A 72,089-nucleotide genomic window follows, 5' to 3' on the forward strand; every position below is an offset into this window, starting at 1 on the left:
TCTAGAATTAATTGACCTGGTTATGCTGGATATCAGCTTCTGGTCCATACCCTGACTGATGGCAAACACATTCTTGCTTGGAGTTTATCACAAAATAAAGGAGCCCACTCCTTTGCATGAAACGCAACCCCACACATGAAGGGTCTTCAGCATGCTTTACCGTTTGCATGGCACAGGACTCATGGTAGCGCTCGCCTTTTCTTCTCTGGGCAGTCTTTCTTGCAGTCCAATCTCTGTACTTCATTCAAACTGATATTCTGCAAGGAATTAATCTGAAGGGGCTTTATCAGAAAAAAATAACTTTATCCCAGTCTTCTGCAGTCTGTTTGGGACGCCTGGAAGAATGATGGTCCAGAGAGAAAAGAAGAGGGCTACCATAAGTCCTGTGTCATGCCAACAGTAAAGCATCCTGAGACCATTTATGTGTCATTTTGCTTTTCATCCAAGGGAGTGGGGTTCACTCACAATTTTGCCTAAGAACGCTGCCATAAATAAAGAATGGGATCTAAACATTTTCTAAGAGCAACTTCTCCCATCGACCCAGGAGCAATTTGGTGATAAACAATACTTTTTCCAGCATGATGGAGCACCATGTTACAAGGCAAAAGTGATAACCAAGTGGCTCAGTGAACAAAACAGACATTTTGGAAAGGAAACTCACCAGATATCAATTCAATCGAGAACCTATGGTAAACCCTCAAAAAATGGGTCAAACAGAAATTGTGATAAACTCCAAGCACTGATTAGACAAGAATGGGTTGTCATTAATCAGGGGTTGACCCAGTAGCGGATATCCAGCATGCCAGGGCAAACTGCAAAAGTCTTAAAAAAGAAGGGTCAAAACTGTATAGAGTATTGCATAAACTTGATATATTTGCCATTAAGAGTAAAAACATTTGGCCATGACTGTACATAGATAATACAGGCTCCACCATTCACCATTTCCAGTACTGCCAGCAAGAGCAGACGGCCATATGACATCAGGTATGTGATATGCATGCTTCTCACCACGTTCCAACTGGACGTCTATTCCAATGAGCACATCTAGTCGGAATGTGACAGAAGTATGGAATTCACATGCTTGTAGTCAAGTGACCACCAGCTCTTGCTAGCAATCCTTGTGAATCCTGACAGCAAGCGATGTACACTGTAAAGATTCAGAAGGCTGCAGTCCCATAAGAGTTACTGCAGACTTAACAGGAGACCGGATAGCCCCTTTAAGGCCAGTTGCAGACAAGCTTATTAGGAATGCATTCACAAATAACGGACGCAAGTCCCAGCCTGGCCGTGGGTCTAACCCAAAATGACAGTTCCATAGGGATCTGTGAAGTTGCCAGTTTGGGCCTCTAGAACAGGGTTCCCCAACTCCAATCCTCAAGGCCCACCAACAGGTCATGTTTTCAGGATTTCCTTAGTATTGCACAGGTGATGCAATTATCACCTGTGTAATACTAAGGAAATCCTGAAAACATGACCTGTTGGTGGGCCTTGAGGACTGGAGTTGGGGAACCCTGCTCTAGAACACTAGTGAGGGCATAAGGGTTGTCCATTGCTAATGAACCTTCACTATTGGAGTTTCAGGGTTGTTACTCTAGTGTATAAAGTAAGATACTTGTGAATCCACAGCGCTGCAGTGTGGACTGTCAGGACATTTTGATTTAATTTTTAACATTCTATACAAATCAGTAGTGTTTTTAATTTTGTAGAGTCCATATTGAAATTTTTGGAGCACTATTTAAAATAGATCTTTAGACAAAGTTAAAAAGAGGTACCACAAAGTCCTTCAAAGTGTTACCTTACCCAATGAAAGAAAATATTTTGTCATTTCTATTTAGTGATTCTTTCACATGCCCATTTCTTGGATAATAGGCGCTATTCTACATTCAGATACACGAGAACATATTTAAAATCACTCATAAAAAGCAAATATGTTTAATTACAATGCAAGTCCTAACCAAAAGTAAACGATTGGAGAGTATCTAAATAAGTTGCTAAGAAAATATGATTGTGCAGAATTATAAAAAGGTGTTAAAAGACACTTTATAAACTAAAACATTAACTATAAAGACAATATGAAGATCAAGTGCTTACCATATAAATAAAAAAAAAAACCACAAGATGTACAAGTGCGTAGCAAACAAACGTGAATGACAGCATTGTATGTGATGTTTCAGATGGAATAGAAAATTTCCTTTATTTCAAATGCCAATGGATGAGAAAATGGAATGTATGCATGATGTAAGAAAAAAAATGTCCATATGCATCGGAAAAAGATTTCAATATCTCAAACATGAAATTACAAGAGGCACTTCAAATACATTATCCTATGGGGAAAGGGGTCTTTTCTCTATATATGGAGGTTATCAGCAATAATATGGCATCAAATAGCTTTCACTTGCTGTATTGACTGTATGTCTATTAGCTACTAGTATTAATCAGAATATAAGGGGAAGCAACACAAATGGAAAGGACTCCGTACTAAATTCTAAATAGAGGTAAGAATAGAAACAACTATAGAGTTGAGAAAATGAATAGAATTTATGTGCCTCCACTAAACCAGTGGGCTCTAACCTTTGGTTATCTAGATGTTGAGGAGCTAAACCACTAGTATACCCTTACAGCCACAAGATTTGTTGTTTCCTCAACAGCCATAGACTTACACTTTTTAAAAAGTTAAAAAAAAATCCTTGCCAATGCCAGAGAACCCCATTATTTTTTAAAGCAAGAGAGCTATATGGGGAGTTTGATCATGAAACTGGAGCGTCCACAAAATAGTCCTAGCCATTAAGTGAACTGGTCACTAGCAGTGATTCGCGAACATGCTCGGATAAGGCGTTATCTGAGTACGCTCAGGTCCTAACAGAGTAGCTTCGGCGTGCTCGAATGCTATGTTTCCAGTCGCCGCAGATGCATATCTCACAGCTGTTAGTCGCAACACATGCAGGGAATGCCTGACTAATAGCCGTGAGATAGGCAGCCGCGGCGATTGGAACATAGCATTCGAGCACGCCGAAGCTACTCTGTTAGGACCTGAGTGTGCTCAGATAACGCCTTATCCGAGCATATATGCTATAAACTGTATCCACGACCACCTTTTAGTCATCATTAATAGTTATGTGGAGGAGCTGTGATATTTTGAAGAGGTTGCACGAGACCTAAGAAAATGAAGTTTAGAATTGTTCTTCTCCAGAGCCTAATTGGCACGGAGCGGTCCGATGGGCGTCTCTTCTGTCCCCTCAATCGCCAGCTCTCCTGCCTTGATTGATGTGGCTGAGGTCACCCAAATAGTCTGTTCAACTCTCATGCCTACACGGTAGGAAACGAGAGCTGTGGAGGCACAATGGGCTGTGGGGATGACATCTGCAATGTCAATCAAGGCTGGAGAGACTGCGAGGACAGAGGAGGCACCAAAGAAACCAAATCAGACCGCTCAGCGCCGAAGAGCTTATAGAAAGGAACCAATATAAAATGGAGTTCTCTTAGGTATGCTGTGGAGGATCGATGATCTTGTAAAAGGGGTTGTGGGACAGCACAAGGGTGGAGGATGCAGTTTATGTAAAAGAAACACCTGGAGACAGGTGACCTTTAAGGAACATGGTTAAAAATTATTCAGGAGCAGGAAGTGCTGTCATAGGGCCATACTGGAGTAGCACTTTTCACAAACGGTTTGGAGCCCCAATGTGATATGAGAATAAAACTGAAACGGCTTCTGGGAGCTTCCTTTTAAAATAGTCAAGACACTTATCAAGTATACTTCGCTACCATACAAGTTACATTTATCACTGACGTTCAAGACACATTGTGTGACAGTAAACTTCACTTTCCACTTGTGAAATTATACATTACTTACTACATATTTAGATTAGAATTTGCACTGCTGAAATGCTTACAATCTATTGCTACGGTCTAGTTTATAAAGTACCATCAGTAAGGAGAGAATAAACTATTAAAAAAAACAAGTTTTGTGGAAATACATGGGTTATAGTGATCAGATTTAGTACTAAAATTCACTTTCATAAGAGAACAGGTACACATTAGAAATAGCAAAAATCTGTGTAAATTTAGGATTCCAACACCAAGAAATGTCTGCCAAACTTGTTGGTGGACCACTTTAAAGCTGTAAAGACATTACAATAATAACACTGTAGCTTTTTCTATTGGAATAAGCTATGAATGGTCTAAGCAAAAAGTGCAGATTAAATTTAGAAAAGCCGCTATGAAGATGAAATGCATGTCACACTACACAATTGATAGAAAAGGGGATTATCCATAAATAGTCAATTTACTAGTATGTACTTGGTAAAGTTGCAAGTACCTTGTATTTACAACAAAAAGAAAATTAATAGGGTTTAATAAAATTGAATGCTACTTTGGCATAAAGAATGCCACTATTCTGAGACCAAAATAAGTACTGTAGATCCCCTGCTGCTTCAAAGGCTTAAAATAAACTTATCACAAAAAAAAGCACTGTAAAATCAAGATGATGTACTTAAAGGGTTACACTACTGAGTGATAAGAGTTCCCAGGAGCAGAATTTGTAAGAATGGAGAGAAGGTGGTAGAGTAGTCTACTGTGCATGGCATCCAGCTGGAGAGGACAGTGAAGAACACACAAGAAGGCCGATTGGCTGCTTTGCTGACCAACAAGGCTCTTAGTTCAATGTTCTTCCCAAAAGTCCTTTTCAGCTGGATGTGAAGAACAGTATACAACACTCAAATTTTGGTTTTGTAAACTGCATCTTGTGTAAAGTGTATACTTTACCAACAGAGGTCCTTTTATCTTGACCAACTGTGAGCATGGTGAACATTAGAATTTATAATACCAGAGGCCAATATACAGGCCGTTTCTCACAATTCAGACAATAGTTACACAACTTAAGTAAATGCCAACACATGGACACAGTAATCATGAAATCCTTGTTTTTTATGCTCTTCCGTGTTAATATAAAATGCAGCATGCAAGACTAAACAAAAAAAAAAAAAAAGTGAAGATATGGTATTTTCCCCCCCCCCCCATCTACTTTACAGCTACAATGTAGTAGCAAGAGGAAACACCAATGTACATGCAAACTAAGTGCTGTATTTTAGGAGACTTCCTGAAGGAAAATGAGGTCATTGTTGGCTGAAATGAGCAAAGATATGAGCTCTGTTCAGGTTTAACTTTATTCTATTCTATTTTCCATTAAAGCCTGGCAAAGTTTCTATAATATATATTTTTATAAGATGTTTATATATATATTTTATATACACATTTCTCAGCCAGGACTTATATATTTTTTTTTTTTATTAGTGGGTATATGTATCTGCTTAGTCCTATCTATAACTCTATTACTCTGTCTGCTAGCTTCAGAAATGTGAGAAGCAGAAAGAGGCACTTACTGGTTACACCAGTGAAAAGTGGAAAAGGCACAAAGCTTTTACCTAGCACGCCTAAACTTAAGCAGCAAATACAGACCATTGGGCATAAACAATTCAGTTGCAAATCCCTAAGCTCATGTCTGTTAGACATAGTGTATTCATTTCCATTATGTTGGGAATAAGACCGGGACATTTGTCAATCACGGTACACACAAGAGGACGGCTCACACTTTTTGGAGGACAATAAACTGAAACAAAAGTGCAATTGGATGTTAGCGATGATAGTTGCCAAAAACTAGAAGAAGAATTTTCTTAAATTGGTACACATCAATGCAAGAATGTACAATGTGGGACCCCCTAAAGACCAGTCCAAAACTGGGCAATCTATTTCAAAGCCAGTAAGCCAATTGGGATAAAGGGGAGGGGGGTTTACAGACAATATAATTAATCTGGAGTTTACTTTCAAGGATATGCTTATATAGTTAAGACAAAAGTGCATTTTCACTTGTTTTCCTAAAAAGTCTTATATTGAAATAATTTTAACAATTTGTTTGTTTTTTACATGAATGCAGAAGTTTATTTTTCTCTTGTTAATGCATTGAATGGGTCGCCTCGAACGGTCATGCCCAATGGTGCCATGCTGACGGCAATTATAAAGCTAGATGATAAACGGTCAGAAGAATTTCAAGTCCAGTTTGCATTGCTTGTGCTTGATGGCCTAAACTGTGGTTTTTGGCATAAACCTAACACGATGAATGTGGACCAGATAAGCAGCTCACATACACACTACATAGTAAACCATACAGAAACAATAAATGATCTTCATTCAATACCATGTAACATTTAAAGAACAAAAATGTGGCTAAAGACAATATAGGTTTCAGGGCTCCTTGGCACAGACAATTTGATTATTCCTTGTAGCACTTCATAATAGCAGTGTATAAAAAGTTCTCAAACTGTACAGTTAGTGATGAAAAAATGTAGAACTAAGGCGCTGCAAGAAAAAAAAAAAAAAAAGTACAGAAAAAAATGACTTAATTAGAATATATTTCGAGTGAGATTTATTGCTGTATGGAGAGGGATACCATCATTATCTAGGTTTTCTTGGTAGAGAAGGTTAATGAGCTGAACCTACAGCATGCCAAGCCGATAAAATCCACCGGAGATGGATTACATAAAAGCAGTAATCGATTACAGATCATGCGCAGTGAGCAAAGGAAGCCGCCAAAGGGATATCGGACGATTACCTTACAGGTTATCAAAGAACACTATTTTACCTTCAACATCTGGCATTAACAAGACATAGAAAAACATTGACTTGAGTGATCCATTTTTTTGAAAGCGGAGTTCCCGTGAATTAACTGGTGGAGTGCACTCTTAGTAAATTATATCCATGTAACTCCTTGCCCCAATGAAACAGGGAAAACATCTCTTAGAAGCTCTTACACAGTTTTATTTGCATCTTCATCTTGGAGCTGCAAAGAAAAAGAAAAATGGAAACCCTAGTTTTGTGTCCTGTGGATTCAGATGTGAGCCTTCCATATGGGCCTAGCCCTGAGCCGATATGCCACTCGTATCTTGGCCATTTTTCCATAGGACAAAACCAGATGTGCATCTGTGTTTGTTTGCAATTTCACAGTATGAACTTTCCCGGTACGTTGAGAAACCCAGCTGGCAGAGCTGAAGAGTTTATTTTTCTTCAATTAACAACTCGGTCCTTCCGTGGTGGTCTGTGACATGAGAAAGGATTGCACAACTTCTTCTGTGGATAAGGGGCTGGAGTTTACATCCTCCAGGGCATCAGTGACTGAAAATTGACGATCTCGCAATCGGTTCCAGTTTGCCAATATATTATGGTATTCAAACACTTTCTCGAAATTACCCACAGAATTATACAGTTTAATTAGGCCCCTGTAGTCATATTCCAGTCCACTGTAACCCTCGCCAAACAATTTCTTACCTAAAATAAAAACCATGAAAGACAGTCACAAATCAGAAAAGAATGTCCAAGTGGAACGATAGATGATCAGGTTAAAAATTGCCCATCAGTAGCAGATGGGTCAGTATACGGTCCAGATTTATGTTGTGGTTTCTGTATTAAAAAAAACAAAAAACACACAACGCACTGGAGGACACCCAATGACTACTCAGTTATAATGGGGTCTGTCTGGATCCCATCAGGAAAAAGGAGCAAAGTTGTGCTGATCAATAATGAAGATCCAGATCGTGAGATGACAGTCAACGTGTTTCAAAGTTATTCCAAACTTCTTCAGGACATAACCAGTATCTTCATTATTGATCAGAAGAGCGGAAAATCCACAACTTTGCTCCTTTTTATACATTACTGGTTGGAAGACCCATGGATCTGCAGCAGCTGAATGTCTATGCTTTTATACGGCTGTGTGCTCACAACCTCATCAGGTTAGCATCACCATAATTATTAATTTTACGCGGATAAGACCCTATTTTGCACTTTTTTTGCTCCTAGTTTCCTCAGTGGATCTCATTGGAACACCGATCATTTTGACTGAAAGAAACGCAATGCATATGGCACTATTCTTCCCATCAGTCACAACAGAATCTGTAATAGAGGATCCTGATTAAGTCTCCAGGATGGCAAAGTAGCCATGTACAGTTTTATGTAGACCATATCTTAAAAGCAACATAAGGCCTTAGTTGGACATGAGTGATTTTTCTCATGCTTAAAAACAGTGACTTTCAGCCAAGTTTTGGAGCAGATTTTCATCAGTATGCTAGTTTTACCAACTATTTTCTCGTATGCCCCCCCCCCCCCCAAAAAAAAAAAAAAAATACATAAAATTATAAAGCTTCCCCTACTTATTACAAATGTTAAGTCAAACAGCACATTGATTGCACACCGATGGCATCTGTGCACTGTCTGCAACTTTACACGAAAGCTTAGACTTGTATGGGCAATTGTGATCCACAACTCGGATCAAAAACGGACAAGTCTCCAAGATTTTTTGGAAGACACAGTCTAACAAACACACCCAGATGTCTGAACAACTTCATAGACTATAATGGTTATGTGTTATATCTGTGAAAATCACATGTCAGAACGAGGGCTAGACATTAGATACTCTACATACCAATAGCTATAGACCGAAGGTAGAGCTTCTCGGCATTTTCATACTGATTCATGTCATAATTATACAGAGAGGCCAAATGTCCTACTGACAGTGCTACTTCATAGTCTTCTTGGCCAAGTAGTTGCTCCTTAATTTGAATTGCCTTGATGTGCATCTCCTCAGCCTCCTAAGTGGTAAGTCACAAAGTGGACAATTATGTAAGTGATTAAAAGCATCATTTTAAATCATATTTAAAACCCATTTAACCAAAAACACATTGTTACAGAATGAGTAGTTACCATGCCTAAGTAAAAAGGGCTAAAAAGAAAAAAACTTTTGTATTATCTGCAATAGGAATCTGAAGACAGAAAATTAATGCATTTTCAGTCTTTGATGGGAAGCAATCAGAAAATAATCCATTGTTTAGATCACATTTTTGTGTTAAATATATTTTTACTAATTTTGGACTTTTTTTTTCATATCACAAGATTAAAAAAAAAAAAGCAATTTTCTCACTGGCCACTGTGACTCCTTTATTATTTACAGAAGACTTCACAGGCAGAATTACAAGAAGTAACACCTCTATATTATAGTTGATAACACAGGATCCACCAGAGTCAATAGATGTCATGTCATGTCACCTTTCACAATGAAAAGGCATGAGTCAGTCTATTGCTGTTAATGTATTTGTGGATTTCCAGAATAGTCACAGCGTGATGACTGCAAGGTTTCATCTTTTTTCCTTTTGTAAATACAGATCGTGATGTGAATATAAAAGAAATGCATTTAACATAACAAAAAAATGTAACTAGTTGGTCATTTACGGATGACATTTTCTTCTTAATAGGACATAACAGTTAGGCTGTGTTCACACGATGCGTATTTCATGCGTTTCCGCGGCGTTTTTGCAGTTGCGTAAACGCCGCGGAAACGCATGAAAAACGCATGGTAGAAGGGCAGCAATGTTCCCCAATGGAAATCCGCATGTGCTGTGCCCATGATGCGGATTTTTCCGCAGCGTTAACGCTGCGGTCAAAAATCCGCAGCATGTCAATTAATTTTGCGGAAACGCGGCGATTTCGCCGCCATTGACTTGCATTAGAACGCGCCAATTCCGCAAGACAGCATTTGTACTTGCGTAATTGGTGCGTTCTAATGTGCGGATGGTACCCGGGTGTGGAGGAGAGGAGAGTCTCATCCACACCCAGGTATCATTAAAAAAGCTGTAAAAAGAAGAATAAAATAAAAAATAAATGTATTCTTACCTTCTGTCTGCCCGCGCTCCGCTCCCGCTTGGTTCCCGGCACTTGCAGTGAGTTGTAGGACCTGCGGTGACGTCAGAGTCATGTGACGGGTCACGTGACGCTGACGTCGGCAGGTCTTTCAATTCAAAGTTGCCGGCAGCCGGGAGAACGGAGTGAGCAGGACAGCGCGGGCCATCGGAGGTAAGTATATACACTCTCTCGGTTCACACTGTATAAATCCATGCTGTTTGCATGGATTTATATAGTGTGACCTAGTTATCAAGCACTTTCCAGGTGATGCTAACATCGCCTGGAAAGCGCTTGTCAATCTGCATGCGGAAACGCATGTGAATCTGCATGTGGATCCGCATGTATTCTGCAGGAAAAACGCATGCACAATCTGCATGCGTTTTTTCTGCCAGGGAGATGCAGAAATGATGCAGAAATTTTCTGCTTCATTTCTGCATCGTGTGCACATACCCTAAGTCTTACATGGAATGCCCATGCATGGAGCGGGCACTGGAGTGGAGTCTAAAAAACAAGATGCCAAATTTACTACACAGCTGGCATCTGCCTGTAATAGCTGTGACCAGAGCTTGCGCAGATCGCTGCTGTTAAACTATTTAAATGCTGTCAATCACTGATAATGGCACTATTTCCAGGACCGTACCAGCTGCGTCTGGCCCCACATGACATGATTGTGGGGTGTCAATGATTGCCATGGCAGTTAGGGGCCTACAGAAGGCCATCAAGGCTATCAATTTAGTCCTATTGTGAATACCAAGCCTATGGCTGGGACTGCATACAAGAACGGAATTTTCTCTATCTACTACAATAGTCTATATACTGCAATACTAGTGTGAGTGATCAAACCTCTGCTAGTTGAAGTCCCTAGGAAGACTAAAAATGTTTTTCAAAACATAAGAAAAAGTACAAATTTGAATGATTCCCCCCACCTTCCCTCATGTAAGAAAAAAAAAAAAATTCTTTGGGCAACACTGCATCTGGAAAAGTCTGATAACATTAAGAAAAAAAAAAATGATGGACAATAATGTAAATCAAAAACACCAGAATCGTGGGTTCTTTTGGTTGCCACATCTCCCTAAATATTATATATATATATATATATATATATATATATATATATATATATATATATATATATATATATATATATATATATATATATATATATATATATATATATATATATATATATTCAGCTCGCCACAAAAGAAAAAGCAAAAAAAAGGTTATGACTTTTTGAATATGACAAATCAAATTTTAGTTATAGCAAAAAACACACTTTTCTACTACTCATTTTACTGTACAATAAACACTGATAACCAAACTAGAACGGAATTGTGTATTTTTTTATTGCATTTACAACTTTGTGTCTCTGATTTTCAGAACATTACATGGTGTCACTCAGACCTATAACTTGTCCCATACTTATAAGTCTATGTTGATGGAAAAATAAATTATAAGGTTAGGTGAAAACAAAAGCACAAAAGTTGGCCACACACAAACTGCCTTATAATTTTTTTTAAAGGGGAATTAGCAGAATGGACAATATAGAGAGTCTGAAAGCGTATTCTCACCTTAAACTTTCTCATGGACTGATACAGCCTGCCAAGATTTCCGTAGTGTTTTGCGGTCTGCACATTGAACTCACCAAAGGCCTTTTTAGCAAGTTGTAGTGAAGAAAGGTGAAGATCATGAGCTTCTTGAAGAAGTTTTTGCTCAGTCTCCTTGTTATGACAATCTATCGCTATCTCCTCTAAGATTAGTGCTATAGTGTGAAGAATAGGAGAGAACATTACACATTTTAAAAACAGCAATGTTAACATTGCCAAGTACAAAATAAACAAAAACAAATACCTAGAGTATGGTAGAGCAATTTCCAATAAAAGTTCTGATGTCTTTATATAGGTTGTACAGACATGTACAGTATATGTCCATTAATCACACTAAATATATGTTTGTGTGTTTAAAGGGAACCTTTCAGCTGATTGCTGCTGCCCGCGGTTTCTGCAGCATGAATCACAGCCCGGCTGAATGAGTGCAGCACAGGAATATTTTTAAAAATTGTTAAAAAGAACAGCCAGGGACCAAAGGGATATATGAGAGTAGTCCATTGGGGCTCCCAGATGCCTTTGCCCTGAACTGCCAAGGTGAATTGAGAGGTCTGTGTGTGTACATAGTAAGAGACCTGTCAATCATTTTGGGTCACGCTGGGAAAAGCCAGGCCGGCTCTTCAAACTATATACACTGCTCAAAAAAATAAAGGGAACACTCAAATAACACATCCTAGATCTGAATGAATGAAATATTCTCATTGAATACTTTGTTCTGTACAAAGTTGAATGTGCTGACAACAAAATCACACAAAAATCATCAATGGAAATCAAATTTATTAACCAATGGAGGCCTGGATTTGGAGTCACCCCCAAAATTAAAGTGGAAAAACACACTACAGGCTGATCCAACTTTGATGTAATGTCCTTAAAACAAGTCAAAATGAGGCTCAGTATTGTGTGTGGCCTCCACGTGCCTGTATGACCTCCCTACAATGCCTGGGCATGCTCCTGATGAGGTTGCGGATGGTCTCCTGTGGGATCTCCTCCCAGACCTGGACTAAAGCATCCGCCAACTCCTGGACAGTCTGTGGTGCAACGTGACATTGGTGGATGGAGCAAGACATGATGTCCCAGACGTGCTCAATCGGATTCAGGTCTGGGGGACGGGCGGGCCAGTCCATAGCTTCAATGCCTTCATCTTGCAGGAACTGCTGACACACTCCAGCCACACGAGGTCTGGCATTGTCCTGCATTAGGAGGAACCCAGGGCCAACGGCACAAGCATATGGTTCTCACAAGGGGTCTGAGGATCTCATCTCGGTACTTAATGGCAATCAGGCTACCTCTGGCGAGCACATGGAGGGCTGTGTGGCCCTCCAAAGAAATGCCACCCACACCATTACTGACCCACTGCCAAACCGGTCATGCTGAAGGATGTTGCAGGCAGATCAATCTCCACAGCGTCTCCAGACTCTGTCACGTCTGTCACATGTGCTCAGTGTGAACCTGCTTTCATCTGTGAAGAGCACAGGGCGCCAGTGGCGACTTTGCCAATCCTGGTGTTCTGTGGCAAATGCCAAGCATCCTGCATGGTGTCGGGCTGTGAGCATAACCCCCATCTGTGGACGTCAGGGCCCTCACACCACCCTCATGGGAGTCGGTTTCTAACAGTTTGTGCAGACACATGCACATTTGTGGCCTGCTGGAGGTCATTTTGCAGGGCTCTGGCAGTGCTCCTCCTGTTCCTCCTTGCACAATGGCAGAGGTAGCGGTCCTGCTGCTGGGTTGTTGCCCTCCTATGGCCCCCTCCACGTCTCCTGGTGTACTGGCCTGTCCCCTTGAAGCGCCTCCAGCCTTTGGACACTACGCGGACAGACACCGCAAACTTTCTTGCCACAGCTCGCATTGATGTGCCATCCTGGATAAGCTGCACTACCTGAGCAACTCTGTGGGTTGTAGAGTCCGTCTCATGATACCATGAATGTGAAAGCACAAGCAACATTCAAAAGTGACCAAAACATCAGCCAGAAAGCATTGGTACTGAGATGTGGTCTGTGGTCCCCACCTGCAGAACCACTCCTTTATTGAGGGTGTCTTGATAATTGCCAATAATTTCCATCTATTGTCTATTCCATTTGCACAACAGCATGTGAAATTGATTGTCAATCAGTGTTGCTTCCTAAGTGGACAGTTTGATTTCACAGAAGTGTGATTTACTTGGAGTTATATTCTGTCTAAGTGTTCCCTTTATTTTTTTGAGCAGTGTATAATGTATAGGTGTATAACATATATACATACACATAATGTGCAGTATTTTAAAAAGTACAAAGCCTATGCAGCGGGCATGGTGAAGCCACCGGTGACCTGCCTGTTCAACTAGTGGTTTCAGTCCCTTTTAAAGTAGCTTTTTCTCTGAAATGCTGTAGCATTTCAGAGTCAAATACACCTGGCTGAGATCATGCAGTCAGTATAATGCAGCTCACAGATTCAGCAGCATGAATCAGGTTCTCTCGAAGAAAGAGTGCTGCAATTTATTTCACCTCTGTTTTATATAAACGTTCCACAACAATATAGAGCTGCCCCTAAAATAGCTGTGAAAAAGTGCGATTAGGGAAATTTAAAGGTTTCCTTATGCAACCTTGTAAAAAATTTTCAAGGAAACACTGAAGCCACTCTGAAATCTATAGGAATGCCACAGAATAGCATGGACTCCATGTAACTCTGTGGAGCCCTAGCTTTACACACAGCCTTATTTTTGCTACATATTCTGCAGAAGTATGGCAAAAAAGTGAGTTTGTTTTTTTACTGTATCAAGAGACACGAAATGTTATTACAGCTACTAATATATCTTTCCAGCAACTAGAGTAAGCAAAGAGAACCAAGTTACAAATATGGACATTATGCATACCTTTAACTCTTTTCGAAGAAGCTAATAAAAGATGGTCTTCTGGGAGTATATGAGTGATGATATCTATGGCACGTTCAGCATGAAATCTTTAAGAAAATTAAAGTTGTCTCAGCGTAACACATACATTAATAAGAAAATGAGTAATGAAACCCATATTACATGGTCTTGCATCAGCACTAAGCACTACTTAAAGGGGTTGTCCAACCCAACATAACTTATTATGACATTAAAACACAAAACAATATAAAGAGATATAGCACAAAAAGGTAGGGTGGGTAGGGGCGGAAAACCGGGTAACACAGTGTTCCTGGTTCTCCGACCCTCCCCACTCTACCTTTTTGTGCTATATCTCTTTTTATCGTTTCGTGTTTTAATGTCACAATAAAAGTCATGTTTTAATCATGCCCATCTACATGCTGTGGATGCTGGATTTTTTTTTCGCTCTCTTTGCTGCTGCTGCCCAGAAGCTGGTTCCATGCACCGAACCTACGTGGGGGTATTTTTCTACATTTGGTGAGCAGATATTTTTCCTTTTTCCCTACATATATATATATTTTTACAGAGATGCCAGCGCTGATTGGAAGCAGGGCTCACTTGACATAACCTCAAATCAGCCCTAGAAACGCGAGTGCCGACACCGCTGAAATGGCGCTGGCGTGGGATGTGAGTTTAGGTGTTTTTATTTTAATAGGGGCAAACATTTATATTAAAAAGGGGATGTGCTAGTAGTGGACAACCTGTATAAAGAGTAACTGCACTTACAGGTGACTTTTCGGAATAAGCTCTACTGTATGTACATGAGGTATAATATGGTTTCAGGCCATTATATGACTTTTATACTTTTCCCTTCTGCAGGTTCTCTTTAATAATTTGCAACTGACTGAGCTGGTAGGAGAGGACTAGCTGCTGTGATGTAGCAGTATTGAGGCAATTTATATAGCAGTACTGAGCAGTGTGGATGTGAATCCAGCTGTAGCATTGAAGTAATTATACAGTAGGTTCACTCTGAATCTCACTCTGCCCCTCACTCCTCCAAAGACCATAAAAGAAGGTGTAACCTTACACCTCACTGATGCAGTCCATCTAGTCTTGAGCTGGATGGAGTTAAGCTGTTTTTTCCCCCCCAGAGTGGATAGTAAGTTTGAGAGGCAAGGGAAAAAGTGGCTCAGAATTAAGTTTGTAATAATTTCCTCCACTATTGAGTTATTAAAAGTTTATTAAAAGCCGTGTTCCCATTTAAAGATGTATTTTAAATATAAGAAGTGATTGCTAAAATAATCCATTGCTGAAATAGTATTCAAGTGTACCCGCCCCAAGGCCCTTCTCTTCCCCCTATTAAAAAAAAAAAAAAAAAAAAGGGGGTCTCAGGTGAAATACTAACTAGCATTGCAGCTCGATCATCTGAAGTGCATCAACCTACATAACATTAGTCAAAGTTATGTTCCCCTTTAAGTAAACGTTTCGCTCATGACTAGTACTCTATTAAAACACGATTACATAAAGGAATCTTTACTAATGACTACTATGAAGAATGAAACAAATGATGGAAAATACTCACAATGCATTATCAAATTTCCCTGAACTGTACTGATGAACATAAGAGGAGTAGGCCAAGTCTTCATGAGCTGTTGCCACATGGATATTTTTTCCTCCAAATACTGACTGTCTGATGTCAAGAGCAGTCTAAAATCATTCAGAGAAAATATTATTTTAGTTAGAATCAAAAAGGTAACATTTTATTCACAGTATTCCTTATAAAAAGTGTGAAAAATGTATTACTCAAAAGCACAATAACATGCTACATTGATGTTTTACATATAATGTATAATTCGCAAACAAAGCATTTTTTTTTAGATGCTTGGACTATAGCATGAGTGTGGCATATACAATTTGTAACGTCCTGACTCTCTAATTGTCAGCAGCAAGTGGGAAAATTATTACCATGTACCTGATATATTGCAACCGACTGGCAAATGTTGTCAACATTGAGAAGGTAAAATCCATAATCTAGTAAAGTATCAGAATATTTAGGATGCTTGGGCCCAAAATTTTCCCTGAACAAACAGAAAAAAACAAAAATCAATGGTCTTAAAAATATGAAAAAAAAACTTCATAAGCAGTAAAAGCTTCAGAACACAAGTCCAATCTCACCTGGCAAGGTACACTGCATGCTTTATTAACTGTTCGGCTTTCTTGAATTCTCGCTTCACTACACAAGCCTAAATTGAGCATTAAGATACATTAAATAAATACAAATAATGAAACAAATAAATTACTGGTATTATTCAAACATCAAAAAAGCGTTCATGTCATTTTACAAAAGCTTTAAAAAAAATTAAATACATTTCAGACTCCAAGCCCTCTTTTTTCCAGCAGACAACTCCTGCTGGCAATCATGCGGCTTCCACTGACGTCAAGTGGCAGAGCAGTGGCTTTTTCTGCTCTGCTGACGGGGCGGCCGATGTCATGCTGATTGACAGCCGGCTCCCCGCTGCCTAACTATGGGAAGATGGCTGTCAATTAGCATGATGGCGGAAGTCATTCCCTGTGAACAGAGCAGCCAGAAGAGGAAGAGCAGCTTTGTTGATGTTTAGCAGCAAAATCTGCCAGCAGAAGCGGTCCATGACCGTTCTAAACCGGCACCAGGTAGAACAGGAAAATAGTTCCCAAGCTTCCCTGTGTATTTGTGTTTTTGGTTTTAACTTCTTCTCGTTTTTTCTTTATGATCCCTCTTTGTTAATTCACGTGAATATGTAATGACTTAAATGTTTCCTCCATCTAACACATCTTCCCCACCGGATCTATCACAATAAATGACATCACGCTTTCTTTTGTGCCGGAAATCCGCTTCCTCGGAGTAACCCTTGACTCTGCCCTGTCCTTCTCACTACCTCCTGTCGCCTCCAGCTCAAAAATAATTTAGAATCCGTCCCTTTTTCAACCCTTACTCTACTAAACTGCTTGTCCATGTCCTCATCATCTCCCGCCTCATCTACTGCAACATCCTCCTCTATGGACTACCTGCTAACACTCTTGCACCTCTCCAGTCCGTCCTCAACTCTGCTACCCGACTAGTTCATCTCTCTCCTCGCTACCCCTTTTAACAAATCCCCTCACTGACTCCCAATTCCCCAGCGTATCCAGTTCAAACTACTAACATTGACCTTCAAAGCCATCCATAACCTTTCTCCTCCGTACATCTCTGAACTAATCTCCTGATACCTTCCCCTCAAGTAACCTCCAGTCCTCCCAAGACCTCCTTCTCTCCTCCACACTTATTCTTTCCTCACCCAATCGCCTACAAGACTTCTCCCAAATATCCGCCATTCTCTGGAATTCTGTGCCCTAACACGTTCGATTAGCCACCACGTTTGGATCCTGAAAACCCATCTCTTCAAAAAATTTTACAATCCGCAATGACCACGCTGCCACCTCAACACCACCGGAGCTACTGCAACCCCCCACCTACTGTCTCCTTCCCCATCATCCTGTAGAATGTAAGCCCGCAAGGGCAGAGTCCTCTTCCCTCCGTACCAGTCTACTATTGTTAGTCTGTTTACTGTAAGTGATATCTGTATTTGGTATGAAACCCTTTTCTTATGTACAGCACCATGGAATCAATGGCGCTATATAAATAAATTAATAAATAAATAGTTAGCAACTACCTGCCTGTTCGTTCTTAGGGCCCATAGTAAAAAAATAAAATTAAATAGTCCTGGAAAACCCTTTACTAAATAATTACTGCACTTACTGGTTTCTAAGTAAGACCGGAATATGCTTGGTCTGTATACAGATTTCTATGCTCATGGGGAGCAGATCTACACACATCACCCGCATTCAAACACTACACACTTCTATATTCTGCAGACAATCGAAAGGCTTTGGGCTTTTGTTTGTTTGTTTCCCTTCTCCCAGAATTGCTTTTATGGAAAAGGCAAGCTGTTTAGGAGACATGATATACCAGGTCATGCATAACAGTTCTCAGACATGCTTTAGAATATTGCAGGCGCCTGTTACATTTCCATTGTAGAACCTAAAACTTACACGTACCTTAGATGCTTGCCGCAAAACGTCTACTATCACCTTTACAGGAAGTCCACTGGTAATTTCTTTCATGGCTTCTATACACCATTTATAAGCCTAGTAAATAATACAAACCGTGAATGTCACATTTATGCCATTGTAAAAAGAAGATCAAATCCCTATATACGCAGTTTCAGTTAGAAATAAAGATTTCTAGGACCAACCAGGTCATTAATATCACAAGAGTGGGTGTCAAATTTCTGGCACCAACACGAATAAGGTGATTAAGCCTATGTTCCAGGTTTTGGATGCAGCCAGATCAGAGGAGGGCAATCACATGGCCACCGATTGCCTGCAGCAGCCACTGATCAGCTGCAACCTTCAAATGGTGTCCAAACCGGAAGAGATTTTATTCTTCTGGCTCGGACAGAATGTGACAGCTGCAGCTGATCTGTATCAGCCATGTGAGCTCCTTCGCTGGAAAAGGAAGACAGATGATCAATGTAAAACAGGCATCTGAAAGGGAAGTATATGATAGGCAGTGAGCTGCAATGCTATGCACAGCCAGTACAAATTGTACAAAGCTGTATCTGATAAACAGTGAAAGTGATTGAGCGACCCCCAAGAAGGGGGTCTGGGACCTCAAGAACCAGGCTCTGCAGCAATGACCAGAATGGAGCAGAGGTGCGCAAGCTCGGCCTCCGCTCCATTCATAGGCAATGTGACTGCGGAGTACAAATAGCTCCAGAGCCCCGATCTAGAGGTTGGTGGGGGTCCCAGCTGCTGGACTACCATTGAGCAGCAAGTTATCCTCTATTCTATTTGTAAAGAGAACATTTTAAAGCAGTTAATCACCAAGTCATTTATTTTCAGTTTCGCATTCAAAAAGAGCCATAATGCTGTGGACTGATGTATCAAAAGGGGTTAAACATCTGAAATATGAGGTAATTTCAATCAGTTGTCATGGGGGGGGGGGGTCTAGTTGAGTATTACGGATGAGCTCCAATTGCCATGTGGAAGATACATGACCAGCTCATTACAACAGATCTATCAATCATAGTGAAGAAACGAGCATCAGTTCATGAAGAAACAGATATAGGATGCTTGGATACTAAGGTGTCAATACTCATGAAAGGGAAACAACTCAGTCTGCGGAGCATCTTTTTTTTCCTGCAATAAGCATGTTAAATGGACTAATGAGCAGGTAGCAGCTTTACTGAGGGACGAGCACTCTACATTTTAACACTTCCATAGAGATACGGATTAGAGATATCACGGAGCAGTTTTGATCTATATAATTTTGGGGCAGATGCTGCATATATCATGTCTTGTCGTTGGCGCAATACATTTTCACTTCCCAGAGGTTTCCTGCTGGACTAACACAATGCAAAAAATCCATAGCCTCTACCACATATTGTACTACACGCTGCTATATCAATCTCTGAATGCAGCCTAGAGTACCATGCATTATATCATCACAACAGATTAGACCTTCAAGTAAACTGTTAAAGGGGTTGTCCAGTACTTTATATGGATAGCCTATACTTAGGAAAAGTCATCAATACAACATTGGTGGAGGTGCAACACCCGGCAGCCCACTAATTAGCTGTTCCCAATGCCGGCTGCATGTGATCAGTTGTAGAGCTGCACAGCTCCGTCAATGAATAGTGGCCATGGACAGGTACTGCACATCGCTCTTATTCAAATAAATAGGGGTGGATCTGCAGTACTCTGCTGCAGCCATTATGCAGTAGTTGGACAACTAAGCATAACTGACCGCCACAAGAAGCACCTGATCGGCTAGGGTGCTGGGTGCCGCACACCCACTGATCTGGTATCCTATCCTAAGGATAGTCCATCAATATTAAAGTACCAACTACCCCTTAACTTGATAATTAAGCTATACAACTAACAAACGCATTACACCGAGTTATTGTAGATTGCTTTCAAGATGAAACCTCTACCTCGTCATAATGGCTCTTAGCAAAGAGCAGAGCACAGAGCTCTCCATACAAAGCAGCTTTGTTTGCATGTTGCCCATGCTTGGCTAGCTTCTCCATGTAACTCTGAGCAAGTTTGAAGGTTTCTTCTCCCAGGTGGTATTTGCAGTTTCCATTTCTAACATGCAACAACCTAGCAAAAAAATAAAAAGACAATATACTATATCTGCAAGCAACGGCAGTATCAGAAAATGTCATAAATGCCCTATACAAGAGTTTATGTACCCACATCTACTGCATATTACATCCACTCACATCTACTACATCTATACATACACTAACTGTAGGGCTAATAAAGGTCTTATCAGAGAGGCTGTAGTGTGAAGAGGAGCTGGTGAAGCATGCCTGTTACCTGGTAAGCTGAGCGAGACGCTGCCTAGCGAGCACTGCTTGTAGGAATTATTCATTAAGGAGGCTACTGAACGATTACAACTGGAAGCTCAGTTTACGGTTTTCTTTCACAGGACTTTTCATACTCTAAATTAGTAAATTTGGTCACTGTAGATGAATAGAAAATATACCTGACACAGCACTCCACCGCCCGAAACCAATGGAGCATTTCATTATGAAGGGTACAGAGCTGTAGGCAGGACAGAAACACCTTCTCAGCATCACTATACCAACCGGCGTCTGAAAGAAAACCTCCTGCAAAGGGAAAAAAAACCCAAAACATTAGCATTTAAAGTTTTGGTCAAGAAATTAAAATTTATTTTTTTTTTAAAAGTGAAAAATAAGAATAACCTTCGGAAAGTGGGCGACTATAAAATGGACATTATACAATGTATCAAACAAGTCATATCATGAAACATTAACATTTTGCATTGTAAAATCTGTGACCCCTGCAAAACAGAATGACAAAAAAAACCTTAGAAATATTGTATTGGAGTATCATATTTATTAACATTTATCTAACTAGAAAACATTAGTCTTTAAGATGCAACTCATTTTGGTTTGTAATACAATAATTATATATATATATATCTATATCTATATATCTATCTAGCAGCCTGCCACTATAGGCTAGAACAGGAATACTGTACAAGGATAGTCCAAGACTTTAGTTAATGGAAGATTCTAGCCATCCTCATCATCGAGATTGCAGTACTGTTTCCGTTCTGAATTTCCCAATCTGAAGTATGCCATATGTGCAAACTCCATAAATAAATCCTTCCAAGCAATGTCCCACTTTATAGCATCATTATTAAAGGGGTTCTCTCATCTTCTTAAATGGGTAAAATATTTGTAAAAGCAAGTTATTTTGCAATCTACTGGTTATTAAATCTTTTATTTTATTCTTTACAGCTTGGTTGCCTAGGTTATTGGTCACCCTTGCAGTATCAGCAGCGGCTGATTTCCAAGGAAAAAAGCACAGATATATACAGCTTGTAAATACGGTTCTGAAGCTGGCAGGATTGCTGGATCTGGCTAGCTTCAGTGCATCCAAGATGTTCAGAAGCTGCCACAGCTTGCAGCCTCGTAGAGTGCACAGTTTGGGCCAGCGGCTAAGTCACACGGCTAGTCCAAACTATCAGACCATCAGGAGCGCACCGCCCTCCTGCAAGCCTGGAGATGGGGGAAGACTGTGCTCCTGAAGAAAAGTTAAGACAAACCCTTTACTATGTGTTAAAGTAGAAAAGAACGCAAGACAGCTTACCAAGAACAAAGCCAATCTGGATTGCCTTTTCTTTTACATGAGCATCAGACTCTGCTATATATGAGCACCGTCTGCTAAAAGAATATGCCAACACAGAGGCTACCTTAACTCCATGGTCCATTAACGCCTGAAAGCAGTGATGAAGTAAATGTCTGGAGAGAACAAACAATGGAATAAGGACTTTGAAAAAAAAAAAATTATTTTTGATAAAACATACACAGAACTGTAAAACTGATTAGATTTTCAAACACTAAAAAGGTACAAATTTGAATAGTTTATATTTACAGGGGGTGTCTCATAAGTGACCATCCTTTTCATAATCCAGGTTATTGCTGCAGGTGTCACTGCCAGGAGCAGACAGTTTTGTCTGGGCAAGCTCTAGCAGGCCAGGCATTTTCCCTGCAGTTACAATGGGGGAAAATAAGTATTTGATCCCTTGCTGTTTTCATAAGTTTTCCCACTGACAAAGACATGAACAGTCTATAATTTTAAGGGTAAGCAATTGTAACATTGAGAGATAGAATATCCAAAAAAAAAATAAAAAAATATCAAGAAAATCACATTGTATAAATTAGGTGATTTTTTTTGCATTTTTCAGTGAGAAATAAGTATTTGATTCCTCTGGCAAACAACACTTAATACTTGGTGGCAAAACCCTTGTTGGCAAGCACAGCAGTCCGATGTTTTTTGTAGTTGATGAGGGTTGTGCACATGTCAGGAGGAATTCTGGTCCACTCCTCTTTGCAGATCATCTCTAAATCATTCAGATTTTGAGGCTGTCGCTTGACAACTCGGAGCTTCAACTCCCCCCATACGTTTTCTATGGGATTAAGGTCTGGAGACTGGCTAGGCCACTCAATGACCTTACTGTGCTTCTTTTTGAGCCACTCCTTTGTTGCCTTGGCTGTATGTTTTGGGTCACTGTCTTGCTGGAAGACCCAGCCACAACCCATCTTCAATGCTCTTACTGAGTGAAGGAGGTTGTTGGCCAAAATTTCACGATACATGACCCCATCCATCATCCCTTCAGTATGGTGAAGTCGTCATGTCCCCTTTGCAGAAAAGCACCACCAAAGTATAACTTTTCCCCCACCCTGCTTTACGGTTGGGACGATGTTCCTAGGGTTGTACTTATCCTTCTACTTCCTGAAAACACGGCGAGTTGAGTTAATGCCAAAGAGCTCAATTTTTTACTCATCTGACCACATCACCTTCTCCCAAAAACTGAAAGAATCATCCAGGTGTTCATTGACAAACTTCAGAAGGGCCTGCACATGTGCCTTCTTGAGCAGGGGGACCTTGCGGGCACTGCAGGATTTTAAACCTTTAAAAGGCGTAATGTGTTACCAATGGTTTTCTTGGAGACTGTGGTCCCAGCTGCCTGGAAATCATTAGCAAGTTCTCCCCCCCCCCCTGTGTAGTTTTAGGCTGATCTCCCAGCTTCCTCATGATCAAGGATACCCCACGAGGTGAGATTTTGCATGGTGCCCCAGATCGATGTCAATTGACAGTCACTTTGTATTTCTTCCATTTTCTTACTTACTTGCACCAACAGTTGTCTCCTTCTCACCCAGCATCTTACTTATGGTTTTGTAGCCCATTCCAGCTTTGTGCAGGTCTATGATCTTACCCTTGACATCCTTAGAAATCTCTTTGGTCTTGCCCATGTTGTAGAGGTTAGAGTCTGACTGATTAATTGAGTCTGTGGACAGGAGTCTTTTATACAGGTGACTATGTAAGACAGTTGTCTTTAATGCAGGTAACGAGTTGATTAAGAGCGGCTAAGTGGTCTGTATGAGCCAGAACTCAATGGTTTGTAGGGGATGAAATACATTTATTTTCATTTTGCAGTGAGAAATAAGTATCTAATTTATACAACGGGATTTTCTTGATTTTTTTGGGGATATTCTATCTCTCAATGTTAAAATTAACCTACCCTTAAAATTATAGACTGTTCATGTCTTTGTCAGTGGGCAAACTTACAAAAACAGAAAGGGATCAAATAATTTCCCCACTGTATATTGTCAGCCATTCACACGAACTAGAACTTTCAAGTAGCCACAATGAGCAGGTTGGAAGATTGCTTCATAACCATTGGTGCAGTAATATATGTATAGTCCTCATTATGGACAAGGAGGCGGCGCATATAGAATTGCAGAACAACGCGATTCCCCACTAAAGGCCAACTTACCTTTTATCTAATGCACGTAATACTTTTGCAAAAACTTCCAATTCACAGAACTCACTTCCAAGCTGGCAAAGCCTTCCTTGCTGATATAACTAAAATAAAACAAAAATGGCAGCTTTAGCAAGAATTATATTTAAGAAGCACAGAGTATTTCTGTATAGTATACCGCACTGATGTTTCATTAAACATATGGTACAAAAATTGGAAGCTCATTTAGCCAAGTGCATGTTCAGACAATTATATAGCAAATCAATGATATTGAATAGAGCTGTTCAAGGGAGATTTAAAAAAATCTATCTAATATATATATAATAGTCTTAGTCCGTCAGTCCGCGAGGCGCTCATCTCCCGGCCGGTACCAGCAGAAGGACCCCGACCTCCGGACCCATATGCGGGACAGAGATGCAGCTGGGAGAAATGGCCACGAAATAATCGGCTCCAGCAGCGACATTTACTGTGCAGCCACAATGATATTGTACATAAAGGCTGAACTCAGCTGGCAGGGAAACCAAGAGAAGCCATTTCTATGTATGATCTGGAAAAAAGACAGAGACAACATGTTTTTTAGTCCGCCTTGTCCAACACAAGAGATTTTTCTGAATTAGCCAAAAGTACTTTTTTTTTTATTATTATTATTTCTTTTTCACCCCTACTGACATTTATCTATGCAGTTTCTTGACTTCTACTGGTAGCCAGGTGTAAAGGGTCTTCCAAAACATCTAAATGAATGGCCTATCCTCAGCTGATTCAGGGGGCCCGGTATTCTTCCTGAACGGCACTGAGCAGCAACTGGAAAATGTAGAGTTCAATGTGAATTTGTTGGGCCAAACAAACGTTCCCAGAGCCATAACTTTATTTTTCGGTCAGTATGGCCATGTGAGGGCTTATTTTTTGCGGGACAAGTTGTACTTTTGAAAGACATCACTGGTTTTAACATATTGTGTACTGTAAAATGGAAAAAGAATTCCAAGTGCGGTGAAATTGCAAAAAAGTGCAATTCCACAGTTTATTTTTTTTTTTTTAATCACGTTCACTGGATGCTAAAACTTACCTGCCATTATGATTCTCTAGGTCATTACGAGTTCATAGATACCAAACATGTATAGTTGTTTTTTATTTAAGTGGTGGAAAAAGAAATCCAAAGTTAGCTAAAAAAAAAAATAAAAAAAAAATCCATTTTCCAAGTCATGTAGCGTCTCCATTTTTCGGGATCTGGGGCCGGGTAAGGGCTTATTTTTTACACGCCGAGCTGAAGTTTTTATTGATACAATTTTGGAGTAGATACGATGTTTTGATCGCCCATTACTGCATTTTATTGCAATGTTGCGGGGACCAAAAAAACTTAATTCTGGCGTTTAGAATTTTTTTCTCGTTACGCCGTTTACAGATCGGATTAATTCTTTTTTTTATATTGATAGATCGGGCGATTCTGAACGCGATGATACCAAATATGTGTTTTGTTTTTTACTATTTTATTTTGAATGGGGGGCGAAAAGGGTGATAAGAAACATTTTTTAAAACATTTGCTCATAGCAATCTAGCAGTGACAACCACAGGGGTCTCCTGCAGACCCCGGGTTGTCATGCCGACCCGTGATCATGTGACGGGGGTGGCAGGTGGACGGGGTCTATGACGTGCTTCCCGGGAGCGCAATTTAAATGCGGCTGTCAGATTGACAGCGGAATTTAACTAGTTAACAGCTGTGGGTGGATCGCGATTCCACTGGCGGCTGTTGCAGGCACATGTAAGCTGTATAGATCAGCTGACATGTGCCTGGAGAGGTGCGGGCTCAGCGCTGGAGCCTGCACCAAACAGGTGGTTATGACGTGTGGTGTACTATTACGCCCCACGTCAGAAAGGGGTTATAAGCATCAACTGTTATTTCCCATGTCAGTGATGGGAAAATCAGTGTTCACTGTATACAGATTTTAGCCCTGAATAGAGAATGAAAGGAGTACAGCAGGAGAAAGAAGCAGATTTCTCTGATCAGATATATTACAAAGCAGCTTATTTTCACGTATACTATCAATGAAATCATAATTAAAAACTACAGTTACGTTTTAGGCAAATCTGTATATTTCTTTGCTGCTGTCCGCTAGCTCCAAGTTACAGCCCAGAATTTAATGAACCAGTTTACCAACATTAACAATTTATGATCTGATGTTACTTGAAATTCGCGACTAGTCTCTTCAATACCATGCTCCCATGTAGTGCAAATTAGGTTTTTTTATATAGAAAATCTGCTGTGCTTAAACAGTTCAAGCAAAGTGGATGTGATTTCATGAAAATTCATCTCAATTGTGAGTTTTAAGATGTTGTCAGGCCACATTCACACATTCAGTATTTTACATCAGTATTTGTAAGCCTAAACCAGGAGTGGGCACAAAATGCAGAAGTGGTGCTGTGTTTCTATTAGGCTACGTTCCCCTGATTGGTGTTTGTTCAGGCTTTCACGCAGCTGAATTTCCGCATGAATCCCGCACCTCAGCTAGTCCGTGAGACATACAATTAGTGTTTTGAGTGCCTAGTTTAATGTACTTGTATTAACCTAATAAATAAATAACAACGTGGGGTCCCCCTATTTTTGATAACCAGCAAAAGTAAAGCAGACAGCTGTGGCCTTATATTATCAGGCTGGGAAGGTCCTTGGTTATTGGGCCTGTCCCAGCCTAAATATACAAGCCCTCAGCTACCCCAGAATTAGGGCATCACATGAGATGCGCCAATTCTGGTGCTTTCAGGTTGCCCTGGTGCGGTGGCAATTGGGTAAATAATTTTTGGGGTTGGTGTCAGCAGGCATGTACCCATAAAAGTTAGTATTGGAGGGGCGTCTATCAAACACCCCCATTACTAACCCAGTAAGTTCTAAAAAAAAACCACACCTTTATTTTAATAAAGACTCAGCATACTATCCCTTGTTCTCCAATTTCTTAAAAAAAAGTTCCCACGAAGCTCCTGCGACGTAATCCACGATCCTCGTGGTATTCACAGGTGCTCCCAACTCTCAGCACAGCCGCTGGCTCTCGCTCAGAGAAGCAATGAACCAGGGGCTATTATGAGAGTTGTTCAAACTACCCGGAGCCTGTGAATAGCAGTCTTTATTAAAATAAAGTTTTTTTTCTGTGTGTGTGTTTTTATTTTTAAATTACTGGGTTAGTAATAGGGGTGTTTGATAGACACTCCTCCATCCCTAATCCCAGAGGTTGATGGCAGATATGATTTTTAAAAAAAAAAATCACAGTTGTTATCAACCAAAATTATTACCCCGATTGCACCCACACCAGGGCAAAGTGCCAAAATTGGCAAGTCTAAAGTGATGCACCAATTCTGGGGTGGCTGCAGGCTTGTGTTTTTGGGCTGGGAAGGGAAAATATCCATGTACCTTCAAACCCGTGTTATGTTTTCTATAATTATTTATGTTTAGATACTTTTTTGGGTGCATTTACGCTGCATAAAAACACTTTAAAAAAAAAAAGCACGTGTGTTGTAATCTGCAGATTTACCACATCTAATGCAGGTCTATGTGGAAAATGCAACATTCCCGCAAGAGAAATTGACAGAGTGCAAAAGCTATTCCTGATCACGGGCGCGTAGCTTTTCACATTTGCTCAGATTGTTCCACTCCAGGTTTTGGCTTACAAATACTACAATACAGGCCAATAAGAAATGTTATTTTATATCTTAAAAGTGGAGGAAAAAAAAAAAAAAAAAAAAAATCAATATTCTCTGATAAAACTATTCCTCCCCTCCCTTTTAAATTATCCACTCTGAAAAAAACAACACACAGCTCAATCTCATCTTGCACAAGATGCAACAAACTTGTCAGCTCACTCTTTACCAGGTTATACAGCCTATCATACTCTGTAGAGAGAAGAGAGGGAGGCGCTGCATGAGAAAACCATCAGGGGCAGACACAAAGATTGTGCTGAGTTTTCTAACAAGTCTTTTTCCTCACCCCAGACCTGGATTCACATCTATACAGCCCAGTACTTCTGTATAATAACCTCCGCATTGCTGCACCTTCTGTTTACGAAAAAAGGAATGAGGAGCAGGTACTGTCTCCCTGTGAACTGTGAGGTGTATAGGAAAGAAGGAATAACAGTCTAAAGCTCTGTGTATATTGTGTCTGATACTTACAGTAACATACATTGGCTTAAGATTCACCAAAACACCCAAAATAATATACTTACCTCTCCATGACCCTCCCCTTGCCTGTTCCACTGCCATAGCTGCCCACCTGATTGTTGGCTCACTCCTCTTTGATCTGAAATGTTCTGGCTCAGACTAGGCAATATGTGGTCACGTGGGGTATCAATAATATTAAGGATAGTCATACCTCACCCTTCTACTGTCTCTGCCCCCAACCCAGAAGGGGGGGGGGACATCCAGGCTGCTTTTATAAAGCTATGAATCTCAAAGTCATCAATATGCAAAATATGAGCAGATAAAGTAACAGCAAAATTGAGAGCTCACGAGTACAAGTGTATTCGGTCTCCATCCACCCAGCTGGACTGAAAACTGCTTATACTGAACTGTATGAAATTTCCATGGCAGGGAGGAGAGTCACAGAGGAGCTTGTCAATAGAGCTAGCTGAAATTCAGCTGCACCAGTGGTGGAGGGACACTGAGGAGTAACAGTGTTAACACGATAGCCTCTGCTAGAAACCCATGTGTATTAACACAAATTTTACACCGATATTTGTCATTATTGCCTCATGTAAAAGGGGAGGCGATTGAGTTCTTTGTGACATCAAAACACCAAAAGTGGCAGTCTACGTAACCATGTATAGTCTATGTAACATGAATCATTCCAGTGAAGTATGGACACCTCTGAACAGTCCTAGAAACAACATTTCTTCTGAAACTCGACCAGCATCTTCATTCTCAAGCTACATTCAATGTTTCTATTATCAAAAAAGTGTCCAATACAATTAAGTTAATGGCACTTCAAATAATACATAAAGCACATATTCCAGTAGAGAATTATTATTCGATGTAAAAGAAGAGAACCATCAGTTAAAAATCAATAGATCTTTATAGGAAAATTGTTAAAGTTATAATTAAAAAATACACAGAATGCCCAGCTTGGGGGGACTTCACCAAATCCAGATAGGTAAATAGTCAGCTATTGTGCAAATTGATCTAGAGCTTAGAACAAAAGGATACTTACTGGGACCTGCTCCCTATGTAACAGGAAGAAGCAAGAGGTGAAACGCGCGTCAAGGTGGGTGGGTGTGTGTGTGTGTGTGTGTGTGTGTGTGTGTGTGTGTGTGTGTGTGTGTGTGTGTGTGTGTGTGTGTGTGTGTGTGTGTGTGTGTGTGGTGGGACTTTCCTCCATCCAGCCATCTACTTTTTCAGGTACTATACTAACTTTTGCACTTTGCATGAGTGCATATGCCTGCGTATTTGTGATACGGCTGTACCTTACACTTATCAGCAGGTGCATACTATCATTTTTGTCAATATGGGTAAATAGGTTTATGGTGAATGTCTTTATGGCCATAATTAGTTTCTCTGGAGCCTGTGTATGCATATTATGTGGGCATTAAAGCCATTCTGACTATACCAGTTCCACTCAGACATTTTTCCTGTTATATAGAGAAGGTCCCACTAAGTCAGTTTACACTCTCATTGGTGTTTTATTCATCTTTTCACCTTTGATACAGACTGTTTCTAGTCATATCCTTTGTAATTGTATTATTTAGCATTGGCAAGTTAGTGGGTACAGAAAGTATTCAGACCCCTTCAAATTTTTCACTCTTTGTTTCATTGCAGCAATTTGGTAAATACTAAAAATTTCATTTTTTTCCTGATTAAAGTACACTCTGCACCCCATCTTGACAGAAAAAAAAACAAATGTAGAAATTTTTGCAAATTAAAAAAGAAAAACTGAAATATCACAAGTATTCAGACCCTTTGCTCAGACACTCATATTTAAGTCACATGCTGTCCATTTCCTTGTGATCCTCCTTGAGATGGTTCTACTCCTTCATTGGAGTCCAGCTGTGTTTAATTAAACTAATAAGACTTGATTTGGAAAGGCACACACCTGTCTATACAAGACCTCACAGCTCACAGTGCATGTCAAACCAAATGAGAATCATGAGCTCAAAGGAACTGCCCAAGGAGCTCAGAGACAGAATTGTGGCAAGGCACAGATCTGGCCAAGGTTACAAAAGAATTTCTGCATTACTCAAGGTTCCTGAGAGCACAGTGGCCTCCATAATCCTTAAATGGAAGACGTTTGGGACCACAAGAAGTCTTCCTAGACCTGGCCGTCCAGCCAAACTGAGCAATCGTGGGAGAAAAGCCTTGGTGAGAGAGGTAAAGAAGAACCCCAAGATCACTGTGGCTGAGCTCCAGAGATGCAGTAGTGAGATGGGAAAAAGTTCCACAAAGTCAACTTTCACTTTAGCCCTCCACCAGTTGGGCCTTTATGGCAGAGTGGCCCGATGGAAGCCTCTCCTCAGTGCAAGACATATGAAAGCCCACAGAGTTTGTTCAAAAACACATGAAGGTCTCCCAGACTATGAGAAATAAGATTCTCTGGTCTGATGACACGAAGATAGAACTTTTTGGTGATAATTCTAAGTGGTATGTGTGGAGAAAACCAGGCACTGCTTGCTCACACCTGCCCAATACAATCCCAACAGTGAAACATAATGGTGGCAGCATCATGCTATGGGGGTGTTTTTCAGCTGCAGGGACAGAACGACTGGTTTCAATTGAAGGAAACATGAATGCAGCAAAGTACAGAGATATCCTGGATGAAAACCCTCTTCCAGAGTGTTCTGGACCTCAGACTTGGCCGAAGGATCACCTTCGAACAAGACAATGACCCTAAGCACACAGCTAAAATAACAAAAGGAGTGAGTTCAGAACAAATACGTGACCATTCTTGACTGGCCCAGCCAGAGCCCTGACCTAAACCCAATTAAGCATCTCCGGAGAGACCTGAAAATGGCTGTCCACCAATGTTCACCATCCAACCTGACGGAACTGGAGAGGATCTGTCAGGAAGAATGGCAGAGGATCCCCAAATCCAGGTGTGAAAAACTCGTTGCATCACTCCCAAGAAGACTCATGGCTGTACTAGCTCAAAAGGGTGCTTCTACTCAATAATGAGCAAAGAGTCTGAATACTTATGGCCATGTGATATTTCAGTTATTTTTTTTAATAAATCTGCAAAAACTTCTACATTTCTGTTTTTTTTTCAGTCAAGATGGGGTGCAGAGTGTACTTTAATGAGAAAAAAAAATGAACTTTTTAGAATTTACCAAATGGCTGCAATGAAACAAAGTGAAAAATTTAAAGGGGTCTGAATACTTTCCGTGTCCACTGTATATACAGTCCTGCTTATTGTTATTGGCACCCATGAAGTTTAGGTACATAATGTGGAATATCTCCTGAAAACCAAGAATCAAGTGATCCTCATTCTACTCTAGCCCCTCTATAGAGTATAATGAGCTGTGTAAAATGACACCAGCTGATGTTGGCAATCTGTCTTGCAAGATGGATTTGAGCTGAATTTTTTTTTATCCCCCAAGAGTGAATGGCGAGTTGAAGGAGGCAAGCGAATATCTTTCATAAGATAAATTACAAACGTTTCTTATAGTATCCTGTAAAATTGATTTATGCAAAGCTTGTTGAAAGTGTCTATTTCAGCTTTATTACTATAGAAATTAAACAACTTTCTGAAATTCTTTTAGACTATGTGCCCACGATGCAGAAATGCTCAGGATTTTTTCCTGAGCATTTCTGCTTCTCCCTGGCAGAAAAAAACGCATGTGGATTTTACATGCGTTTTTTTCTGCCAGGGACAAGCGGATGTCCCGTGTTTTTCACATGCGGGTTGTCAAGCGCTTTTCCAAGCGATTTTAGCATCACTTGGAAAAGTGCTTGACAACTTGGTCACACTATATAAATCCATTCAACCAGCATGCATTTATATAGTGTAACCAAGTTAATAATTAAAAAGAACGGTAAAAAATAAACATTATACTCCCCTTCTGGTGGCCCCCGGTCTCCTTATCCGGTGAATCAGGTGTGTTGGGCGGCTCGCGGTGGTCTAAAAAGGCCTTCCATGACGTCATTTAGTATTATTATTATTATTTTTTTTACAGGTACTATGGTACCCGGGTCTGGAGGAGAGTAGCCTCTTCTCCAGACCCGGGTACCATCCGTACATTGAATCGCTTAATATCCGCATGTGCACATGTAGTGATGCGGATATTAAGCGATTCAATGCAAGTCAATGGCGATGAAAACCTCGCAATTACGTAAAATTAATGGGAGTGCTGTGGATTTTTCCGCAATGATAATCCACAGCGGAAATTTCCGCAGCATGTGCACAGCATATGCGGATTATCATTGGGGAACATGGCAGGCCTTCTGACAAGCGATTTTTTAAGAGTTTCTGAAGCGGAATTGACGCTGCAGAAACGCTTAAAAAACGCATCGTGGGCACACAGCCTCAGTGTTTCTATTTCTTAAAATTGTCAAGATCACGCTAGCTGAGTTATTGAGAATACTCAAGTTTACATACAAAGGTTGACAAAATAATCCTGCTCTCAACTGAGTAGATACAATTGTTTCTAGTCAGCACAATATTCTTATCTGTAGATTGAGACATTTTACCACACTAGCAGATATTTATGCAGTTACAGATATATTTAGATAAGAAAAAACTGAATAGAACTATAGAAATGTATCCCCTTGTCTGCTAAGATGTGGACAAGCCATTTAAACAACCATGTCCACATTAACTGGCAGCAAACAGAGTGGAACGGTCAGTGTCATCTTGGACTGTAAAGTAAAGACATGACAATAATGGCAGCTTAAATTGATACCTTAGAGACTAGACCAAAATCAATCAATATCAGAGGGTTCAGCCGACATATCTAATGTGTATGGGGGCCCTTAGTCATCTTCAGCGCACATCTGTGCACTCCATTAATTTACAATATTTGTGGTTTCATTTAGGACTGAAACATAAACTTGACTCTGCTACATCTAAGCACTCAGATTTTACCATCTATTTTTATGTAGAGTTGAGTTTGTGCTTCAGTCCTATGTAAAACCAGACAATGCTGTAAAGTAAGAGTACATAGATGGAGCAGAGCTGAGCGTGTGCTGCAGTCTTAAGGCAAAACCAGAAATTCTGTAAGATCAATGTGCTCAGATGTAGCTGGACTGAAACACTAACTCACAGGTGCTTCTCACAAAATTAGATAATCAAAAAGTTAATTTATTTCAGTTCTTCAATACAAAAAGTGAAACTCCTATATTATATAGAGTCATTACAAACAGAGTGATCTATTTCAAGTGCTTATTTCTGTTAATGTTGATGATTATGGCTTACAGCCAGTAAAAACACAAAAGTCATTATCTCAGTAAATTAGAATACTTTATAACACCAGCTTGAAAAAGGTTTTTAAAATCCGAAATGTTGGGCTACTGAAATGTATGTTCAGTAAATGCACTCAATACTTGGTCAGGGCTCCTTTTGCATCAATTACTGCATCAATGCGGCGTGGCATGGAGGCGATCAGCCTGTGGCACTGCTGAGGTGTTATGGAAGCCCAGGTTGCTTTGATAGCAGCCTTCAGCTCGTCTGCATTGTTGGGTCTGGTGTCTCCTCTTCCTCTTGACAATATCCCATAGATTCTCTATGGGGTTAAGGTCAGGCGAGTTTGCTGGCCAATCAAGCACAGTGATACTGTTGTTTTTAAACCAGGTATTGGTGCTTTTGGCAGTGTGGACAGGTGCCAAGTCCTGCTGGAGAATGAAATTTCCATCTCCAAAAAGCTTGTCGGCAGAGGGAAGCATGAAGCGCTCTAAAATTTCCTGGTAGACGGCTGCGCTGACTTTGGTCTTGATAAAACACAGTGGACCTACACCAGCAGATGACATGGCTCCCCAAACCATCACTGATTGTGGAAACTTCACACTAGACCTCAAGCAGCTTGAATTGTGGCCTCTCCACTCTTCCTCCAGACTCTGGGACCTTGATTTCCAAATGAGAATTGGATCTCTGGGACCTTGTGGAGTGTCAATGACTGCCTTCTGGACATCTGTCAAGTCAGCAGTCTTCCCCATAATTGTGGAGCCTACTGAAACAGACTAGGGGACCTTTTAAACGCTTAGGAAGCCTTTGCAGGTATTTTTTGTTAATTAGTTTAATTTACGGAGATAATGACTTTTGTGTTTTCATTGGCTGTGAGCCATAATCATCAACATTAACAGAAATAAGCACTTGAAATAGATCACTCTGTTTGTAATGACTGTCGAATATAGGAGTTTCACTTTTAGTATTGAAGAACTGAAATAAATTAACTTTTTGATGATATTCTAATTTAGTGAAAAGCACCTGTAGCTCTGCTACATCTGTGTACACTATGATTCTACCTCATTTCTGGTTCCACATACAGTTCTCAGAATAGCAGAGCTCAGTTTGTCAGATGTATTTTACCTGCAGTCCATGACATCACAATACATTATCTATGGCTTTGCATAGGACTACAGGAACACCTGCTCCATTTCTATGCACAGAATAAAGTGCAGACCAGCCTGCTTATTGGCTCTGTTGTCCTACAAACACAAATTGTGTTTTTCTTCTTTTTATCTTATCTCATGCCATGGAGCAGAGGGAGGCAAGGGTTAGTGAAGCACTGTGATCCACAAAAAAAACTTTACTCTGCTGGCCAGAGTTTTTACTGGGCATCAGCCATCAGATTTCAATACCAGCCTGCGCCTGAGTACAGGAGAAGTCACATGCGTAGTAATAAGTATGAGACTTTTTTTTTAAAAAGTGTAAAACAGCCTGCGAGGGAGTCTGACTCTTGTACAAGCATTATTGCTAACTTTGGTGGGGACACTAGGACATTCATGCTACCTTTGGTAGGGACACTAGGACGTCCATGCTACCTTTGGTAGGGACACTAGGACATCCATGCTACCTTTGGTAGGGACACTAGGACGTCCATGCTACCTTTGGTGGGGACACTAGGACATTCATGCTACCTTTGGTAGGGACACTAGGACGTCCATGCTACCTTTGGTGGGGACACTAGGACATCCATGCTACCTTTGGTGGGGACACTAGGACATTCATGCTACCTTTGGTAGGGACACTAGGACGTCCATGCTACCTTTGGTGGGGACACTAGGACATTCATGCTACCTTTGGTGGGGACACTAGGACGTCCATGCTACCTTTGGTGGGGACACTAGGACAACCATGCTACCTTTGGTGGGGACACTAGGACATCAACTTCTAGCATGGTCAGCAGGATTGTTCCAGGATAACCGTTTCCCTCCCAAGAGCAAGTTTTGCAGTCCAGTGGATGCATGGAGAAAGTGAAGGTAAATTCTCCCTGCTCGCTTCCAATCATCAGGGCGTAGATCAGTCAGCACTTCCAGTGCGCACGCTGTAATCGCTTCCCCCGCATCCTGACTGACAGCCTGCTCTGTAGTGTGTTTGTGTAGAGCAGGCTGTCAGTGAGGAGGAGGATGGAGGGGGGATGGGGCGGGGTGATTACAGTGTGCTCACTCCCAAAAGGCTAGAAGGGAGAATAAGGCTATGTGCCCACGATGCAGAAATGAAGCAGAAATTTTCTGCAGCATTTCTGCATCTCCCTGGCAGAAAAAACGCATGCAGATTGTGCATGCGTTTTTCCTGCAGAATACATGCGGATCCATATGCGTTTCCGCATGCAGATTGACAAGCACTTTCCAGGCGATAGCATCACTTGGAAAGTGCTTGACAACTAGGTCACACTGTATAAATCCATGCAAACAGCATGGATTTATATAGTGTGAACCGTAAAAATTAAAACAAATAAAGCTATACTAACCCCCGAGGCCCCGGCGTGGCTGCAGCGCTGCTTCCTGGCTGGTTCCCGGCTGCCGGCATATCGCGAGACAGAGCGGTGAAGGGCCTGCGGTCACATGACTGACGTCACCGAAGGTCCTTCAGCGCTGCTGGCATTCAGAGAGAAGACGCCGGACAGGTGAGTATAAACTTTATTTGTTATTTTATTCTTTTTTTACAGGTACAATGGTACCCAGGTCTGGAAGAGAGTCTCCTCTCCTCCAGAACTGGGTACCATCCGCACATAGAGACGCATAGAAGCCGCTTGTAAAAATGTACAGTCGCGGTTTCTGTGCGTCTCAATGCAAGTCAATGGCGGCCATTCCGCTGCACTTCCGCAAAATTAATGAACATGCTGCAGATTTTTGTACGCAGCATAAATGCTGCGGAAAAATCCACAGCATGTGTATAGAACATGCGGAATCCCCTTGGGGACCATGGGGTGCGGATTACCTAGCGTTTTACAAGCGTTTCCGCTGCGGAAATTCCGCAGCATAAACGCTTGAAAAACGCTACGTGGGCACTCAGCCTAAAACTTATCCCTGCAGGTACATTAGCATTTTCTTTTTGCTGAAATCTCATTATACCCATTGAATAATATATTGGAGGATTTAGGAGGGCCTTGAGTTCTCAAACAGTGTTCCCTTCATTCTGGGCAGGGCTGTGTGCCCAGTAAACAGATAAATACCCCCAATTGAGTTCTAAACACAGAAATGGCAAAATAAAACAATGGGTGCATTTTACTAAATTTCATTTTGCTTTATCCAAGCAAATGTCATAAAAGTGACATGTGAAAAAAAAGCAAATTTAAATTCCTTTACATCAAAATGGTGGGGTGACAGTCAAAATAATCACTAAATCCCTAGATAAATACCTCAATGAGTGTAGTTTTCAAGTTGGGGATCCTTTTGTTTTTTTTTTTTTTTTTTTTAAAGCCTATAAAAACTTGGCAGAGAGCATAGTAAATGAAAAATCTTTGTTACATTTAGAAGAGTTGACATATGCTCAAAAATGTACATTACCAGATTGGCATCGTGTGTCCACAAATATTTTAAAGGGTATTTCACCCATACAAGCTACATTTCAGCTCTTTTTATGAAGCCTCTCTCAAAGTTTTTTTTTTATATCTATCACACACACACTATATAATATATCTATACATCATACAAACATGTGACCTAATTGCCACCACGTGTCTACATGATCTGACAGTTAGAAGCCATGATGAAAGTGCATGTCATGGTACAGGATCTCACACCAGACCATGATGTTCATTTTTTGTCATCGGTCGTTAAGGAGCTAACCAGTTTTTTTTTTTGTTGTTTTTTTTAAAGGTTGTTGTGGTCCATCCTGTAGACTGCAGCCCAACTGTGGTCATAAACCCTTTAAATAGGCACATAGAGTTTCCTCAAATCTAGAATAAGGACCAGTAGAGGCACCATATTTTCCCCCAAAGGTATAAAAAGTGTGACAAGGGATGTAGCTACTTTGCAGATTGATTTCCGCTCTGACCTCTTTTGCCTAACGCCACAGCATTGAGAAGTCTGTCCCTGTGTGCCCTCGTCATCACCTACATGTGACACTGACTGGCACATTGTACGACTGCACTTTGTTTCTGCTTTCTAGCACCTACTATTAGAGCATGACGGGACGGACAACTGTGTGGAAACATCTCTAAAAAGGAATAGTTTTATGTCATACATGCTGACGCCAAAGATGTTGTAATCTGGGTCATGCAAAACATTCACACATTACTGGTTGTTGGAGCATTGGAAGTTCTAGACAAGGTTATATCATGGATTAGTCACAGGTTGTAGCAGGTAGCACCCATGACATCTAGAGGACAAAATACAATGTACAAAAAAACAGCATACTGAGCATCCAGACAGCTCTAATGTGTTACTATGGTTTAATTTTTTAATAGTGTCTTTAAAATTACAGCCAAAAAACCCCACACGTTGCACATAGAATTTTATGTATTATTTCTGTAGTTTTTTACCACTCTTGGGCTTCAATCATCAGGTAGTCTTCACCAGACAAATGTGACTTGGCATTTTTTATATCAGTCCTGACCAGCTCCATGGTGGAGGTGGGGCAAAAGAGAACGTGGCAAAGTCATCTGAAAAATTCATTATAACTTATGCCACAAGTTATGGAAGAAAAGTACATCAGCTCCTGTTTGGAGTAATATTTCTGGCGAAGGTGCATGGCAGTTGTATGATGCACCATTAAGAGGCATACGTCTCTCACCCCCTGCTCACCATGTGTCGTTATATGCAGGATTAACTCTGTAATGCTTCTACCTATCACAGTGTTTCGGAGAATGCTTGTTTTCCCCGGCACACTGAACTGTAAGTTCATGGTAATCTTAGGTCGTAATGTTTGGCACTTATGAATTTAGAATAATCTACTGTTTTCAAACTCTGAATTTGTATGCCTTTATAATAGATAAACACAGAATAGTTAGTTACAATTCCCATATGTCAACTTTCCATCAGCATCATTTTTGGTAGCATGTTAGAAGGGTTCAAAGCTTAGTTTTTCATTTTTTCAACAAAACATTTTTAGGAACAACTTCACTTTTGAAGTGACTTTGAGGGGCCTATAAGACAAAAATCCCCCAAACAAAACCCCATTTTAAAAGTTGCACCCCTTTAACCCCTTCACGATCTTGCGATTTTTCTTTTTTTTTTGCTCCCCTTCTTCCCAGAGTTATAACTTTTTATTTTTTAATCAATATGGCCGTGCGAGGGCTTGTTTTTTTAACAAAACGAGTTGTACTTTTGAACACCACAATTAATTATACCGTACAGTGTACTGGAAATCAAATTCCAAGTACAGTAAAAGCCAAAACTGACCTGCCATTATGATTCTCCAGGTCAGTACAAGTATGCAGATACCAAACATGTATAGGTTCATTTTTATTTAGTGGTGAAAAAAATCCAAAGTTTGTATATAATAAAAAAAAAAAAAAAAAAAAAAACACAGCGATTGACAGCGGCTTTTAAAGATGGTAGCAGCCATGGGTGGATCGCGATTGCAGCTGTCATTGCTGCTGTTAGAGGCACATGACGGCTGATCAGATCAGCCGTCATGAAAAAAAAAAAAGAAAACAGACAGTATTCAAACCAATGGGGCGGTGCAGATGAGCAATTTTGTTTTAACTGACATAATCAGTGTGTAATAATAATATATATTAGGATAAGCCATACAGAGCCACACTTTACGCATCCGATTTTTATAGATACATTTAAAGTCTGTAACTGGAAACTGTAAAGGCCCTGTAAATGATAAATAGCTGCTGAGTAAAAAAACTGATTGCATACGGACTATAGACACACGGATGACAAGTGCAGGTAGGTGATAAAGGGTTTCTGGTGAAAACAAGTTGCCATAATTCAAGCTTGGAGAATCGTTATAAAATAAAGTTAGTTTCCCTGAATAAATAGTGAGATCTCAGAATTACGCAAATCTGTGCTCTATAAATTTAAGTTACTGCAAATGAAGTACTACCCCTTAACCACAAATACACCTCAAAATTACTAAGAGGAGTATTTTTACCCCTTTGTAAAAAGTGTAGTGTGACCTCTGCTCCTGCTGGTAACACTACTTTTAGGCTGCGTGCCCACGATGCATTTTTTAAGCATTTCCGCAGCGGCAAAAACGCTGCAGAAACGCTTAAAAGCATGGTAGAAAGCCTGCCATGTCCCCCAATGATAATCCGCATGTGCTGTGCACATGCTGTGGAAATTTCCGCTGCGGATTATCATTGCGGGGAAAAAAAGCAGCACTACCAATTATTTTGCAGAAGTGCAGCGTTTTCACCGCCATTGACTTGCATGGATTCCGCATCACTGTATATGTAGATGCGGAATCCACGCGTTTCAATGTGCGGATGGTACCCGGGTGTGGAGGACAGGAGACTCTCCTCCGGACCCGGGTACCATAGAAACTGTGAAAAAAAGAATAAAATAAAAAAGAAATATTATACTTACCTTCTGATGGCCCCCGATGCGCTCCTCCTCCCTTGCCGGCAGATCGCGATGGACTTGAGGACCTGCGCTGACATCATAGTCATGTGACGGGTCACGCGATACTGACGTCGTCAAGTCCTTCAGTGTACCGCGATCTGCCGGCAGCCGGGACCGAGCGAAGCAAGACTCCGCGGGCCATCAGAAGGCAAGTATAGATTTATTTTTAACCATTCTTTTACGGTCACACCATTTAAAACCATGCCGGTTGCATGGATTTATATAGTGTGACCAAGTTGACAAGCACTTTCCAAGTGATGCTAAAATCGCTTGGAAAGCGCTTGACAACCCGCATGTGGAAATGCATGTGAAGAACGCTTCACATCCGCGTGTCCCTGGCAGGAAAACGCATGTACAATCCGCATGTACAATCCGCATACGTTTTTTCTGCCAGGGAGAAGCGGAAACGCTCAAGAAAAATCCGGAGCATTTCTGCATCGTGGGCACATAGCCTTATTTAAACAACAAACACAGCCTACTAAGTAACAAATCGCTGGAATCAGTCTTTCTGCCCAGACATCATATTACTCAGAAAAAAAATGTGTTAACAGATTCCCCTTTAGAAACCAAACTAGCCTCATGCTATGATTAAAGATCTGGAAAACTCAGTTACTCATATTTGACTAGCTTAGAAATGTATGATCCAGTATGTACTAATCGGGATGATTAAAGCTAATCTGGTAACAAGCAATATTTCCACCATTACCATTCCTACAAGAGTGGTCACCCAGCATCACAGCCCTCCGAACATCAAGAACTGCCTGTTATACCACAGTATGACCGTGAGAAAAGTATCACAATCCTAAAACTGAGGAGCAATCCTAGACTGTTTTTTTTTTTTTTCACAACTTGGCAGAAGAGAACTACTCCTATATTCACATTTTTATTGAGATTGTGCAGATATTGGTGTGGATATTCACCTGCCGATTACAAATGCTGAAATATTCTGCCCTGTGTGGACAACATTTGTTAATCCATAAGGCTGGGACTGCATTCTGTAGAGTGTTTCTCTACAGCAAATGCAAAACCCACAATATATGCTTCCCGAAATCCTGCAGGCCCAAGATGTTAACAGCGGCGTCTTCTTGGCATCTGCCAGGCAGTTAAATGCTTCCATCAACTTTCTTCTAATGTACAGGAAAGCATTATATACAATGGACCAGCACAGGAAAGGAGAAAAAAAAAAAGAGAAGAGGTATACGTATATCAATGACTACAATGGTGCCCAAAAATCCATACTAACAATAGGCTACAGTGGCATATAGAAGTTTGGGCACCCCTGGTCAAAATTACTGTTATTGTGAACAGTTAAGCAAGTTGAAGATGAAATGATCTCTAAAGGGTCCAACGTTAAATATGACATTCCTTTGTATTTTAGGCAAAAATAAAATTTTAATCTTTTAAATTTTCAAAATTACAAAAAGGAAAAATGGGCCGATGCAAAAATTTGGGCATCCTTAAGAAATTTGTGTGCTCAGATAACTTTGACCAAGGTTTCAGACCTTAATTAGCCTGTTAGGGCTATAGATTATTCACCATCATCGTTAGGTGATGGAAATTTCCCAGCTTTATAAAAACTCAGCCTCCTCTAACCTTGTGCCAAAACACAGCAGCCATGGGTTCTTCTAAGCAGCTGCCTAGCACTCTGAAAATGAAAATGGTGGAGGCCTACAAAGCAGGAGAAGGCTATAAAAAGGTAGCAAAGCATTTTCAAGTTGCCCTTTCCTCAGTTCAAAATGTCGTTAAGAAATGGCAGTTAACAGGAACAGTGGAAGTCAAAATAAAGTCTGGAAGACCAAGCAAAATTTCAGTGAGAGCTGCTTGTAGGATTGCTAGAGAGGCAAATCAGAACCCCCGATTGACTACAAAAGACCTTCAGAAAGATTTAGCAGACTCTGGAGTTGTGGGACATTGTTCTACTGTTCAGAGACACCTGCACAAATATGGCTTTAATGTTAGAGTGATCAGAAGAAAACCTCTCCTGCATCCTCACCATAAAATTCAACATCAGAAGTATGCAAAAGAACATCCAAACAAGCCTGATGTGTTTTGGAAACAAGTCCTGTGGACCAATGAGGTTAAAATAGAATTATTTGGCCACAAAGATCAAATGTATGTGTAGAGAAAAAAAAAAGGGGATAGAATTTCAGGAAAAGAACATCTGGCCAACCATTAAGCATGGAGGTGGATCAATCATGCTTTTGGGGTTGAATTGCAGCCAATGACACGGGGAACATTTCACGGGTAGAGGGAAGAATGGATTCAATGAAATTTAAACAAATTCTTGATGCAAACATAACACCATCTGTAAAAAGCTGAAGTTGAAAAGAGGATGGCTTCTACAAATGGATAAGGATTAGTGTTGAGCGAGTATGCTCGGGCCGAGCTCCGAGTATTTACAGCTGCTCGGTGATATGGTTGAATCACTCCTGTGTGCATGATTTGCGACTGTTTGACAGTTTTAATACATGTGAGGAATGTGTAAGAAATAGACAATCCTCACGTGTAATAAAACTGTCAAACAGTTGCAAATCATGCACACGGGAGCGATTTAACCTCATCACCGAGCAGCTGTAACTACTCGGAGCTCGGCCCGAGCATACTCGGAACAGAACATACTCGCTCAACACTAATAATGATCCTAAACACATGTCAAAATTCACAATAGACTACCTCAAAAGGTGCAAGCTGAAGGTTTTACAATGGCCCTCAGTCTCCCCTGATCTGAACATTATTGAAAATCTGTGGCCTCAAAATAGCAGTGCATGCAAGACGACACAGGAATCTCACAGAACTGGAAGTATTTTCAAAGGAAGAATGGATGGAAATCCCTCAAACAAGAACTGAAAGATTGTCTGGCTACAAAAAGCATTTACAAGCTGTGATACTAGGCCCATTTTCCTTTTTGTCATTTTTAAAATCTAGAAGATGAAAATATAATATATAGCCTTTATTTTATTTTGCCTAAAATACAAAGCAAATGAGCCATCTTCAACATTAGGCCTTTTAGAGATCATTTCATCTTGGTTAACTATTCACAATAACAGGTCACTTTGACCAGGGGTGCCCAAACTTTTACATGCCACTGTATGTTAATGTCTGCGTGATGATGGCCCTCTTATTGGTTATCAATCACAAAGAAAAGAGATTACTTGACAATGACATTAGCAATGTTCTGCCAGGACTGACAGGTGACCAGTCTGTGACCCACATAGACGTTTACAGGCTGGATGATACCACATCAGTCTACAGAAGAGAAAAATCCAGCATAAATCACAAGCACAGGACAGTCTGCACATTAATGGCGTGCTACCTATGCAGCCGTTATCAGACTACACCTCCTAATTTGTTAATAATCATTACTAGGTATTTTGGGAGTTGTAGTCTTAGTGCAACTGGAGAGCACGGATCATTTCTTGTATGCAAAATACCCACAACCTAATGGCATTAGGTTGTCAAGACGCTGAGACCATGAAAAATTAGTATTGTGAAAAATATGTTAAGTCCCTGACAGCTCACTGGTTGTATTTATCCACAGCCGAGATGGCAACACAACATAGCCCAACTGTTCTAGACAAAGGATAGTCAAGCAGAACATGGTATTTGTGAAACTGGCAAGCTTAGAGCACACAAGGACATAGTGAAGACACTGCACTACATACACACCCATCGATCACACATACTGCATAATATACACATACCAAAAACAGGTGTAGAACACACACAGTAAACCCGTAGATCATACACACAGTAAATCCGTAGATCACACACACCCGTAGATCAAACTTGCATCCAGGGCTGTGGACTCTGTAAGACAAACCACTGACTGACTCCTCAATTTCCCTGACTCCACAGCACTGGTCACTACTGAGCATGTACATGAAGAGTAGCACAGATTCATCTCAACTAGAAGCGGACATCCTTAGATCAGGAATAGAAAAGGCATTTATAGGACATTTCATAACTTTCCCAAATTCTAATGAAAACATTTACAGCACATACTGCATTGTACTACTGTACCCAATTTATTATATATGTTAGGAGTCGGTCCATTTTATACCAACTCCACCATAATGGACACCAACTCCGACTACACAGCCCTTCTTGCATCATACACACACACTGTGCACATCAGTAGATCATACGTGCATCATATTTCTTTTTAGAGCACCATTGGTTTCATGGTGGTGTACATGAGAGAGAGAGCTACAAACAAAACAAATATAAATTACAGAGAACAAACTAACAATGACAGACTAATACAGAGGGGAGAGGGCCCTGCCCTTGCGGGCTTACATTCAATAGGATAATGGGGAAGGAGACAATAGATTAAGGGGGTTGCGGTGGTGAGGGTCATTGCAGGCTGTAAGCTTTCCTGAAGAGATGAGTTTTCAAGTTCTGTCTGAAAGTTCCGAAACTGGCGGATAATCGGATGTGTTGGGGGAACAGAATTCCAGAGTAAGGGGGACGCTCGGGACAAATCTTGGAGGCAATTGGGTGAGGAACGTATAAGTGTGGAGGAGAGAGGAAGGTCTTGAGACGACCGGAGATTACATGTTGCGAGATTAGTTCGGAGAAATATGGATGGCTTTGTAGGTCAATGTTAATAGTTTTAACTGGATACGTTGGGGGACTAGGAGGCAATGAAGGTATCTGCAGAGGGGAGAAGTGAAGGAATAGTGAGACAGTGGAGTTAAGGACAGACTGAAGATGTGCAAAGAGTGTAAGCAGGGAGAGTAGGACATTGCAGTAGTCGAGGCGGGAGATGATGAGGGCATGCACTAACATTTCAGTAGATTGAGGGTTGAGGAAAGGACGGATTCTGGAAATATTTTTGAGTTGGAGGCGGCAGGAGGTGGTAAGAGCTTGGATGTGTGGTTTGAAGAGGATAGAGTCGAAGGTTACTCCGAAACAGCGGACTTCCGGTACAGGGGAGAGCGTGATGTTATTTATTGTGATAGATAGATTGGGTAGGGGAGTTAGGTGACATGAAGGAAAGATGAGGAGTTCAGTTTTGTCCAAATTGAGCTTTAGGAAGAGCGATGAGAAGAAGGATATGGCTGATAGACATTAAGGGATTTTGGAAAGCAGAGGCGATGCCAGGGAGATAGATCTGAGTAGGAGCATCTGCGTATATCTAGGATACTGGAAGCCATGGGACTTTAGGAGTTGTTCCAGGCCAAAAAGTATAGATTGAGAAGAGTAAGGGTACCATAGTGTGGACATCCGTAAATCATACCTGCATCATATACAGTCTGCACATACTGCAGTGTATACATACTGTACAGTAGTGGCAAAACATTTTGAGACGGACATAAATTTAGTTTTTCACAAAGTGTACTGCTCCAGTGCTTAGTCCATGGTAACTGAAGTACAATTATAAGCTTTTCATACATTTATATACTTTTAATCCTTTCATGATCAGGCTATTTTATTTTTCATCCCCCCCCCCCCCCCTTCTTCCAAAAGCCATAAACTTTATTTTTCAGTCCACACAGACGTGTGAGGGCTTGTTTTTATGTAGGACAAGTTGTACTTATGAATGACACCATTTTATCAAGTGATGCACTGGAAAGGGGTAAAAAAATTCCAAGTGTGCAAAAAAAAAAAAAAAAAAAAAAAGTATAATTCCATAATTCTATTTTGTTTTTTTAATTTACCATGGTCACTATATGGCAAAACAGACCTGGCAATAATATGATTTCCCAGGTCAGTACGATTATGCAGATACCAAACATTGTGTAAAAAAAATTCTGAAATTTTGAAAAAAGAGTAGTTACTTACCGGTAACGAAATTTCTCGGAACCCATGACGGCACCACGGAGAGAGGGGATCCGCCCTTCAAGGACAGGAAACCTACAGATAAAAAGGGCGGCACCTCTCTCCCGCATCAGTTGGTTTACAGAGCACAGAGAGGACCGCCAGGTTAGTAACACCAAATATGGCATTTTTATTATATATACTATATATGTATAGTTTTTTTTTTGTTTTTTTTTTTTTAGACACACCCTGTGACTAAACAACAGGTAGTAACGATTGTGCACACCCATGTGTAAGAAAAAAGGGGAGGGAATGTACGGGTGCCGTCATGGGTTCCGAGAAATTTCGTTACCGGTAAGTAACTACTCTTTCTCTTTCCCCATGACGGCACCACGGAGAGATTGCAGAGCAGTGAAGATTAGGGAGGGACCACCGCTTCCAGAACCCTTCTGCCAAAGGTAAGATCTGAAGATGATGTTAGATCCAGCCGGTAGTGTTTAAAGAACGTGGAGGGAGAAGACCAGGTCGCCGCTCTACATATCTGTTCGATTGAAGCTCCGGCCTTCTCCGCCCAGGAGGCTGCCACTGCCCTTGTCGAGTGCGCCCTTAAGCCCACCGGCGCTGTTTCCCCGCTTGAGGAATAAGCCAGGGAAATGGCTTCCCTTATCCACCTTGCCAGGGTTCCTTTGGAAGCTTTCTGTCCCTTCCGAGATCCCTGGAAGCACACAAAAAGAGCCCTGTCCTTCCTACACTCCCGTGTGGCCTCTAAATATTGCATAATGCACCTCCTGACGTCCAAGGTGTGAAGGGCCTCTTCCCCCTTGTTTTTTGGGGCTGCGCAGAAGGAAGGGAGGGTAACCTCCTGTGACCTGTGAAAAAGGGATCTCACCTTAGGAAGGTACGCAGGGTCGGTCCTAAGCGTCACTCTGTCGTCTAGTATTTGTGTAAAAGGGGGTCCTGCGGATAGTGCTTGGATATCACTAATGTGGCGAGCCGAGGTGAGGGCTACCAGAAGGGACGTCTTAAGGGACAAGATTTTAAGGGACGCTTCCCCTAGAGGTTCAAAGGGGCCTCTGGTCAGGGCTGAAAGAACAAGATTTAAATCCCACGGAGGAGCCTTCTGGGAGGGGATGGGCCTGGATCTATGAGATGCTCTGATGAACCTGGAGACCCATCTATCCCTTGCCAGGTTGCAGTTATACAGGGCTCCCAGAGCTGCCACCTGAACCTTCAGCGTGCTCGTGGCCAACCCCAGTTCCAACCCCTTCTGAAGGAACTCCAGAATGGTAATCACGGGGGCCTCCCCTACTATATCCGTACCTGCAAAGGAAAGGAATTTCTTCCAAGTTTTCCCGTAGAGCCTAGTAGTTACAGGTTTCCTACTCTGCAGCAAGGTAGAGATTAGATTGGGGGAAAACCCTTTATCCCTCAAGAGTGACCTCTCAAATTCCAAGCTGTCAAGTGCAGGTTTGTTACCTGCGGGTGTAGTACTGGACCCTGAGACAGCAGGTCCGGAACTTCCGGAAGGACCCAGGGGTCGGAGACGGACATGACCCTCAGCCAGGAAAACCAAGGCCTTCTTGGCCAGAAAGGGGCGATCAGGATCGCATTCGCCTCGTCTTCCCTGATCTTCCTCAGAACTGCCGGAATGAGAGCAATCGGAGGAAAGGCATATACTAGCTGGTGGCCCCATGGAATCAAAAGAGCGTCTAGTGCTACTGGGTTCCCCCTGGGGTCGATCGAGCAAAACGTGTCCACCTTTTTGTTTTTCCAGTTGGCGAATAGGTCTATACATGGGATTCCCCAAGCCCTCGTGATTTTTTTGACCCACTCGGTCGTCTAGATGAGCCCCCCACCCCCTGGGGCTTGCATCTGTCGTCAGAATCTGGGGTGACGGTATTGTCCATGGGACGCCCCTGCCTAGATTTTCTTTCTTTGTCCACCATGTTAGGGAAAGTAAAGTTTTTGAGGATAAGGTCAGTCGCCCTTCTAAGTGCCCTCTTAGAGATTTTTCCGCCCTCAAAATCTCCAATTGTAAGACCCTGGTGTGCAACTGAGCCCAGCGGACACCCGGGATGCAGGCAGTCATAGAACCGAGGAGGGACATTGCTCCCCTTAGTGTCATAACCGGATGCTTCCTCACATAGGACACACGGGCTATCATATTTTGGACTTTCTCTTCCGGAAGACGGCATTCCTGACTTCTTGAATCTAACAGGATACCTAAGTATTCCTGTAGCTGAACTGGCTCCACTCTGGATTTTTTTAGATTTAGAAGCCATCCCAAACTTGTCAAAGAATCCATGACTACTGCTAGCTGGTCTTGGCAGTGGCTGAACGAGTTGCCTATAACCAGTAGATCGTCCAGGTATGGGACTATCAGGATGTTCCTCTCCCTCAGATGAGCCATGACTTCCGACATCACTTTCGTGAAGACTCTGGGGGCTATTGCTAACCCGAAGGGAAGGGCCCCATACTGGAAGTGTCTGATTGTGCCCCTTATTGGTATGGCTACCCTCAGGAATTTCTGGTGGTCCCTGTGAATGGGGACATGATAGTAGGCGTCTTTTAGGTCTAAGACCGTCATGAAACAGCCTGGAAACAGTAATTTCACACAAGTTTTTATTGACTCCATCTTGAAAGGTTGTATATTTAGAAACTTGTTTAATTTCTTCAGGTTCACGATAGTCCTGAGTGTACCATCCAGTTTTCTCCTGAGGAATAGTGGGGAGTAAAACCCCTCGCCTGCTTCCTGAGCTGGGACCTCCTGCAGGACTGCTCTGTCCACTAGGTCTAGGACTTCCTGTTCTAGAGCCAACTGTTCTACCGCTGAGGACCTTACGGGGGTTACTGTGAAATTTCCTCGGGGAGTGGAGAGGAACTGGAGTTTTAGCCCAGATCTTTTCAGGCCCAAAATCCAGCCCACATTTGAAATCTTTTCCCAGGCTGGGAGGAAATGGAGCAGCCTTCCCCCCACCTGGGGCTGCGTTTCATTGGGCGGGCTTCTTGCTGTCACTAAGGGGCCTGTTGAACATAAACCCCTTGGCTTTCTTCTGTCTCCTATCTTCCCACCTGTCCTGATCTTTGGGGGGCCTCTTTCGCATGAATTTTTTGCTCCGAAAACCCTTCCTGAATGATGAACCGGAGAGGACCGGGAATCGTTTTTTGTCAACCCCGGCTTTATCCAGGATGTCATCCAGGGTAGGTCCGAACAAAAATTCTCCTTCACACGGGATGGAGCACAGTTTGGATTTCGTTTGGAGGTCGCCTGGCCAGCATTTGAGCCATAGGGCCCGTCTAGCTGCATTTGAAAAACTCCCTGCTCTGGCTGCCAGTCTGACGGAGTCGGATGAGGCGTCTGCCAGAAAAGCCGCTGCGCCTTTCATCACAGGGATGGTCCCTATAATATCCTCCCTTGAAGCCTTGTCTTTTAGCTGAGATTCCAGCTGGTCCAGCCAAACTATCAAGGATCTGGCTGTGCAAGTGGCTGCCACTGCCGGTTTTAACCCCCCCCCTGCCGCTTCCCAGGCTCCTTTCAGAAAGGAGTCCGCTTTTTTGTCCATAGGGTCTTTAAGTACCCCCATGTCTTCAAACGGCAGGGAATATTTTTTAGAGGCTTTGGCTACCGCCACGTCAATTTTTGGCGCTTTATTCCAGAAAGAGCATACAGGGTCCTCAAAGGGGTATTTCCTTTTTGGGGTCAACAACCCTTTTCTCTCTGGCTTCTTCCATTCTCTCTTAATCAGGTCGTGAACCTGATCATTATGAGGGAAGGATCTCTTTCTTTTCTGACCTAAGCCACTGAACATTATGTCTTGGATGGACTTTTTGGGATAAGGGTCTACAAACCCCATGGTGGCCCTAACTGCTTTGATTAAGCTATCTGTTCCGTCTATAGGGAAACAGTTACGACCACCGTCCTCTGAAGATGAGGAAGCAGATGATGAACAGGATGATTCAGACCCCGCAACTTCCTCATCTGATTTACTAGACTCTGACTCCGGGGAAAGGTGCCTAGTTTTTTTATGCTTCTTCCCCCCCTTTTGGAGGGATTTGAAGGTATCTTCGACTTGTGATTTTATCAGGGATCTGAGCTCGGTAGCAAACTTAGGGGTCTCCTCACAGATGGTTTGCTCGATGCATGAGCTACATAGTCTCTTTTGCCATGTGGTGGGTAGATCTGCTGCGCAAAGTGCGCAGGCCCTGTTTTTAAACTTCCCCGTGCTCTTCCTTCCCTAAGAAGAAAAGAGAGGGGGGAGGGTCCAAATTACAAGTGAACTTTCACGAAGATCACTTACCGCCTATACGAAAGAGAGAGAGGGAATACCGCATTCGAAGAGGAACCTGCTCTGGTAGCTGGGTCTTTCGCCGAGGCTGATGCCGTGCCGGAATCTTTGCCACGCTGAGAAGACCTGCCGGACCGACCGCTTCCTCCGTCACCTTGATTATGTTGACGCGGAGGGCCGTTGGAGGGTCCTTTCGTGCGTTTCCTCTGAGGCGATGGTGATGGAGATGGTGAGTGGGGGCGCAGGGACTGCACCTCCTGGGGCTCCTGGTCACTCATACTGCTGATTTTCACGTATGCCAGGAAGCATTTTCCCTTTGCTTCCCTGGCAATTTAAGCTATGCAGGTGACCGCCCCCTCCCCCTCCAACACCGCTGTGGGGAGCGCCCCCCTCTGGCCAGGACACCGCTGTGTCCTCCATGTTAGGCCTTTCCCGCGCGCGCGTTTGAATTCGCCGCTCCTGCGGCCGCGTCACTTCCGGGCGCCTCCCGCGTCACTTCCGGCGCGCGCGCGAGGGGGGAGCGTCGGTGAGCGCGCGCACCCGCCCAAACGCCGAATCGCTATCCGGCAAGCATGCGGGGCGCGCGCTGCACAAGGCCCAGACCCTGACCCAGGGCTCAGGCCAACCCGAGCCCTGAGCCTTCTATACTTACCGCCTGGGCCCGACGCCACAGGAGACCGCGGCTTGCTTCGCGTCTCCCTGCCACCCTAGAGGCCCGCTGACCCCAGCTGTGGCGCTTCAGGACACCGCACCAGCCGAGGCAGGGAACCCCCGCTGCCTGAGCCGGACTGGTCGGGCCTGGTAAGTAAAATCTTCTTTCTTCAGGATTTCATCCGTAGGTCCCTGTCAAGGACAGGAAACCAACTGATGCGGGAGAGAGGTGCCGCCCTTTTTATCTGTAGGTTTCCTGTCCTTGAAGGGCGGATCCCCTCTCTCCGTGGTGCCGTCATGGGGAAAGAGAAAAATAAATTAAAATTTTGCGTGTGTCGTCATTTTCCAAGACCCGTAGCATTTTAAATTTTCGTGATATGGGGCTGTGTGAGGGCTTAATTTTTGTGCCCTGCGCTTACGTTTTTACCGATACCATTTTGGGCTAGTTTAGTTGTTTTGATCACCTCATATTGCAGTGTTGTGGCAGCCCAAAAAAAAATAAACAATTCTGGCCTTTTGATTCGTTTTATGGTTACGCCGTTTACCGATCGGATTAATTCATTTTGATATATATGACTTTTACTAACGTTGAGATACAAAGTGTGTGATTTTTATTTTTTCAATGGTTTTATTTTTAATGGGGAAAAAGGCAGGTGATTTTAACTTTAAAAAAAAAAATAAATCTAAAAACATTTTTTTACACTGTATATAATAGTTGCCTTAGGGGGACATGATGCTGCGATAGTCTGATCGCTGGTGCTATATAGTGAACATCACGATCGACGTAGGCCAGCTAAACGCTGGCTTTCACAGGAGAATTGCGGCGACAAGAACGAAAGTCTTTAGCAGACCTCCAGCTGTCACGGCAACCCATCGGCGTCCCTCGGTCACATTACAGGCGAGTAAATAGGTGCATGGAATGACGTGCCCCCTAACAGATTAACAGCCATGGACAGAGCAACGCTCCACCCGTGGCTGTTAGAGGCACAGGATGGCTATTACAACAGCCATCACCTGCCAGGAAAGATGCAGGCTTGGCGTATCCGTCCACATCCAAGTCAGGGTCATGACAGATGAGGTAACTGTAAATACAATATGCAAAGACTTGATACTTACAGCGTTGACAGGTGTTTTTCAAGACTTCTGCAGTTAGCCCTGACACACTGGATATCAGCTTGTAGGCCAAATCCTGACGGATGACAACCAATTCTTGCCTAATCCGTGTTTGGAGTTTTTCACAATTTCTGGGTTTGTTTGCCACCCGCTTTTTGAGGACTGACCACAACTTCTCAATTGGATTAAGATCTGGCAGAACCTACTGACCATAGACCAAAATGTTGATGTTTTATTCACTGAGCCATTTATCTATCACTTTTGAGTTGTGACACGGTGCTTCATCATGCTGGATCACCAAATTGTTTCTAAATCTTTGGGAGAAGTTGCCCTTGGAGGAGGTTTAGATACCATTCTTTATTCATGACAACGTTCTTGGGCACAAATGTGAGTGAACCCACATCCCAAAAGAAACCCCACAAATGAATGGTCTCAGGGTGCTTTAGCATTGGCAAGACAGAGGGGACTCATGGTAGAGCTCACCTATTCTTCTCCGGACAATCATTCTTCCAGTTCTCTGCAGTCCAATCTCTGTACTGCCTACAGACTGATCTTCTGCAAGAAGTACAGGGACAGGACTTCAGTGAACTGGGGAAAAGTGATTTTCTCTGATGAAGCCTGCTTCAGATAGTTTGTGACATCTCAAAGAATGATTGATCAAAAAATAAAAGATGAGCGCTTCCATGAGTCCTGCATCATGCCAACAGTAAAGTATCTTGAGCCCATTCAAGTGTGGGGTTTCTTTTCATCCAAGGGAGTGGGGACACTCACAATTTTGTCTAGGAGGTGGTTTAGATACCATTCTTTATTCATGGCAATATGGTGACGGTCAATGCTTTTTCCAGCATGATGGAGCACCATGTCATAAGGCAAAAGTGATAACTAAGTGGCTCAGTGAACAAAACATTAAAATTTTGGATCCATAGCCAGGAAACATTCCAGTTCTCAATCCTATTGAGAACTTATAGACAATCCTCAAAACGCAGGTGGACAAAGAAAAACATAGAAATTTTGATAAACTCCAGGCACTGATTACACAAGAATGGGTTGTCATTAGTCAGGATTTGGTCCAGAGACTGATATCCAACTGCCAGGGCAAATTACAGAAGTCTAGAAAATAAGGGGCAACATTGTAAATATTAAAGGAGTTGTCCACTACTTTCACAATGATGCCCCCTCCGTAGAATAGGGCATCAATGTATAATCGGCTGGGGTCCCACATGCGGCACCCCCGCCAATCAGCTGTTATCGATGCCGGCCGCCAGCCGGAAGTGCTTACTTGCGCTGTTGGCCGTCAAGTTGTAGTGGCTGGCGCTTGTTACTGCACTTCCGCCTCCTATTCAATTGAATGGGAGGTGGATGTGTAGTAACCCGCTGTGTGCACTACAGATGGACGGCCAAGCACCGAAGGCAAGGACTTCCGGCAGTCGGCCGCCATCACCAATAACAGCTGATCTTAACACTTATAGCTTGCGCACACACCACACATCCATAGATCGTACACACACACACACACATCCATAGATCGTACACACACACACACATCCATAGATCGTACACACACACACATCCATAGATCGTACACACACATCCATAGATCGTACACACACACACATCCATAGATCGTACACACACACACACACATCCATAGATCGTACACACACACACACACATCCATAGATCGTACACACACACACATCCATAGATCGTACACACACACACACATCCATAGATCGTACACACACACACACACATCCATAGATCGTACACACACACACACATCCATAGATCGTACACACACACACATCCATAGATCGTACACACACACACACACATCCATAGATCGTACACACACACACATCCATAGATCGTACACACACACACACACATCCATAGATCGTACACACACACACACATCCATAGATCGTACACACACACACACATCCATAGATCGTACACACACACACATCCATAGATCGTACACACACACACACACACACATCCATAGATCGTACACACACACACATCCATAGATCGTACACACACACACACACACACATCCATAGATCGTACACACACATCCATAGATCGTACACACACATCCATAGATCGTACACACACATCCATAGATCGTACACACACACACACACACACATCCATAGATCGTACACACACACACACACATCCATAGATCGTACACACACACACACACACACATCCATAGATCGTACACACACACACACACATCCATAGATCGTACACACACACACACACATCCATAGATCGTACACACACACACACATCCATAGATCGTACACACACACATCCATAGATCGTACACACACACACATCCATAGATCGTACACACACACACATCCATAGATCGTACACACACACACACACACATCCATAGATCGTACACACACACACACACACATCCATAGATCGTACACACACACATCCATAGATCGTACACACACACACACACACACACACACACACACACACACACACATCCATAGATCGTACACACACACACACACACAAACACATCCATAGATCGTACACACACATCCATAGATCGTACACACACACACACACATCCATAGATCGTACACACACACACACATCCATAGATCGTACACACACACACACACACACACACATCCATAGATCGTACACACACACACACATCCATAGATCGTACACACACACACACACACACACATCCATAGATCGCACACACACACACACACACATCCATAGATCGCACACACACACACACACACACACACACATCCATAGATCGTACACACACACACACACATCCATAGATCGTACACACACACACACACATCCATAGATCGTACACACACACACACACACACATCCATAGATCGTACACACACACACATCCATAGATCGTACACACACACACACACACATCCATAGATCGTACACACACACACACATCCATAGATCGTACACACACACACATCCATAGATCGTACACACACACACATCCATAGATCGTACACACACACACATCCATAGATCGTACACACACACACACATCCATAGATCGTACACACACACACACATCCATAGATCGTACACACACACATCCATAGATCGTACACACACACACACACACACACACATCCATAGATCGTACACACACACACACACACACACACACACACATCCATAGATCGTACACACACACACATCCATAGATCGTACACACACACACACACATCCATAGATCGTACACACACACACATCCATAGATCGTACACACACACACACACACACATCCATAGATCGTACACACACACACACACATCCATAGATCGTACACACACACACATCCATAGATCGTACACACACACACACACATCCATAGATCGTACACACACATCCATAGATCGTACACACACACACACACACATCCATAGATCGTACACACACACACACACATCCATAGATCGTACACACACACACATCCATAGATCGTACACACACACACATCCATAGATCGTACACACACACATCCATAGATCGTACACACACACACATCCATAGATCGTACACACACACACACACACACACACACACATCCATAGATCGTACACACACACACACACACACACACATCCATAGATCGTACACACACACACATCCATAGATCGTACACACACACACACACATCCATAGATCGTACACACACACACACACACACACATCCATAGATCGTACACACACACACACACACACACACATCCATAGATCGTACACACACACACATCCATAGATCGTACACACACACACACACATCCATAGATCGTACACACACACACACACACACACATCCATAGATCGTACACACACACATCCATAGATCGTACACACACACACACACATCCATAGATCGTACACACACACACATCCATAGATCGTACACACACACACACACACATCCATAGATCGTACACACACACACACACACACACACACACACACACACCCATAGATCGTACACACACACATCCATAGATCGTACACACACACACACATCCATAGATCGTACACACACACACACACACACACACACACACACACACACACATCCATAGATCGTACACACACACACACACAAACACATCCATAGATCGTACACACACACACACACATCCATAGATCGTACACACACACACATCCATAGATCGTACACACACACACACACATCCATAGATCGTACACACACACACATCCATAGATCGTACACACACACACACACACACACACACATCCATAGATCGTACACACACACACACATCCATAGATCGTACACACACACACACACATCCATAGATCGCACACACACACACACACATCCATAGATCGTACACACACACACACACATCCATAGATCGTACACACACACACACACACACACACACATCCATAGATCGTACACACACACACACACACACACACACACATCCATAGATCGTACACACACACACACACACACATCCATAGATCGTACACACACACACACACACACACACACACACATCCATAGATCGTACACACACACACATCCATAGATCGTACACACACACACACACACACACATCCATAGATCGTACACACACACACACATCCATAGATCGTACACACACACATCCATAGATCGTACACACACACACACATCCATAGATCGTACACACACACACACACACACATCCATAGATCGTACACACACACACACACACACACACATCCATAGATCGTACACACACACACATCCATAGATCGTACACACACACACATCCATAGATCGTACACACACACACATCCATAGATCGTACACACACACACATCCATAGATCGTACACACACACACATCCATAGATCGTACACACACACACACATCCATAGATCGTACACACACACACACATCCATAGATCGTACACACACATCCATAGATCGTACACACACACACACACACACACACATCCATAGATCGTACACACACACACACACACACACACACATCCATAGATCGTACACACACACACACACACATCCATAGATCGTACACACACACATCCATAGATCGTACACACACACACACACACACACATCCATAGATCGTACACACACACACACACACACATCCATAGATCGTACACACACACACATCCATAGATCGTACACACACACACACACACATCCATAGATCGTACACACACACACATCCATAGATCGTACACACACACACACACACATCCATAGATCGTACACACACACACACACACACACACACATCCATAGATCGTACACACACACACACACACATCCATAGATCGTACACACACACATCCATAGATCGTACACACACACACACACACACACATCCATAGATCGTACACACACACACACATCCATAGATCGTACACACACACATCCATAGATCGTACACACACACACACATCCATAGATCGTACACACACACACACACACACATCCATAGATCGTACACACACACACACACACACACACATCCATAGATCGTACACACACACACATCCATAGATCGTACACACACACACACACACATCCATAGATCGTACACACACACACACACACACACACACATCCATAGATCGTACACACACACACATCCATAGATCGTACACACACACACACACACATCCATAGATCGTACACACACACACATCCATAGATCGTACACACACACACACACACATCCATAGATCGTACACACACACACACACACACACATCCATAGATCGTACACACACACACACACACATCCATAGATCGTACACACACACACACACACATCCATAGATCGTACACACACACACACACACATCCATAGATCGTACACACACACACATCCATAGATCGTACACACACACACACATCCATAGATCGTACACACACACACACACACACATCCATAGATCGTACACACACACACACATCCATAGATCGTACACACACACACATCCATAGATCGTACACACACACACACATCCATAGATCGTACACACACACATCCATAGATCGTACACACACACACACACACATCCATAGATCGTACACACACACATCCATAGATCGTACACACACACACATCCATAGATCGTACACACACACACATCCATAGATCGTACACACACACACATCCATAGATCGTACACACACACACATCCATAGATCGTACACACACACACACACATCCATAGATCGTACACACACACACACACACATCCATAGATCGTACACACACACACACACATCCATAGATCGTACACACACATCCATAGATCGTACACACATCCATAGATCGTACACACACACACACACATCCATAGATCGTACACACACACACACACATCCATAGATCGTACACACACACACACATCCATAGATCGTACACACACACACATCCATAGATCGTACACACACACACATCCATAGATCGTACACACATACACATCCATAGATCGTACACACACACACACATCCATAGATCGTACACACACATCCATAGATCGTACACACACACACACACACACACACATCCATAGATCGTTCACACACACACACACACATCCATAGATCGTACACACACTGCACTGTTACCTTGTAGTAGACGTCGAACTGGATGTTCTCGGGCAGGCTGCGGATGTCCCTCCGGGCTCGGGTGTAGTTATCCACCACTGCGGAAATAGCCGTGTTGTACAGAGTCTCCGGGATCCACTCAAGCTCCACCGCCGCCATGTTCCCCGGTGCCCCCGGGAGGAGCTCCCCGCTCCCCCTTCTCTCCGGTTATGGCAACGGCCCGGGAGCTCAGCGATTCTTCCTTTTCAACTATGGATGTAATTTTCGTCAGCTGCCGCCCAGTTGTGGGCACACTATGCCTCCCCGATACCCGGCCGCTCCTCCCCGGCACTGTCATACAGCAGCGCCGCTCTTATTTATTGTTACAGGCGAACATTTAGCTGTCTATATCCCCTTCATTTGCAGAACGTGAGCAGTCACGGCAATGATGTCATCACGCACCGGGGAAGTGGCGTGAGAGGCGGGTGTAAGATGAGGTGGATGACAGCAGGCCGGTCACGTGGGGTGTGACGCCGCTGCCTGTGCTGGAGGGCAGGGTAAACAGCTGCCTCCAGAGCCGGATCTCCGGGGCGCTATGGATTGGGATTTTCCACCGCGCTGACAGCGTTTGGAGAAATCTCTAAGGAAAATGTAAAGAATTACACAAGATGATGTCACATGTTAATGTCTGAGTGTCTTATGGAATGTCTTACAAGTAACTAAGCTCTATGGCTTACCTTTGTGGGGCGTTCTGCTAAAAAGTTCCATAACTCCAACAATGTAGTGCATGGCAAACACAGTATTGATAGGTTTTACACTACAGCCAGTGGAAGGACCATACCTGAAAAGAAAGATGGACCGTTGGACACAAGCAACACACTATATGCGCCCACACAGAAAGATTCTCCTAGTGAAGCCCACTAGTGTTGCCCCACAGTACCATACCCCTTTCATGGTCCCCACACTCAGGATGTTGACCCCCTCACAGTATGATTCCTCCATAGTATTTTCCCCATATACAGTATGATGCCCCACAGTGCCCACCACACAGTACAATCCCCCCAAACTCAGTATGATGACCCCCTCACTTAATGATTTTTCTAAAATACTTTCCAAATATACAGTGTGATGCCCCTCAGTGTCCTCCACACAGTACATTCCCCCCACCATCAATATGATGACCCCTACAGTATGATTCCTCCAAAGTACTTTCCCCACAAACAGTACCCCACCGTGCCCTCGATACTCAGTATGATGCCCCCCAAAGTATGATTCCTCCATAGTACTTTCCCCCTGTTAAAGTATGATGCCCCACATTGCCCACCACACACAGAACATTCTCCCCACACTCAGTACGATGGCCCTCTCACACTATAGTGTCCCCACACATTATGTGTTTCAAATGTGTTTATGCGTGTATGTGTTACCGATCCGGGTGGTGGAACCTCTGTGCTACGGTGCAAGGAGGGACCCAGAGGGGCGTAACTAGGTATCAACTCGGAGCGACCAAGGTCATACGGCGGCTCAATCGACTCCGTGACCAGGGAGGGTCCGAGCAGAGGGACCAGGTGCTACTCTGGGGACGACCTTGTAAGGGAGCAGGTGACTCCCACGGTACAGATGGCTGGGACTGACCGATATTGCAGATGGGCACAGCAGGCAGGCTGACGAGTGATCCGGGTAGATGGACTGGCAGACACGACAGGCAGGAGCCTCAAGGTAGGCTGTCAGGTGGTCACGGCAGGTGACAGGCAGGAGCCTCTAGGTAGGCTGTCAGGTGGTCACGGCAAGTGACAGGCAGGAGCCTCTAGGTAGGCTGACAGGTGGTCACGGCAAGTGACAGGCAGGTGCCTCCAGGTAGGCACGGCAGGTAGCAAGCAGGAGCCTCCAGGTAGACATGGTAGGTAGCAAGCAGGAGCCTCCAGGTAGGCACGGCAGGTAACAAGCAGGAGCCTCCAGGTAGGTACGGTAGGTAGCGGGCAGGTGCTTCTGTGGCACCGCAGGGGGTCTGGTTGCCACAGTGGTAGTAATACCATGTCTGGGAGCAAAACAGGAGTTTCCTGGTCAGGGAGCACACTACATGCAACACCGCCTGCCCCAGGCCAGAAAGTGGAGGATCCTGCCCTATATAACTGGATCTGGAGGTGGGGTTAACTCAGACAGGGCTGTAGTCGAGTTGAGGACACAGGAGTAAGAAGCCAGGGACTGGAGCTGAGATAGCTCGTCCTGGGCAGCATACAGAGGACCGGACACCTGAGTCCGAGGCTGTGGGACCCTTCAGGCCCAGCAGCAGATACCGCAGGGCAGGGAATTGCAGGTCTCCTGGCCCATCAGAAGCCTGGAGGCTCAGCCACATGGAAGGACCAGTACCGCCACAGAGGAGCGAGGAATACACAAGGTCCGAGTCGCCAGCCATACGGGTGAGCAGCACGTTACACTCAGGGACGTGGGCTACAACACGACTATAAGCGGGATAGCCAAAGAGTACAGTCAGAACGGCAGGCCTACAACTCCACCTGGCCAGGGGAATTCTAGGATTGCTCCCAGACTGACCAGGCCCTCATCCCTAGCAAGTACTCCCGTTGGGGCCTATATAATTACCACCAGTAAAGACCCTAGGACTGCACTGCAAAGACTCCGTGTTATCATTACTGATCCAGGCACTATCACCACCATCATCCATACACGCTGCCCTGAAGCTACACTCTTCCTGTGGGGAGTTACACTACCATGCTGCACATACCACCAGCTTCAGCGGACTGCTCCGCAGCGGCGGTTCCCAAAAACCGCATTCCACAGGTGGCGTAGTCGGACTATATATAACAGAGACACATAGACTACCCTGGTTTGACCGCCCTGGGTCACGGACCGGGTCACCGCCACGGTGACTACAACCCCCAGCATCTACAGGCCCGGCTCCGGGTATCCCCACGGCCCAGGGGGCACGTCACTTCCAGGTATGGAGGAGGGCAGAGCCCATAGACAGACTGGCGGACTGAACGGAAGACAGACTGTCGGGCTGGAGAGTAGTCAGGCTGGCGGACTGGACTGATAGGCTGGCGGGCAGGACTAGTAGTCAGGCTAGCAGCGGGACCTGAGGGCTGAAGCAGAGGTAAGTACACTATGCAACAACTATTGCTCGGGCACCTCCATATTGGAGGAGGTGCTTTATATATGGGAGGACCTCCGGCAATTGGCCAGGGACTCCTTAGGGCGGCGCGCGCGGCCCCTTAAAGAAGGAGGGAGCGCGCTCACGCCCTAAGCACCGTGCCCGGGAAGCTGCGCGCGCCGGCAGCAGCAGGAAGAGGAGCGTTGGAGGACGCCGGGCGGGGAGCGCAGCGGTGAGAGGGACGGCGTCTCTGCCTAACAAGGGGCAGAGACGCCGATGCTACAGTACCCCCCTCTTTACGCCCCCTCTTTTTTAGGCCAGAAAAAAATTTTTAAGGAGAAGCTGGGCATGAATGTTCTCCCTGGGTTCCCAAGTTCTCTCCTCTGGGCCAAACCCACTCTAATCCACCAGAAAAAAGGTTTTTCCTCTTACCCTCTTGGTGGCCAGAATGTTCTCTACCTCAAAAATGTCCTCAGCGGAAACTGGAGCAGGGGGAGTACCTGGATTGTTGGAAAAAACACAACTGGTTTGAGGAGAGATACGTGGAAGGAGTTGGGAATCCGCAAGGTGGCCGGGAGCTTTAACTTGTAGGCCACTGGGTTGATTTGTTTGAGGACTTCAAATGGACCGATGAACCGAGGACCCAACTTATAGGAGGGTATTTTGAGCCAAACATGTTTGGAGGAGAGCCAAACCTTGTCTCCCGGATGGAATTGAGGCGGATCCAGACGTCTCTTATCCGCATGTCTCTTCATCCGCTCGGAGGATTGAAGAAGTGCGGATCTAGTGTCCTCCCAAATAGTGGAAAATTCACCGACCAGAGTCTCCGCGGCAGGGTTGTCCACTGAAGCGGAAACGGGAAACAGAATCCGGGGATGTTGACCGTAGACCACAAAGAACGGGGACTTGGAAGAAGATTCGCTCTCATGGTTGTTGTAGGAGAACTCGGCCCATGGTAGGAGCTCCACCAAATCGGTATGGTGAGCATTAACAAAATGCCGGAGGTAGCTGGTAAGGATCTGGTTGATACGCTCCACTTGGCCATTGGACTGTGGATGGGAAGTGGAGGAGAAATCCAGAGTGACATCCAGCAGCTTACATGTAGCTCTCCAGAAGCGTGAGGTGAACTGAACCCCTCGATACGACACAATGTGGAGGGGTAGGCCATGGAAACGGAAGATGTGAAGCATGAAGTCCTTAGCCAGCTCCGATGCAGACGGGAGACCAGGCAGAGGGATGAAGTGGGCCATTTTAGAAAAGCGGTTGGCGACCACTCAAATGACTGTACAGCCGGCAGAAACAGGGAGATCTGTAATAAAGTCCATAGCAATGTGCTGCCACAGGGCAGCAAGTACGGGAAGAGGCAGGAGGTGACCGGCTGGAAGATGTCTGGGAACTTTGTTGCGGTCACAAGACGAACAGGCCGAGACGAAGTCTACCACATCCTTGCGCAGGGTACGCCACCAGTAATGCCGGGTAATGAGCAGGAAGGTCTTCTTTTGACCAGCATGGCTGGCTAGTTTAGATGAATGACCCCAGTGAAGAATCTTCTCCCGATTTGGAACCGCTACAAACGTCTTACCGGGTGGGAGACGAGTCAGATCCAAGGGGGCCATACTCATCACTTTGATGATGTGCATAGGCTTCTCCTCAAGGTCGGAGGACAGGAAGGATCGGGACAAGGCGTCAGCTTTAACATTTTTGTCCGCCGGGCGGAAATGTAGGATAAAGTCGAAGCAAGCGAAGAACAGAGACCACCGGGCCTGACGCAGATTAAGTCTTTGGGCATTCTGGAGATATGCTAGGTTTTTGTGATCAGTATAGATGATCACCAGGTATAGAGCCCCTTCAAGCAGGTAACGCCACTCCTCCAGCACCAATTTGATGGCTAGCTGTTCTCGGTCTCCTATGGAGTAGTTGCGCTCAGACGAGGAGAAGAGTTTGGAGAAGAAGCCGCAGGTTACCATTCTCCCGGATGAAGATTTTTGGGTGAGTACCGCTCCGGCTCTGGAGGAGGAAGCATCAACCTTCAGGAAGAACTGTTTGTTGCAGTCCGGACGGTGCAGCACTGGGACAGAGGAGAAAGCTTGCTTTAAGGAAAGGAAGGCCTCCTCAGCTTCGGGCGGCCATTCCTTGGGATTTGCTCCCTTACGGGTGAGCGCAGAGATGGGAGCAGTCCGGGAAGAGAAGTGCGGGATGAAGAGACGGTAGTAGTTGGTGAAGCCCAGGAATCGCTGAATCGCCTTCAACCCCTCCGGACGGGGCCACTTTAAGACAGCAGAGAGCTTCTCGGGGTCCATTCGTAGACCTGTCTGGGAGATAATATAGCCCAGGAACGGAAGGGAGGTCCGCTCGAAGAGGCACTTCTCAAATTTGGCATAGAGGTGATTCTGCCTGAGCCTAAGCTGGACCTGACGAACATCCCTCCGGTGTGAGGGAAGGTCCGGAGAGAAGACCAAGATGTCGTCCAGGTACACCACCACGCAGGAATATAGAAGGTCACAGAAAATGTCATTGACTAATTCTTGGAAGGCAGCGGGAGCATTGCAGAGACCGAAGGGCATCACACGGTATTCATAGTGACCGTCCCGGGTATTGAAAGCCGTCTTCCACTCGTCTCCTTGACGGATCCGGACCAGGTTATACGCCCCACGTAGATCCAGCTTGGAAAAGATGCTGGCGCCCTTAAGGTGGTCAAACAACTCGGAGATGAGCGGCAGGGGGTATTTGTTTTTGACCATGATTTGGTTGAGTCCTCTATAGTCAATACAGGGGCTTAATGAACCATCCTTCTTCTTGACGAAGAAGAATCCGGCTCCAGCCGGGGAGGTAGATTTCCGGATGAATCCCCTAGCCAGATTCTCCTCGATGTACTCTGACATGGCCCGGGTTTCGGCCGACGACAACGGGTAAATTTTCCCACGGGGTGGAGGAGCACCGGGTACCAGGTTGATCGGGTAATCATATGGCCTATGAGGTGGCAGTGTCTCTGCTTCCTTTTTGTCGAAGACATCTGCATAGGACCAGTAAGGTGCCGGTAAACCGGGTAGATTAGCCGGGGTAGGAGGAGGACGAACCAGGCGGACCGGGACCAGGCAGGTCTTATGGCAATCCTGCCCCCAACGGAGAACTTCACCGGATTGCCAATTCAGCACGGGTTCATGTCTCTGAAGCCAGGGTAGACCTAGTAAGGAGATCCTCTCAGAGTGCAGCATTCCCACTTGCAGGGTGTAACATACCTGGCGGCGTCCTTGCATAGTGGTCCATCTCCCACTGTGCAAGAGCGCACACTTGATCTCCAGTCCAGTCTGCTAGCCTGGCTTCCCTCCATGCTGTCTGTTTGCCTCTGTTTCTGCTGCTTAAGGGTGGCGCCCGATCACTTCCTGTTTCTCGTACCTGCTGCGGGCACACCCCTTGTGCATCCTCAGCCTATTGCTGTCTGTCATCTGGTATTTAACCCAGCTCCTCCCAAGAAACCCTGCCTGAGCATTGTGTTCTGTCAGTTGGCTTCTGGTCACTGATATGCCAGGTCCCGTTTATCTTTCCTGCCTTCGGTATCAGTTCCCGTGTCTGAACTGTGTCCTGTCTGTATTATCTTCTAGCCTGTTGTCTTCTGCCTATCCTGGAGGCTGTATTTCCAGGCCTGTGTGAACACGCTCCTAGCCTGTTCTTTCCGCCTTCTAGGGGCCGCATACCTAGACCTGTTCCTGTATCTTGCTGCTGTGTCTGTTCTTGTCTGAATACTCTCCTAGCCTGTTTCCTGTTTTTCTCTATGTCCGTAGCTTCCCTTTTTCTGCAGAGTCTGAACTCGTACCTAACTCCTGCTCGTTGTCACTGTACTTCCGTTTGTGAGTTTGTGGTCCACTCGCTACTTCACTGCAAGTACCCTGTGGGTATCTGGGTCTGCCTTTCCCTTCCTGTCTGTTCCGTGTGAACAGAGCCCTGTCCCCCCTGCTCTGCCTTGCTCACTGCTCCGGCAGTTCTTGCCTGCTCTGCCTTGCTCACCGCTCCGGCGGTTCTAGCCTGCTCTGCCTTGCTCACTGCTCCGGCAGTCTCGCTCTGCTCTGACCCTTTGCTCGCTGCTCTGGCAGTCTCGCTCTGCTCTGACCCTTTGCTCGCTGCTCCGGCAGTCTCGCTCTGCTCTGACTCTTTGCTCGCTGCTCCGGCAGTCTCGCTCTGCTCTGACCCTTTACTCGCTGCTCCGGCAGTCTCGCTCTGCTCTGACCCTTTGCTCGCTGCTCCGGCAGTCTCGCTCTGCTCTGACCCTTTGCTCGCTGCTCCGGCAGTCTCGCTCTGCTCTGACCCTTTGCTCGCTGCTCCGGCAGTCTCGCTCTGCTCTGACCCTTTGCTCGCTGCTCCGGCAGTCTCGCTCTGCTCCGACCCTTTGCTCGCTGCTTCGGCAGTCTTGTCCTGCTCCTCTCTCACTCACCGCTCCAAGGGGCCTTGTCCTGCTCTACTCTCGCTCACCGCTCCAGGCGGTCTCGTCTTGTTCTGCTCTTGCTCGCCGCTCTGGGCGGCCTCACTCTGCTGTTTGTCCACCGCGTCTGCGGTTCTGTTCCTGAGTCCCAGTCTGTACTGGATCCTATCCACTCGGTGCTCCAACCAGTCATATCAGCCAGTACCTCCCTGCCTGCATACCAGTCGTGCTCGCCAGCATCCACCCGTCTGTATTCCAGCCGTGTCTGCCTATACCCACCAGTCTGTGTGCCAGCCTAACCTGCCTGTACCAGTATTTCCCTGTGTGGGTCAACAGCCGTGTCCGGGGTCTGACCTGGAGTAGCACCTGGTCCCTCTGCCCGGTTCCTCCCTGGTGCACTGGCGTCGTATGCCGTCATGCGACCTTGGTCGGATCGGGCAGATACTTAGTTACGCCCCTCCAGGCACTCTCCAGTTTATGGCACAGTGGAATCACTACATATACACGCACACGCCACTCAGCCCGGGCGTGTGCATTACACAGGGTTATAGGTTCTGTGACGAGCAGGATGGTCACCGTAAGGAGTCTTCCATCCACGGAGGCGACTGCCAATGGTTCAGCCAGAGGTTTGGTGGGAGTGTGATATTTCTCTACCAGGGACTGGGAAATTAGGTTCCCAGCAGCCCCGGAATCCAGGTGTGCAATTTCAAAGTAAGGGTTCTCTCCCCAGGAGATAGAGACAGACAAAGTCAGGGAAGGAGAGGGTTTACTTTTGCCCAGGAGGACCTCTCCGAGCGGTCCTAGATACTGGCGTTTCCCGGCTTCATCGGGCAGGAACGGATGAAGTGCTCCTTACTGCCACAGTAGAAACAGCCCCCCTCGGCTCGGCGTGACTCTTGGCGAGATTTGACCATATTGGTCAGGTCGACCTGCATAGGTTCGGGCGAGCGTGCCCGGGGAGTTGCTAATTGAGAGGCAGGTCCCTAGAAAGTAGGAGCAAGACGAGGAAATCTTCGCTCCCGTGTAGTCTCTTTAGCATGTTCCAGGAAACGGATGTCGATCCGGATAGCTAGCGACACCAGGTCATCCAGGGTGGTAGGAATGACCTTAATCCGACCGGAAAGGCCCTCCCAGAAGATGGACACCAGGGCCTCGTTGTCCCAGGCAAGCTCAGAAGCGAGGATACGGAACGGTATGGCATATTGGCCCACGGTGAGACTCCCTTGGCAGAAACAAAGCAGAGAGAAGGCAGTAGAGGATTTTCGTCCTGGTTCATCGAAGAGTTTACGGAAAGCAGCGAGGAAAAACGATAGATCGGACACCAGGGGATCCCCTCTCTCCCACAGGGGATTTAGCCATGCCAGTACTTCTCCAGTGAGGTGAGACATGATGAACGCCACCTTGGCCCGGTCGGAGGGAAACTGATGCGCCAAAAGTTCAAAGTGCAGGGTGCACTGGTTTATGAAACCCCGAGCTAGAGCGGGGTCGCCTCCAAAACGAGGAGGTGCAGAAAGCCGGGGACCTGGGTTGGATGCTGTGGTATTGGTGGGCAGCGGCGCTGCCGGAGCGGGGGTCGCACGACTCGAGGTGGACACAGATGGAACAGTCAGCATGTCCAGGCGGGAGTTGACATTCCGCAGAAAGTTCAGAATGGTTTCCTCTTGGGATCGCTGACGAGAAACCTCCTGGTACAGGTCAGAGAGCGAAGGAGCTTGGGGGCCACCGGGTTCCATGGCCCGAGCTAACTGTTACGGATCCGGGTGGTGGAACCTCTGTGCTACGGTGCAAGGAGGGACCTAGAGGGGCGTAACTAGGTATCAACTCGGAGCGTCCAAGGTCGTATGGTGGCTCAATCGACTCCGTGAACAGGGAGGGTCCGAGCAGAGGGACCAGGTGCTACTCTGGGGACGACCTTGTAAGGGAGCAGGTGACTCCCACGGTACAGATGGCAGGGACTGACCGATATTGCAGATGGGCACAGCAGGCAGGCTGACGAGTGATCCGGGTAGATGGACTGGCAGACACAGCAGGTGACAGGCGTGAGCCTCTAGGTAGGCTGTCAGGTGGTCATGGCAGGTGACAGGCAGGAGCCTCCAGGTAGGCTGTCAAGTGGTCACGGCAAGTGACGGGCAGGAGCCTCCAGGTAGGCTGACAGGTGGTCACGGCAAGTGACAGGCAGGAGCCTCTAGGTAGGCTGAAAGGTGGTCACGGCAAGTGACAGGCAGGAGCCTCCAGGTAGGCACGGCAGGTAGCAAGCAGGAGCCTCAAGGTAGGCACGGCAGGTAGCAAGCAGGAGCCTCCAGGTAGAGACGGCAGGTAACAAGCAGGAGCCTCCAGGTAGGCACGGTAGGTATCGGGCAGGTGCTTCCAGGTATGGAGGCGGGCAGAGCCCATAGACAGACTGGCGGACTGAACGGAAGACAGACTGTTGGGCTGGAGAGTAGTCAGGCTGGCGGACTGGACTGATAGTCAGGCTGGCGGGCAGGACTAGTAGTCAGGCTAGCAGTGGGACCTGAGGGCTGAAGCAGAGGTATGTGCACTATGCAACAACTATTGCTCGGGCACCTCCATATTGGAGGAGGTGCTTTATATATGGGATGACCTCCGGCAATTGGCCGGGGACTCCTTAGGGCGGCGCGCGCGGCCCCTTAAAGAGGGAGGGAGCACGCGAGCGCCCTAAGCACCGTGCCCGGGAAGCTGCTCGCGCCGGCAGCAGCCGGAAGAGGAGCGCTAGAGGACGCTGGGCGGGGAGCGCGGCAAGGGGCATAGACACCGATGCTACAGTATGTATACAGTACAGACCAAAAGTTTGGACACACCTTCTCATTTAAAGATTTTTCTTTATTTTCATGACTATGAAAATTGTACATTCACACTGAAGGCATCAAAATTATGAATTAACATTTGTGGAATTATATACTTAACAAAAAAGTGTGAAACAACTGAAAATATGTCTTATATTCTAGGTTCTTCAAAGTAGTCACCTTTTGCTTTGATGACTGCTTTACACTCTTGGCATTCTCTTGATGAGCTTCAAGAGGTAGTCAACGGAAATGCGGAAATGGTTTTTACTTCACAGGTGTGCCCTGTCAGGTTTAATAAGTGGGATTTCTTGCCTTATAAATGGGGTTGGGACCATCAGTTGTGTTGTGCAGAAGTCAGGTGGATACACAGCTGATAGTCCTACTGAATAGACTGTTAGAATTTGTATTATGGCAAGAAAAAAGCAGCTAAGTAAAGAAAAATGGGTGGCCATCATTACTTTAAGAAATGAAGGTCAGTCACTCCGAAAAATTGGGAAAACTTTGAAAGTGTCCTCAAGTGCAGTTGCAAAAACCATCAAGCGCTACAAAGAAACTGGCTCACATGAGGACCGCCCCAGGAAAGGAAGACCAAGAGTCACCTCTGCTTCTGAAGATAAGTTTATCCGAGTCACCAGCCTCAGAAATCGCAGGTTAACAGCAGCTCAGATTAGAGACCAGGTCAATGCCACACAGAGTTCTAGCAGCAGACACATCTCTACAACAACTGTTAAGAGGAGACTTTGTGCAGCAGGCCTTCATGGGAAAATAGCTGCTAGGAAACCACTGCTAAGGACAGGAAACAAGCAGAAGAGACTTTTTTGGGCTAAAGAACACAAGGAATGGACATTAGACCAGTGGAAATCTGTGCTTTGGTCTGATGAGTCCAAATTTGAGATCTTTGGTTTCAACCACTGTGTCTTTGTGTGACGCAGAAAAGTTGAACGGATGAACTCTACATGCCTGGTTCCCACCGTGAAGCATGGAGGAGGAGGTGTGATGGTGTGGGGGTGCTTTGCTGGTGACACTGTTGGGGATTTATTCAAAATTGAAGGCATACTGAACCAGCATGGCTACCACCGCATCTTGCAGCGGCATGCTATTCCATCCGGTTTGTGTTTAGTTGGACCATCATTTATTTTTCAACAGGACAATGACCTCAAACACACCTCCAGGCTGTGTAAGGGCTATTTGACCAAGAAGGAAAGTGGTAGGGTGCTACACCAGATGACGTGGCCTCCACTGTCACCAGACCTGAACCCAATCGAGATGGTTTGGGGTGAGCTGGACAGCAGTGTGAAGGCAAAAGGGCCAACAAGTGCTAAGCATCTCTGCGAACTCCTTCAAGATTGTTGGAAGACCATTTCCGGTGACTACCTCTTGAAGCTCATCAAGAGAATGCCAAGAGTGTGCAAAGCAGTCATCAAAGCAAAAGGTGGCTACTTTGAAGAACCTAGAATATAAGACATATTTTCAGTTGTTTCACACTTTTTTGTTAAGTATATAATTCCACACGTGTTAATTCATAGTTTTGATGCCTTCAGTGTGAATGTACAATTTTAATAGTCATGAAAATACAGAAAAATCTTTAAATTAGAAGGTGTGTGCGTTCGGCCTCCCGCTGTCTCTGGGGGGGCGCCGTGCGGCCTCCCGCTGTATCTGGGGAGCGCCGTGCGGCCTCCCGCTGTGTATAGATGGCTACGTGCGGCCTCCCACTGTGTATAGATGGCACCGTGCGGCCACCCACTGTGTATAGATGGCACCGTGCGGCCTCCCGCTGTGTATAGATGGCACCGTGCGGTCTCCCGCTGTGTATAGATGGCACCGTGCGGCCTCCCGCTGTGTATAGATGGCTACGTGCGGCCTCCCGCTGTGTATAGATGGCTACGTGCGGCCTCCCGCTATGCATAGATGGCTATGTGCTGCCTCCGGCTGTGTATAGATGGCTACGTGTGGCTTCCCGCTGTGTATAGATGGCTACATGCGGCCTTCCGCTGTGAATAGATGGCTACGTGCGGCCTCCCGCTGTATCTGGGTGGCACCGTGTGGCCTCCCGCTGTGTATACATGGCACAGTGCGGCCTCCCTCTGTGTATAGATGGCACTGTGCGGCCTTCCTCTGTGTATAGATGGCACCGTGCTGCCTCCCGCTGTGTATAGATGGCTACGTGTGGCCTCCCGCTGTGTATAGATGGCACCGTGCGGCCTCCCTCTGTGTATAGATGGCACCGTGCGGCCTCCCGCTGTGTATAGAGGGTTACGTGCGGCCTCCCGCTGTGTATAGATGGTGCCGTATGGCCTCCCGCTGTGTACAGATGGTGCCGTGTGGCCTCCCGCTGTGTATAGATGGTGCCGTGCGGCCTCCCGCTGTGTATACATGGCTACGTGCGGCCTTCCTCTGTGTATAGATGGCACCGTGCTGCCTCCCGCTGTGTATAGATGGCTACGTGTGGCCTCCCGCTGTGTATAGATGGCACCGTGCGGCCTCCCTCTGTGTATAGATGGCACCGTGCGGCCTCCCGCTGTGTATAGAGGGTTACGTGCGGCCTCCCGCTGTGTATAGATGGTGCCGTATGGCCTCCCGCTGTGTACAGATGGTGCCGTGTGGCCTCCCGCTGTGTATAGATGGTGCCGTGCGGCCTCCCGCTGTGTATACATGGCTACGTGCGGCCTCCCGCTGTGTATACATTGCTAAGTGCGGCCTCCCGCTGTGTATAGATGGCTATGTGCAGCCTCCCGCTGTGTATAGATGGCTATGTGCGGCCTCCCGCTGTGTATAGATGGGTATGTGCGGCCTCCCGCTGTGTATAGATGGCTACGTGCGGCCTCCCGCTGTGTATAGATGGCTACGTGCGGCCTCCCGCTGTGTATAGATGGCTACGTGCGGCCTCCCACCGTATATAGATGGCACCGTGTGGCTTCTCGCTGCGTTTAGATTGCACCGTGCGGCCTCCCGCTGTGTATAGATGACTACGTGCGGCCTCCCGCTGTATATACATGGCTACATGCGGCCTCCCGCTGTGTATAGATGGTTACGTGCGGCCTCCCGCTGTGTATAGATGGTTAGTTGCGGCCTCCAGCTGTATCTGGGGGGCGCCGTGTGGCCTCCCGCTGTGTATAGCTGCACTGTGCGGCCTCCCTCTGTGTATAGATAGCACCGTGCGGCCTCCCGCTGTGTATAGATGGCTACGTGCGGCCTCCCGCTGTGTATAGATGGTGCCGTGTGGCCTCCCGCTGTGTACACATGGTGCCGTGTGGCCTCCCGCTGTGTATAGATGGTGACATGCGGCCTCCCGCTGTGTATAGATGGCTACGTGCAACCTCCCGCTGTGTATAGATGGCTACGTGCAGCATCCCGCTGTGT

The 72,089-nt window shown here is 44.5% G+C and overlaps 1 protein-coding gene across 1 annotated transcript; it reads right to left on the reverse strand.

The window, feature by feature from the left end:
• Positions 1 to 3,031: 3,031 nt before the first annotated feature.
• APPBP2 (amyloid beta precursor protein binding protein 2) lies at positions 3,032 to 58,875 on the reverse strand. The gene is made up of 13 exons (XM_073665480.1): positions 58,442 to 58,875; positions 24,047 to 24,135; positions 21,856 to 22,007; positions 20,723 to 20,846; positions 20,166 to 20,334; positions 18,229 to 18,318; positions 16,330 to 16,397; positions 16,127 to 16,232; positions 15,737 to 15,861; positions 14,179 to 14,264; positions 11,292 to 11,482; positions 8,468 to 8,633; positions 3,032 to 7,317 (listed from the first exon to the last, which is right to left on the reverse strand). The coding sequence occupies exons 1-13, from the start codon at positions 58,577 to 58,579 to the stop codon at positions 7,061 to 7,063; spliced, it is 1,761 nt and encodes a 586-aa protein (XP_073521581.1). The 5' UTR covers positions 58,580 to 58,875; the 3' UTR covers positions 3,032 to 7,060.
• Positions 58,876 to 72,089: the final 13,214 nt, after the last annotated feature.

The sequence above is a fragment of the Phyllobates terribilis genome, unplaced genomic scaffold (assembly GCF_046119375.1).
Source record: "Phyllobates terribilis strain yellow unplaced genomic scaffold, ASM4611937v1 Scaffold_2__4_contigs__length_985480577, whole genome shotgun sequence".
In the NCBI taxonomy this organism is placed as follows: domain Eukaryota; kingdom Metazoa; phylum Chordata; class Amphibia; order Anura; family Dendrobatidae; genus Phyllobates; species Phyllobates terribilis.

Excerpts from the sequence above, each read along its gene's own strand:
- APPBP2 (XM_073665480.1), bottom strand. The coding sequence starts at position 58,579 with ATGGCGGCGGTGGAGCTTGAGTGGATCCCGGAGACTCTGTACAACACG. Across the intron at positions 20,335-20,722 it reads GCGGTGGAGTGCTGTGTCAG|GTTGTTGCATGTTAGAAATG; the intron begins GTATATTTTCTA and ends TTTTTTTGCTAG. Across the intron at positions 11,483-14,178 it reads TTCTTCGAAAAGAGTTAAAG|CACTAATCTTAGAGGAGATA; the intron begins GTATGCATAATG and ends TTCACACTATAG.